The 68117-nt window shown below is 56.1% G+C and overlaps 4 protein-coding genes and 2 pseudogenes across 9 annotated transcripts in view; 3 read left to right on the forward strand and 3 right to left on the reverse strand.

Annotated features, from left to right (window-relative positions):
* Positions 1-17176: 17176 nt before the first annotated feature.
* On the reverse strand, positions 17177-18188 carry LOC138991756 (negative regulator of P-body association-like; annotated as a pseudogene).
* A 945-nt stretch (positions 18189-19133) lies between these two features.
* Positions 19134-19425, forward strand: LOC106701064 (cytochrome b-c1 complex subunit 6, mitochondrial pseudogene; annotated as a pseudogene).
* Positions 19426-21364: 1939 nt separating this feature from the next.
* Positions 21365-26250, reverse strand: BLOC1S3 (biogenesis of lysosomal organelles complex 1 subunit 3). Its single transcript, XM_070387539.1, has 2 exons — positions 26013-26250; positions 21365-25538 (listed from the first exon to the last, which is right to left on the reverse strand). The coding sequence occupies exon 2, from the start codon at positions 25528-25530 to the stop codon at positions 24928-24930; it is 603 nt and encodes a 200-aa protein (XP_070243640.1). The 5' UTR covers positions 25531-25538; positions 26013-26250; the 3' UTR covers positions 21365-24927.
* A 218-nt stretch (positions 26251-26468) lies between these two features.
* On the forward strand, positions 26469-36008 carry TRAPPC6A (trafficking protein particle complex subunit 6A). 4 transcript variants are annotated; one of them, XM_070387541.1, is made up of 6 exons: positions 26469-26692; positions 33613-33771; positions 33921-34038; positions 34533-34616; positions 34785-34878; positions 35710-36008. In XM_070387541.1, the coding sequence occupies exons 1-6, from the start codon at positions 26609-26611 to the stop codon at positions 35711-35713; spliced, it is 543 nt and encodes a 180-aa protein (XP_070243642.1). In that variant the 5' UTR covers positions 26469-26608; the 3' UTR covers positions 35714-36008. The 4 variants fall into 4 exon arrangements, with proteins under 4 accessions (XP_070243642.1, XP_014335124.1, XP_005900378.1 ...); XM_014479638.2 differs by having other exon boundaries at positions 33704-33771; positions 34488-34616; XM_005900316.3 differs by having other exon boundaries at positions 26490-26692; positions 33704-33771.
* A 110-nt stretch (positions 36009-36118) lies between these two features.
* Positions 36119-45916, forward strand: NKPD1 (NTPase KAP family P-loop domain containing 1). Of its 3 annotated transcripts, XM_070387538.1 has the most exons (5): positions 36119-38342; positions 39109-39221; positions 40071-40514; positions 42348-42479; positions 43833-45916. In XM_070387538.1, the coding sequence occupies exons 2-5, from the start codon at positions 39122-39124 to the stop codon at positions 45641-45643; spliced, it is 2487 nt and encodes an 828-aa protein (XP_070243639.1). In that variant the 5' UTR covers positions 36119-38342; positions 39109-39121; the 3' UTR covers positions 45644-45916. The 3 variants fall into 3 exon arrangements, with proteins under 3 accessions (XP_070243639.1, XP_070243638.1, XP_070243637.1); XM_070387537.1 differs by lacking the exon at positions 40071-40514; XM_070387536.1 differs by lacking the exon at positions 40071-40514 and having other exon boundaries at positions 36119-36610.
* A 4120-nt stretch (positions 45917-50036) lies between these two features.
* PPP1R37 (protein phosphatase 1 regulatory subunit 37) overlaps positions 50037-68117 on the reverse strand; it is a 37511-nt gene continuing 19430 nt past the window's right edge. The window contains exons 2-13 of the mRNA XM_005900343.2: positions 57196-57293; positions 55926-55971; positions 55546-55646; positions 55053-55172; positions 54699-54849; positions 54451-54606; positions 53029-53141; positions 52260-52401; positions 52007-52173; positions 51186-51906; positions 50762-50852; positions 50037-50678 (exon numbers count right to left, since the gene is read on the reverse strand). Coding sequence (XP_005900405.2) covers positions 50770-50852; positions 51186-51906; positions 52007-52173; positions 52260-52401; positions 53029-53141; positions 54451-54606; positions 54699-54849; positions 55053-55172; positions 55546-55646; positions 55926-55971; positions 57196-57293 — 1898 coding nt within the window. The 3' untranslated portion in view covers positions 50037-50678; positions 50762-50769. The remainder of the gene's footprint in view (positions 50679-50761; positions 50853-51185; positions 51907-52006; positions 52174-52259; positions 52402-53028; positions 53142-54450; positions 54607-54698; positions 54850-55052; positions 55173-55545; positions 55647-55925; positions 55972-57195; positions 57294-68117) is intronic.

A 68117-nucleotide genomic window follows, 5' to 3' on the forward strand; every position in this document is an offset into this window, starting at 1 on the left:
TCTGATCCTTTTCCAGGCTGAATACTATTTCATTGTATGTACATACCACATTCTGTTTATTCATTCCTCTGTTGACGGACGTCTGGGTTGTTTCCACCTCCTTGGCTGTTGTGACTAATGCTACCATGAACATTCATGTGCAAGGATCTGTTTGAGTCCCTGCTTTCAATTCTTTTGGGTATATTCCTAGAAGTGGAGTTGCCAGATCATATAGTAATTATTTATTTAACCATTTTTTAATTTATTTTTGGCCACACCACCTGGCACGTGGAATCTTAGTTCCCTGACTGGGGATCGAACCCTTACCTCCTGCATTGGAAGTGTGGAGAGACTGCATTGTCTAGAACCTTCTGCCACTCTGGAGGCTGCAACTGAGAGATCCTGGGACCTGACAAAGGCAGCAAAACGTTAGGCTTCTTTTCTGTTTCTTGGACCTCTGCATGTGGTCTGATCAAGCCCAGCAGTACAAGTCTCTACTGTATTTCTCCCTTCTAACTTTACATTAGCTGGAGAAAACATTCATGTGAACTAACTCTTGGAGTCTAGTGACTCTTGTGATTATTGTCTCCTTCTGGGTTTTGGGCTTCCCAGGTGGGGCAGTGATAAAGAATCCGCCTGCCAATGCAGGGGACATGGGTTCCATCCCTGGGTCGGGAAGATCCCCTGGAGGAGGACATGACAACCTACTCCAGTATTAGAATCCCATGGACAGAGGAGCCTGGCAGGCTACAGTCCATGGGGTTGCAAAGAGTCAGATACAACTGCGTGACTAAACTACACCTTTGAAAAGTCTGCCCATCAATGGTGAGATAAGGGATTGTTTGATTTGGAAAAACATTTATGTTTTTAAAAGATTTTAAAGACTTCTCATCCTAAATAAATGTCCTGTTGGAACCAAGATCAAACTGATAGAAGGAAGCAAAAGAGCATCCTGGCTAGCCTTAGGGGTCCCTTCAACAAGACTGAAAAAAACAGAAGTCAGACTTGGAACAAAAACCTATAGCCCCCATAAATTCCACTCTCCCACATGCCTCTTCACACCCAACTCCCTGTCCCTGACCCTCTAGAAGGTCTTCTGCATCTCTGGGTCCCTGCTTCAAATCCATCTCCCCAAAATCTAGCCTCACCTCCCCAGCAAATATCTTTAATTTCTAAAATTACCCCAGCTTCCACAGAAAATCCCTCAAACACACAGCTGCCAGGATTAACTTCCCTTTCCCTGAAAGAATCCAGAGAGCACGTGGGCCTGATCTCTGGACTGGGGGATATAGGTTATTTACGTAAATGCTGATATGGAGGAGGAAACTTGGTGGAGGCTTTGGTACTGGTCTTGCCATCTCTGGTAATCAGGAGTACTTCCCAGGGCTCTGTAATCAAAACCCATCAGCTTCAGGCTTTCCCAGGCAAAGGGCTGGTCAGACGTTTCCTGGACTCAGACTTCCCCGGTGGTCTAGTGGTTAAGAATCCCCCTGCAAATACAGGAGACACCGGTTCGTTCCCTGGTCTGGGCAGATCCCACGTGCCACAGAGCAACTAAGACTGCGTGTCACAACTCCTGAGCCCGGGCCTAGAACCTGTGCTCCAGAACTAGAAAAGCCACTGCAGCGGGAAGCCCACGCACCACAGTGAAGAGTAGCTCCCACTCCCTGTAACTAGACAAAAGCCTTCAGGCAGTAAAGCAGCCTCAGTGCCGCCATAAATAAGTAAACAGATAAAATGTAAGATTATCCTTGGGGTAAACCAGAGCTAATAAATAAATAAACGTATCCGGGATGGGGATGTCCCTGGTGGTCTGGTGGCCAAGACTCCATGCTCCCAATGCAGGGGCGAGGGTTCGATTCCTGGTCAGGGAACTAGATCTCACATGCTGAAACTAAGACCTGTCTCAGCCAAAAAAAAAGAAAGAAGTATCCTGGATTCCACTGGAAAGCGTCCATGTTCCCTGGATACCAGCAGATCTTTTAAACTTCCACTTCCAGAAGATCCTGCCAAATGCAGAGAGGAGCTAGAAACATCAGTGGCCATATATATAACTCTGCTCATAGGGGACAGCTTGTAAGATGTGTTCTTTCCATTGGTGATGATACTATGGTGGTGGTTTAGTTGCTCAGTCATGTCTGACTCGACATTTGGTGGATGATAGCCCGTCAGGCTCCTCTGTCCGTGGCATTTTTCAGGCAAGAATACTGGAGTGGTTTGCCATTTCCTTCTCCAGGGGATCTTTCCAACTCAGGAAATGAACCTGTGTCTCCTGCCCTGCAGGCAGTTTCTTTACCGACTGAGCTTCCAGGGAAGGCCCTCTGATGATACTAAAGCCATATGCCAAGAGCTTCTGCAGGAGATTCCCCACACTGGGGAAACCGGTGGCCAGAACCCTTCCCAGGTGCTTCAGCAAATGGCCAGGAAATGACCCAAGTGGAGCCTGATGTTCCAGGTCTGATAGGAGTGATGCTAAAGGGCTTTCCTCCAAAGGTAAACTGATCCCAGGTTGAACTGTGTGCTCAGAAAGAAGAGCATCCCCAAATCTCCGTGGAAGGTGTTACACAGATTTTTCAAAGACACAATGCATCAAACTCAGATGCCCCAGAACATGTCTGCTTTAGTTGGAAATCTCCCTAACATGTGTGTGTACTCAGTCTTGTCCGACTCTTTGTGACCCTCTGGACTGTAGCCCGCCAGGTTCATCTGTCCATGGAATTCTCCAGGCAAGAATACTGGAGTGGGTTGCCGTGCCCTCCTCCAGGGGACCTTCCCTACGTAGGGATGGGCAGATTCTTTACTGTCTGAGCAAATCCAAAATAGCGTAATTGGCCAGGATGGACAGGCTCTCAATGTTATTACAGAAATTGCTTCTCGGTTCTTTTACAATAGCCTTCAGGAAAGCAGGAGGAAAAGGCAGTTAAAATCAACGGTCCCTGCCTTTGTCCCAAGACAATTGTACATTCTGTAAAAGGCTGGGACATTGGGAAAACAGTGGTCCTGTACGTCAAATAAAGGAAAGCTTACAAAGCAATCATCCTAGAACCCCGAGCCCACAGAGGGTCAAGTTCTCCTCCTTCGGGGGCAATTCCCCTTCAAGGACAAGGTCAGTCCTATCCTGAGTCACACCCTGGCACCCACCATTGAACTTAAGATAGAGGATCAGGAATTGGATTTCTCAAATTCCATTTCTTTTTTTTTTTTTATATAAAGAAGTAGATTTATTCAGAGAGAAACACACTCCACAGACAGAGTGGGGACCATCGCAGAGGGCAAGAGCCACAGCCTTAAATTGCATTTCTTAATTAAAAAAATTTTTTTTAATGTTGGCATTTGGGCTTCTCTTATTGCAGAGCTCGGGCTCTAGAGGGCACAGACTCAGTAGCTGCAGCACCAGCTTCCTAGTTGTGGTGCATGGGCTTAGTTGCCTCGAGGCATGTGGATCAAATCCGGGTCCCCTGCATTGAAAGGTGGATTCTTAACTACTGGACCATTGGGGAAGTCTCCCTGGATTTATTTATTTTTCAATTTACTTATTTATTATTATTATTTGGTTGCACTGCGTCTTCACTGCAGCCCTCAGGCTTTTCTCTAGTTGCAGAGAGTGGGAGCTGCTTTCTTGCTGCAGAGCACGGATTCCAGGCCCATGGGCTTCAGTGGTCACACCACGTGGGCTCAGCAGTTGTGGCGCACGTGCTTAGTCATTCCGCTGCATGGAGAATCTTCCTGGACCAGGGACTGAACCCGTGTCTCTTGCACTGGGCAGGCAGATTCTTATCCACTGGACCACTGGGGAAGTCTTCCATGGATTTCTTAATCGACACAGGTATGACTGCCTACCCTTGGCTCCGAGGATTTATGTCTGCCCACCATGTCTGACTCCATTCAAGCTGTCGAGAGTCTCTGGGCAACGTCTTCTATTCCCGGATTCCCTTCTGAATCAAACCTGGTGATATGTACAAAGCGGGCAGAGCCATAAACACTTGTCACTGTTCCACCTCAGAGGTCCTAACCCCGACATTGACTCCTGCTGGCGCAGCCTGGTTACAGTGATGGATCTTTGCTCAGCTTTCTTTCCCCCGTTGATTCCCGACTCACCATTTCTTTCTGCAATTATGTTTAGAGGAAGACAATCAACGGGGACTCACGTATCTCAGGGATTGTGCGAGATTATTTTCCCAAGTCTTTAAAGCTGACTTCACTTTGCAGCCTTTACCCCAGACTCTACCGTCGCTCAATACATGTGTGCTTTCTTACTCTGTAACCAGATAAGCAGGGTGATGAAACAGACCCTCTCATTCTTTTAGGCCCCTTCCACCAGAGGCTCTTCCTGACCCAGGGATCAAGCCCACGTCTCTTGTATCTCCTGCACTGGCAGTCGGATTCTTTACCACTGCACCGCCTGGGAACTCCAGGGCACGAACAAGACAAGACCAGAACGCTTCCATATCTAAGCTTCAGGGCTGCTAACCACTGCCACCTACTCAAAACAGGAGTTATTGCAGGGAACTCAAAAACTCACTCCCAAACGCCTTAAATCACTTCTGCCCATCCCTCTACTCAGAGCAAAAAAAGCAGATGTGCAAACCCAGGGGAGAAGCTGCCGCCGGCACATGCCTTTATTTTTGCTGCCTTTCCTCAAGCTTTATTTGCCCTCCTCTTAGATGCTATTTGGAACCCATGTCCTGGCTCCTGGAGGCATGAACCTCCTCTGAAACTGTTGTATTTAAATTGAAGCATAGTTGATTTACAATGTTGTGTTAATTTCAAGTGTACAGCGTCATGATTCAGTTATACATACATGTATATATCTATTCTTTTTCAGATCCGTTTCCCTTATAGGTTATTACAAAATCCCTGTGCTATACAATAGGTCTTTGTCAACTATTTTATATACAGCAGTGTGCTAATATTAATTCCAAATTTCTAATTTATCCCTCCCCGCTTTGGTAATCATAAGTTTGTTTTCTATGTCTCTGGGTCTATTTCTGTTTTTGTGTGTAAGTTCATTTGCATTCTTTTAAAATCTTACTTATTTTTTAAAATTTATTTTTAATTGGAGAATAGTGCTTCATAGTGTTCTGCTGCTTTCTGTCACATGACAATGTAAATCAGCTATTAGTATACATATATCCCCTCCCTACCCACTCCAGTAATCTTGGGCTTCCCTTGTGGCTGGTAAATGATCCGCCTGCAATGAGGGAGACCTGGGTTCAATCCCTGGGTTTGAGAAGATCCCCTGGAGAAGGGAACGGCTACCCAACTCCAGTATTCTGGCCTGGAGAATTCCATGGACTGTATAGTCCATGGGGTCACAGAGAGTCAGACAGGGTTGAGCGACTTTCACCTCCCCTCCCTACAGCATTTCACATATACGCGATATCATTTGATATGTCTTTCTCTGTCTGACTTATTCCACTTCGTAGGATCATCTCTAGGTCCATCCATGTTGCTGCAAATGGCATTATTTCATTCTTTTCCTATGACTGAGTAGTGCATATATATACACCACATCTTTATCCATTCATCTGTTAGTGGATATTTTAGGTAGCTTCCATGTCTTGACTGTTGTAAATAATGCTGCAATGAACATCAGTCCCCTGAAACTTTAAAATGAGCACTGTCCACACCCCCAGCTCTCAGCTGACCTCATTTTGACAAAGCTTTTCACCTCCACTGCCACAAAGTTGTTTTATGACAACTGTTGGCCTCTCAGATACACCTTGTAGCGTATTTCTCAGGTCAGTTAGACCCTGTGGCATCAGACACAAGTCCCCCTCTGAGCCACCACCCTCACCTGGGGCTCCCCAGTCCTCTCTGCTCCCCCTGCTGTGCCAAAGACATAGCCTCTCTCTGCAGGCACCCACGCTGCCATCATCTTGCATCACGTAACGTTTAAATCCATTTGCACTATGGTCGCTTCCTGGTGACAGAGAGCCCAACCCCCTCGTCCTGTGCTATGCTTAGTTGCTCAGTCATGTCCAACTCTTTGCAACCTCATGGACTGTAGCCTGTCAAGCTCCTCTCTCCGTGGGGATTCTCCAGGCAGGAATACCAGAGTGGGTTGCCATGCCCTCCTCCAGAGGATGTTCCCAACTCAGGGACTGAACCCAGGACTCCAGCGTTGCAGGTGGATTCTTTACCAGCTGAGTACCAGGGAGCCCATTCAATCGCCCTACAACTAGAGAAATGGTCTCAAAGCCACGAAAATACTTCTTAGGCACCCTCTCCACCTCAGACGACACAGACTTTTCTTCTGTTTTGAGATGGCTCTGGTAGACGAAATTCCTGGGGAAACCTGATCACGGGTCATGCCCGAGTTTCCCCAGATCAAATGCTGGAGGCTTATGCTTTGCACATTACAAGTTCAGCCCCAGCGGCCCAGCTCATAGCTCTTCCTAGAGCTTGCAAACTAGCAGTACATACATATAGCAACTCCAGGCATGCTTTTGGTGTCTGCTGCGCTGCTGGTGCACATGGAAATCCTGTGGATTCCTGACCCCTGCTGGTGCTCCGATTTGCCATCAGGAATATCACTGCTGCCCTGATAGGGGCTAATTGAGTGCGTGCTAAATCACTTTAGTCGTGTCCTACTGTGTCCCTATGAAAACTGTAACCACCAGCTTTCTCTGTCCATGGGATACCCCTGGCAAGAATACTGGAGTGGGTTGCCATGCCCTCCTCCAGGGGATCTGCCCAACCCAGGGATCCAACCCAGGTCTCTTATGTCTCCTGTATTGGCAGTCAAGTTCTTTACCACCAGCGCCACCTGGGAACCCCAGGGGCTAACAGACCTCCCTGCTAAAATTGCTGCTGTTCACCGTGGAGACAGACACCCCATCTCCAGGGAAGGACAGAGCCCACAAGGGGCCCACAGCCCTCTACCCCCGCCCCGATCCCTTCTACACCCAGTAGTCTAAATCTGCCTTTATCCCCTAACGGATATTATCAGCTAGTCAGGCAAATACACCGCAAACTGAAAAGGACAAATGGATACAAAAGGGTACCAAACAGTGTGTCCCAAGGGTGTAACGTACGGCATGGTGATGGTAGCTCATAACACTGCGTCGCATATTTGAAAATGGCTAAGAGTGGATCTTAAAAGCCCTCATCACAAGAAAAAAAAAATTGTAACTAAGGATGGTGACGATGTTAACTAGACTTATGTGATCATTTCACATATACCATACAAATGTTGCGTAATTACGATCTGCACTTGAAATTAAAATGTTATATGTCAATTACACCTCAAATTAAAAAAAAAAAAAGGTACCAAGCAAATGATTCACTGGTGGACTATACATCAGGCCAAATGGTCTTCCGGTGGCCCCCACTTTCTTTTTTTGTTGTTGAGCTATAACTGACTGGCCCCCTTCATGTGACCTTCTGGCTGACCTTATCTCCCATCAAACGGGACCTGCGTGCAGATGGGCGGCAGTGAAGCCTCTAAAGGACAATGGGTTCTGTCCCAGCATCTATAAAACCTCTAACCAAAGTATTTCCTGATGTGCTGTTTGGGAATCTCAGTGGCTCCCCAGAGAACAACTTATCTCAGGAAATCCTCCAAGGTCCACGCTGATCCTTGCACTGTCTCACGTGGGTTCCATACATTGCCCTCTGGCTTCAGGCTGTTCCTGCTGTTCGCTTGTTTACTGGAGGGGTTGGAGGTTATCCAGCTAGACGTGCTGATGCTCTGACAGAGGAAAAGAAATTAATACTGGAGATTAGCCCTCAGTTTGGCATTCCTCTGTGGAATTGGGCCAAGGAACAGCAGAAATGTTAACACATACATATACAGCTTGATTGAGCACACGTTTTAGTCCCTCAGCTGTGTCCAACTCTTTGTGACCCCATGGACAGAGGTCCATGGAATTCTCCAAGCAAGAATACTCAAGTGGGTTGCCATTCCCTTTTCTGGGGATTTTCCAAGCATGGAATTCTCCAAGCAAGAATACTGGAGTGGGTTGCCATTCCCTTTTCTGGGGATTTTCCCAACCCAGGGACTAAACCAGAGTCTCCTACACTGCAGGCGGATGCTTTACCATCTGAGCCACCATAAATATCAGATACACAACATTTACAGCAGAGGGACTTCCTTGGTGGTCCAACAGCTAAGAGTCCAAGCTTTCAATGCAGGGGGCCCAGGTTCTAGATCTGCGAACTAGATTCCACATGCTGCAACTGAAGATCTCGCATGCCTCAATGAAGATTGACAATCCCACTTGCAAGATATATATATATATATATAATTTCTAAAGGAAATCAGTCCTGAATATTCATTGGAAGGATTGAGGCTAAAGCTGAAGCTCCAATACTTTGGCCATCTGATGGGAAGAACTGACTCACTGGAAAAGACCCTGATGCTGGGAAAGATTGAAGGTAAAAAGAGAAGGGACTGACAGAGTGACAGATGATTGGATGGCATTACTGACTCAGTGGACTTGACTTTGAGCAGACTCTGGGAGATAGTGAAGGACAGGGAAGCCTAGTGTGCTGCCGTTTATGGGGTTGCAAAGAGTCGGACATGACTGATTGACTGAACAACAATAAAAAAATTTTTTAAAACGCTGATCATCGTCTGAGGCTTCAGTGAATTGTCATCTTTCGGTTGCTGGAGGGGCCTGCCTCAGTGTTGATGGGCACCGACTGATCAGGGTGGTGGGTGCTGAAGGCTAGGGAGGCCGTGGTGATTTCTTAAAATAAGACAACAGTGAAGTCTGATGCATCGATTGACTCTTCCTTTCACAGACGGTTTCTCTGTAGCCTGAAGTGCTGTCTGGCAGCATTTACCCACAGGACTTCTTTCAAAATTGGAGTCAATCCGTTCAAAGCCCGCTGCTGCTTTATCAACTACGTTCATGACATATTCTAAGTTCATTGTCATCATTTCAACAGTCTTCACAGCATCTTCACCAGGAATAGAGGCCAGCTCAAAAAACCACGTTCTTTGCTCATCCATAAGAAACAGCGCCTCATTCATTAGAGTTTTTCCATGAGGTTGCAGTAATTCAGTCCCATCTTCAGGCTCCACGTCTAATTCTAGTTCTCTTGTTATTTCCCCCCATCTGTACTTACTTCCTCCACTAAAGTCTTTTTTTTAAGGTATTTTGAAGTGGACCATTTTTTAGTCTCTACTGAGTTTGTTACAATATTCCTTCTATTTTATGTTTTGGTTTTTTGGCCGAGAGGCACATTGGATCTTAGCTCACCAGGGATCAAACTGTACCTGCTGCGTTGGAAGGCGAATTCTAAACCACTGGGCTGCCAGGGAAGCCCCTTCTAGCGTTTGATTTTAAGTGAGAAATGTGTGACTCTTCCTTTCATTTGAACACTCAGAGACCTCAACAGGGTTTTAATTGGCCTAATTTCAATATTGCTGTGTCTTGGGGAATAGGGAGGCCGGAGGAGAGGGAGAGAGACGGAGGACAAGCTGGTTGGCCGAGCAGTCGGAACACACACCACGTTTATCAATTAAGCTCACTGTCTTATATACAGTGCTGCTTGTGGCACTCCCAAAACAATGACAAGAGTCATGTCAAAGATCACTGAGGGGGACTTCCTTGATGGTCCAGTGGCCAAAACTCTGTACTCCCAATGCACAGGGCCTGGGTTCAGTCCCTGGTCAGGAACTAGATCTTGTGTTGGAACTAAAGACCCTGCAAGCGGCAAGTAAAAAAAAAGCAGGAAGACCCCACTGGCGGCAACTAAGACCCAAATAAGTGCAGCCAAATAAGTGAACAAATATTAAACACATAAATAAAAAATAAATCATTTGCTCAATCTGATATTTAAAAAAGATCAGTGAACACAGATCATGGCAAATATAGTATTTTTAAAATGTATTTATTTTATTTATTATCTATTTGGCTGTACTAGGTCTTAGAGCTTCTCTCTAGTTGCGGAGCACGGGCTCTAGAGCCTGCAGGCTTCAGAAGTTGTGGCGCACGGGCTCTCTAGTTGTGGCCCATGCAAATACAGTATTAATGAAAAAGTTTGAAATATTGCAAGAATGACTGAAATGTGACCCATTTTGAAGCAAGCAAATGCTGTTGGAAAAATGGAGCCAACAAACTTGCTCAATCTAGAGTTGCCACAGATCTTGCCACAAATTTGTAAAAGTGCAGCATCGGAGGAGTGCAGTAGAGCGAAGGGCAATAAAACAGGTCTGCCTGTGTCCTTGGAGAGTGTGGTCAGCAGGCTGCTACTGGCCAATGAGCCTTGTCATCCCTTCCAAACAGGAGATCCAGGGTATGTCAAGGTTTTAGAGGAAAATGTGTACTATCACCTGGCTGGAAAGGATCTCTCGAGCACTGCTGATCGCCTGCACTACCATCAGAATAAAAGCGATCCTGCTGAATTCACAGGAAACACGCCAAACCAGACCCAGGTCAGCACTCCCAGGATTCTCGGAAGCCTGTCCCTACAGATGATGACCGGCACCAGACGATTTCCAGAGCCAATAAACTGGTTCCTGAAGCAGACCGTGCCAAGAGGTGGACAGCACTTCCCAAGATCACAGATCTTAAAAAGATTTAAAGACCGCCTGACGACAGTTGTTGCAGGCAAGATCTACTGATGGATGCTAATACTGGGCAAAAGTTTGAGAAGAAATAGGATATATGCATAATCTCAAAGTATCTCCCCCAAGATATCTGTCAATTACAGCAGGACAAACAGTAATCTTACACTGAAGAAACCCAACAGACACCACATTAATCAAATAATCAAGGTTAATATCACCTCTTTCAATATCACTCACCCTCAATATAAGCTGTGCATGCTAAGTCTCTTCAGTCATGTCCGACTCTTTGCCACCCTTATGGACTGTAGCCCACCAGGCTCCTCTATCCATGGGATTCTTCAGGTAAGAATACTGGAGTGGGTTGCCATTTCCTACTCCAGTGGATATTCCCGACCCAGGGATTGAACCCCAGTCCCTGGAGCTCCTGCATTGCAGGCAGATTCTTTACTGCTGAGCCACTGGGGGAGCCCCAATATAAGGCACCGAGGTGCAAAATATCACTTCTGGAGTATTCCTGACAAAAGTGTATAGGGTCAATATAATCATGGGGGGAAGCCCAGACAAGCCCAAACTGAGGGATGTTCTAGAAAATAACTGATCAATATTGTTTTAAAGGGCCAAGGTCATGTAAGATGGGGAGCTGTTACTGATGGGGGGACACTCAGAAGGAAATGCAGTGTTCGATCCTGGATTGGCTTCTGGAACAAAGAGGACATTGACAGACAGGAAAACTGCTGAAATTCAAACAAGACCTGTCACTGAGTTATTGGTATTAGTATTGTACTAACACTACTACTACTACTGGGCTTCCCTGGTGGCTCAGCTGGTAAAGAATCCGCCTGCAATGTGGGAGACCTGGGTTTGATCCCTGGGTTGGGAAGATCCCCTGGAGAAGGAAAAGGCTACCCACTCCAGTACTGTGGCCTAGAGAATTCCATGGACTATACAGTCCATGGGGTCACAGAGAGTCGGACTCGACTGAGCAACTTTCACTCACTTTCACTACTGCTACTACTGGAAACCGACCTGCTTCCATGAGATGGCAGGAGCGCCCCCTGTAGTCAGACTTTCAATCAAAAGCCCTGAGCTAGAATGTGATATGATGTCAGGATCTTTATCGGTTTTGGCAACCACATTCCACAACTTCAATGAACCCTTCCCTCAGTTCAGCTCAGTTCATTTCAGTCGCTCAGTTGTGTCCAACTCTTTGAGTCCCCATGAATCGTAGCACGCCAGGCCTCTCTGTCCATCACCAACTCCCGGACTTCACTCAGACTCATATCCATCGAGTCAGTGATGCCATCCAGCCATCTCATCCTCTGTCGTCCCCTTCTCCTCCTGCCCCCAATCCCTCTCAGCATCAGAGTCTTTTCCAATGAGTCAACTCTTCGCATGAGGTGGCCAAAGTACTGGAGTTTCAGCTTTAGCATCATTCCTTCCAAAGAAATCCCAGGGCTGATCTCCTTTAGAATGCACTGGTTGGATCTCCTTGCGGTCCAAGGGACTCTCAAGAGTCTTCTCCAACACCACAGTTCAAAAGCATCAATTCTTCGGTGTTCAGCTTTCTTCACAGTCCAACTCTCACATCCATACATGACCACTGGAAAAATAATAGCCTTGACTAGATGGACCTTTGTTGGCAAAGTAATGTCTCTGCTTTTGAATATGCTATCTAGGTTGGTCATAACTTTCCTTCCAAGGAGTAAGCGTCCTTTAATTTCATGGCTGCAGTCACCATCTGCAGTGATTTTGGAGTCCCAAAAAACAAAGTCTGACACTGTTTCCACTGTTTCCCCATCTATTTTCCATGAAGTGAAGGAACCAGATGCCATGATCTTTGTTTTCTGAATGTTGAGTTTTAAGCCAACTTTTTCACTCTCCTCTTTCACTTTCATCAAGGATTTACCAATTAGAATCTGACTCTGGCCTTGAGATTTGCTTTGACCAATAGTGTGAGATGGAAGTGCCTCATAACTGCCCAGGCTGGCCTTCTAACATCTATAGCATCTGCTTCCCATGCACCTGGAAGGTTCTCTCTTGCAACCCAGGTGCCACCTGCGAGAGCCCCAAGGACATCTGGAGGACTGAACACAGCGGATGACAGCCTTATCTGTAGGCTCAGCACCTGATATATTTATAACAACCCTAGGAGATGGATAATGGTTTTATCCTAACTTAGTAGATATACTAGTTTGCTACGGCTGCCATAGCAAAATTCCACCAACTGGGCTGCTTAGACATGAGACGTGTTTCTCACAATTCTGGAGAAATTCTCTTCCTGGCTTGCAAACCGCCCACTTCTCAAGTTGTTGTCACATAGTCTCTCCTCTGCACATGTCTGAGGTTTCTATTTGTCCAAATTTCCTCTCCTTTTTCTTTTTCTTTCTGGCCGCACCTCACTGCATGCGGAACTTCCCTGACTAGGAATCGAACCCTCACCCCCTGCAGTGGAGTCTTAACCACTGGACCACTAGGGAAGCTCCAAATTTCCTACTCTTAGTGGACATCAGTTGGATTGGATTAGGACCCAGCCAATGGCTTCATTTAACCTACACGCCTCTTTAAAAGCTTTAGAAGCTCTATCTCCAAATACATCACATTCTGAGGTACTAGGGATTACGGTTTCAGTCCGTGAATTTTGAGAATACACAAGTCAGTCCATAACAGCAATAAGGAAATGCACAGAGAAGTTAAGCAATTTTCCCAAAGTCACACAGCTGACAGGCAGCAAAGCTCAGACATGAACCCAGGCAGGCTGGCTCCAGGGGCCACGCTTTTACCCGCTAACCTCCACCAACTTGTGAATCAGAAAGTAACCTGGGGGACTTCCCAGGAGGTCCAGTGATTAAGACTCCAGGCTTCCACTACAGGGGGGCACTGGTTCAATCCCTGGTCAGGTAACTAAAGACCCTGCATGCCATGTGGTGGGGCCAAAAAAAAAAGCAAGTGAATTGGACTTAGCCAGCACTCATTCTTCCCTTGGGCTAGAACGGGTCAAGGACTTAGCCACAGTTAAAGCAAGCAGAGATCTGGGGCCAGCTCAAATCCCATGAGGCCTTCCAACAAGGACAAGGCACTCAACTTCCCCTACTAAGATCCCCCTCTACTGTCAGAAGGCTTGTGCCCTTAACCGAGCTCCTCGATTCAAGGGGATATGGTAGGTCTTGATCCTTGGATTCTGTGAGAGTTGCCTTCCATGTCAAAAAGAATCTTTGAAACTGTGATTAAATGATCTTGAGGTGGGGGGTTTATCCTGATTATCCAGATGGGCTCACAATGCAATCACATGTACCCTTATAAGGAGGCGAAGGGAGATCTGACAGAGAGTGAGGGCAATGGAATGACCTCAGCAGAGAGTGCGCACACATGATCTGAGGATGTGTGGGCTTTTTAAAAAATATATATATATACATTTATTTGACTCTGCCAAGTGTTAGTGATCATGAAGAAGGAATGCCGTGAAAGTGTTAGTTGCTCAGTCCTATCTGACTCTTTGCCACCCTATGGACTGTAGCCCACCAGGCTCCTCTGTCCATGGAATTCTGCAGGCATGAATACTGGAGTGGGTAGCCATTCCCTTCTCCAAGGAATCTTCCTGACCCAGGGATCAAACCCAGGTCTCCCACATTGCAGGCAGATTCTTTACTGTCTGAGCCACCAGGGAAGCCCAAGGAATGCAGGCAGCCCTTTAAAGTTGGGAAAGGCAAGGAGATGGATTCTCCCCTAAAGCCTCCAGGAGGAATGCAGTCCTATTGATACCCCGGTTTCAGGACCTCTGACCCCCAGCTGTAAGATAATACATTTATGTTGTCTTAAGCCACTAAATTTGTGGTAATTTGATAGAGTAACAATAGGAAACCATTATTGTCTATACCTCCACCCCTTCAGGGGCTCAAGCCAGGAAGTTCAGACTTGCCCTTGATCAACTCCTCCTCTCCGTCACCCAGAAGCAGGTCTGTTGATCTCATTTCCTAGTCAGTTATTGAGCTTGTCTCCAGACCCCCTGTCCTGGCAAGTTCAGAAGGTGGTCCAAGCCACCATTTTACTTCACCTGGGTCCTTACACCAACCTCCTGCTAATAAAGCTTTCAGAAACAAAATCCTGATTGAAATGAAAAAGGTGTTTATTGGGGGTTTGTTAGAACTTCAGCCCAGGAGACACAGATTCAAGAAGCACTTGCACTATTTTCCTATCTTGTAATAACTGATAATGGAAAATCATCTTAAAAATAATATATGTGTACATGTGTAACTGATCACCTTGCTGTACACCTGAAACTATACTTCAATAAAATGCATATATTTAGAAAAAAACAAACAAAAAAAATGCATGTTTGCATGTAGTCGCTTCAGTTGTGTCTGACTCTTTGCAACCCTATGGACTGTAGCCCACCAGGCTCCTCGGTCCATTGGATTCTCTAGACAAGAATCCTGGAGTGGGTTGCCATGCCCTCCTCCAGGGGATCTTCTCCACCCAGGGATCAAACCCAAATCTCTTGTGTCTCCTGCATTGGCAGTTGGATTCTTTACCACTAAAGGCACTGGCGACCCACTTCCGTACTCTTGCCTGGAAAATCCCATGGACGGAGGAGCCTGGTAGGCTGCAGTCCATGGGGTCGCTAAGAGTCGGGCACGACTGAGCGACTTCACTTTCACTTTTCACTTTCCTGCATTGGAGAAGGAAATGGCAGCCCACTTCAGTGTTCTTGCCTGGAGAATCCCAGGGACGGGGGAGCCTGGTGGGCTGCCGTCTATGGGGTCGCACAGAGTCGGACACGACTGACGCGACTTAGCAGCAGCAGCAGTGCCACATGGGAAGCTCCGTATTACCAAAGAGGGGAGGCTTGAAACGGCAAACACTGCAAAGTAACAGCCAGTTACTTGAGTTTTTTCTGAAGAATTATCATTGGAGTTGGTAAGAAGTAACAGTATTTGTTAAGAAGGATTGGTTGGCGTCTGAAATGGTTGCACAGCTACAAGGGGAGACCTTGAGAGGATAAGTCTGCAGCTGGCAGGTATTGTTCTGACTACAGCTAGTGGTGTCCTTGGAGCTAGCACAGTTCAAAGCAAGTTCAAGTTCGAAGTGGTGCAGAGAGGTGTTTGAGACCAGATCCTCAATGTCCGATTGACTCCGTTTTTGTACACCTGAACTTGGATCACTCCATTATTTTTTTTTTTTATTTATGAATTTTCCCACACCATGTGGCATGCCGGATCTTAGTTCCCTGACCAGGGATCGAACCCATGCCCCCTGCAGTGGAAGTACAGAGTCTGAACCACTGGACCACCATGGAAGTCTAGGATCACTCCATTATTATTTCCATTTGTCATCACTCCTGACTGGGCTTACCATCCCCACTTTTGCTTCCCTCTGCTTTTCATCTCATAGCTGATACAACCATTTCAAAGTGCAAATCTGGTTGTGTAAGCTACATGCTTAAATTCTTTCCATGATCCTCCATTGTTCTCAGGAGAAAGCCACACCGTTCTCAAGGGGCTCCCCAGTCTGGTCTGGCCCCTGCTGACTGTTTCATCACATTTCACTTCCTGTGCCCCCGGCTCTCAGCTCTTAGCATCCCAGTCTCCAGCCTCAGGAGCTTTATCCCTGCCATTCTCTCTATCGGCATACCTACCTTTATTTCTTATTTCCCTTATGGAATATGTACGATGTGAAAATAACAAAAAGGAAAACAAACACGCCTGTCTTTAAAAAAAAATTATTATTGGCTGCGTTGGGTCTTCACTGCTGTGCTCGGGCTCCCTCTAGTTGCGGAGAGCAGGGGCTACTCTTGGTTGCGGTGCACGGGCTTCTCATCTTGGCGGCTTCTCTTCGTTGCAGAGCACAGGCTCTGGGACGTGTGGACTTGAGTAGCTGCAGCACTCAGGCTCAGCGGTCGTGTGCACGGGCTTGGCTGCTCTGCGGCATGTGGGATCTTCCTGGGCCAGGGATCGAACTCACGTCCCCTGCACTGCAAGGGGGACTGTTAACCACTGGACCACAAGGGAAGCCCTGAATAACCCTGTCTTGACCATCCAGTTCAAGGGCAAAATGTCACAACTTAGGTGAAACCTGCCAACTCCTCCTCCCTGTGACAGACACCCTTCTCTTTGCCCACTGGAAGCAACTGGGGAATCTTTTATTGCTCCCACTTTCCTTTAAATTTATAGAGCATGTACTTACAAACCCAGGAATCCATACCAGTCATTTGCTTGTTGTTTAACTTTAGATGAAGGATAACCTCCTGAATGTATTCTTTTACAGTTTGCCCCGGTCTTCTGATGTTGTGTGCTTAGTCGCTCATTTGTGTCCAACTCTTTGAGACCCTATGGACTGTAGCCTGCCAGGCTCCTCTGGCCATGGGGATTCTCCAGGCAAGGATATTGGCGTGGGTTGCCATGCCCGCTTCGAGGGGATCTTCCCAACCCAGGGATCAAACCCAGGTCTCCCGCATTGCAGGTGGATTCTTTACCAACTGAGCCACCAGAGAAGCCAATGTTTTGTTGTAGGGGTCTTTAGTTAATTCATTTTCACTGCTGTATAGTATTCTTTATCAGTATACCAAAACATATATCTTTGTTCGCCTGTTAAGGGGCATTTAGTTACCAGTGTTTCTATGAACACAGAACATGAGATGGGTGTGACATGGGTACATCATCAGCTATTGGCTGTCTCCCCAGGCAGTCATGTCAATGTCCATTTCTTACCCACAGCTTGTAAAACTTCCGTTGCTTCACTTCCACACCAATAATCGGTATTGTTAAGATTTTTAAAATGCTGCCAACCTGATGGGCGTGAAATGCTGTCATGCTGTGGTTTTAATTTCATTTCCTGCCATTTAAAACTACACTGAGTGCCATTTTTCCCCTATCAGATTGGCAAAGATACAACCCAGTGCTGACGCTGTACTTGCCACTGGAAGGAAATGGGCACTCCCGAGGGAATGGCGGGGAGGGGTGTGTGTGTGTAAATTGACCCAGTTCAAGGCAGGGTATCAGCCAACTCTAATAGGAAGCTTACATTTCTTTTTTCTCTTAAAAAAAATTTAACAGAAAATGAGAGGAAAACTGTACTGGCACCTTAAAGGATTTATATGAATTCAAAGTTATACAGCAAGGACGGAGTGTCATGAGAAGAGAGCGCTGACTGGCTGCTGCAGGACCACCTCACAGGTGTTATTTGCTTTGGTGAGTTCACCACCACCCAGCCCGGGGCCTTCAATCTTAGAGGTCTACAGCCTGACGTTGGTCATGTCCCACAATCCATCCAAATTCAGGTGAAATTTCACTGATTACATCATAAGACTTTTTAAAAAACAAAACAAAACACCACTTCCTGGTGCAGGACATCAGAAGCAGGGTAGCGTCGTCAATAATCTTCACTGTCTTCACTGAGTGAACTATTTTATGAATACGCCAAGGAAACAGAGTCACACTGCAATCCCTCGAAGACTGGTGGTTTGGGGGCAGAGAAGTACATTGTACGGCTTCTCTGGAGGAGGTGCGGGTGACTTCAGCCTGGTGATGCTGGAGGAGGTGTGGAAGGAGAGGGATGCGACCTCCGTTAGGGGCTTTCTGGATAATCCCACTGTGGAGCTAGGAGGCAGCACTGTTTTGAAGGCTGCGTTTCCTGCTTGTTTCCAGGTTATCTCCCAGAAATACAAGGCTGGTTCTCCATAAGGATTAGAGGACCCAGGTGTCAGCTCCCTCCTGTGGGCCATAGTGAGGCTGAGAGACCTGAGATGGTGGCGGGTCCCCTCTAAAATGTTTTAAATTTTATCTCCTGGCTGTGTCACAAGACATGTGGGATCTTAGTTCCCAGACCAGGGATCAGACCCATCCATGCCCCCTGCGTTGGCCAGAGCCTTAAACGCTGGACCACCAGGGAAGTCCTGGAAGCTTACATTTCTGTATCTTCACTTTTATGCTTTAGGTGAGGTAAACAGTGCACATTCATTTTTTCAGTCCTGTTTTCAGAATGGACTGACCACACCCCATCTAGGACAAATATTCTTGTATTTTCCCACCACCTCCACTCCCAGAATGAACCCCCGGACTGTTTCCAGAACACAGGAGCTGTGGCTGCCTCATTTGCATTTAGGAGAGGCTATCAGGGATCTGGCTGGTGCTTAGGCAGACTTTCAATCAACTTATTTTTGCCTTCCCAGTAGCTGTTTCAAACAATTCCTGAAGTTTGAGGGAATTCTGCTGCTTCAATTGCTTGGTTCTCAACTGTCAGTCTCTTCTAGATCATTTTTCTCAGGACTGCTAAGATCTTTTCACTCATCTGTGTGCTTCTCATCTTTCCAAGTACACGTGGCATCGTCCTCCATGCTTTCTAGGTCTGTAGGATTTTGCCCTTGAAAAGTCCTAACCCGTGATGCCCGAGTGGAACAGAAAGAAATACAAACGATGTGTGCCAACAATCATGCTCCTTGGTATTTACCCAAAGGAGCTGAAATGTGTATCAACACAAAAACCTGCACACAAATGAGCGGCTTTAAATTCATAACGGCTAAAATTTGGAGGCAGCCAAGATGTCCTAGAGCAGATGCATGGATAAACAAACTGTGGTACCTCCAGATAATAGGATATTACTCAGCGCTAAAAAGAAATGAACTAGGCTGTTGCTGCTTATGTTGAGTCCAGAAACACAGCCGGACATGGGGCTAGAGGATGAAGAAAGGATGCTGGCCAGGTCCGGAGAGCCCAGGGAAGAGGAAGAGGGGGAGGAATTAGTGGATCCCCTAACAACAGTGAGGGAGCAACGCGAGCAGCTGGAGAAATGTGTAAAGGCTCAGGAGCGGCAGAGCGCTGTGATGAGCATGTGTCCTCCAGGTCACAGAAACACCACTGCAGAGGAGCTCTTCCACTTCTGGCACACAAGGGACCACTGTGTGGCCCACAGACTGTTTTAATGGCTTAAAATGAGTGTGCAGATTCATTCACCCCAGCCTTCATCACCTGGGCATGGGGATATTTCCTACCAACATGCCATTTATCTGTGTAACTAAGTTCGTGAACCTCAAGGATTTCGGCTTAAGCAAGTAGCTTCTGTGTAATTATCAGGGACTGCACCTTAATAAAGTCCAGTGATCAGCCAAAAAACAAAAAAAAGGAATGAGCTATCCAGCCACGAAAAGACATGGAGGAAACTTAAATATTACTAAGCAAAAGAAGCCCATCTGAAAAGGCTACATACTGTAAGATTCCAACTATATGATATTCCAGAAAGAGCAAAACTGTGGAGACATTAAAAGGATCAGTTGTTGCCAAGGGGTTGGGGGATGGGAAGAAGGAAGAGACAGTGCACACAGGATTAATTTTAGGTCAGGGAAACTAAACTATTCCGTATAGACAGTCTACTGGTAGATAACTATCACTTATACATTTGTCCAAACCTGTAGGACACGGAATTGGCAACCCATTCTGGTATTCTTGCCTGGAGAAGTCCATGGACAGAGGAACCTGGCGGGCTATGCTCCATAAGCTCACAGAGTCAAGACTCAACTAAGCATGCGCAATAGAATGTATTAACAAGTGTGAACTCTAAAATACAGACTTTGGGTGGTAATGATGTTGATGTAGGTTCATCAACTGTAACAAATGTACCACTCAAGTGTGGGATATTGATAGTGGGGAGGCTGTGAGGGGCAGGGGTGGGGGCATATGGGAATTCTCTGTACTTTCTACTCAATTTTGTTGTGAACTGCTCTAAAAGTAAAACCAATTTTAAGATGTGTGTATGGCACAGGGGTTACGTAGTTTTGTTTGCTTGCTTTGTTTTTGTTTTAGGTTTGTGCATTGAGAGGGCCTGGGAGTAGCAACCCAGCACCCACATGTTGGCTTCTAAACACCATTTCCCACTAAAAGGAACCAGGGACCCATGCACAGATGGCTGATTCCAAGGTTGAGGCAGAGAAAAATACAAGGTGTGCCTAGATCATCTCGTGCTGGTCAGCAAGAAAGTATTCAAATAATGATGGAGAAATGTCCACAGGACACAGAAGCCAGCTCGAAAAGAGATCCTATTGGTCACACTGGACACAATTTGAGCATCAAAGCAATGCGAGGAATATCTTATAACCCATTAAATAAAATAGGAATCTGGAACACCCCTGATGTGACCTCACCCTCCCCAGAGGGTCTTCGTGGCTGCTGCTGTTGTCTCAATCATTTATCCAAGGCAACATCAAAGAGAGGGACCAAAACAGTCAAGAGCCTCTTTCACAATCCACTCCCCAATCTACCTGTAGTGATTTCAAAATAGACCCACAAATGCGGACACTCATTCATCAAAGGTCCAGGTCTCCTTCCCCTCCACTCCTGCCTTTGAACCTTGGCTGGACTTAGCGACTAGCTAGTAACTGAGAAAACATTCCCGAGTGCTTCTACTTTGTCCACTGAAATATACTTGGGGACTTCTCTGGCAGTCGATGGTTAAAACTCCGTGCTTTCAATGCAGGGGGCATGGGTTTGATCCCTGGTTGGGAACCAAGATCCCACATGCTGCATGGTGTGGCCAAAAAAGTTTTAAGTAAAAAAACTGAAATACATTTGGACCTGAGCTGCCATGTAAGGAATCTGATTACTTAGGGGCTGCCATGTTAGGAGGAAGCTTGAGCCATATGAGAAGGCTGCTGATAGACACTTCAGTCAGCAAGCCTAATCTTTGAGTAAGCGTAGTCCAGGCACCTGAGTGAAATCACGTGGGATCCTCTGTGCCAAACCACTTGCCAGCTGAACACTGAGTGACCTCAGTCATTACTCCAAGGATCCAAAGAATTTTCCAGTTGAGCCTTGCTGGAATTCCTGACCCACAGAATCTGGAGCATAATAAAACAGTTGTTTCCAGCCACTAAGTTTTCGGTCATTTATTACAAAGAAATAAGTACCAGTATACTATGCCAGAACCAGAACTCTCTTTGTCCCTGAAGACTTCTCAACATTTTTCTACTCCTCAGATCCTGATTTTGTTCTTTCTTCCAGTTTCTCCGAGGCTGAAGTTGGGGAAAGGAGCCAGCAGCCCGCACTAGTTCATCACTTTGCCATCAGGTGCGCCTGGCATGTTTCAGCTGTGAGCTTGCTTGGTCTGCATTCATCTGCTGTAATTCCACACGAGGCCAGCTGAGGGTGTCTCCCCTGGCTGCAGCCTACTTTCAGTTCATTTCTGGTTTCCCAGACTGCTCTACAAGGGTAAACCCAAACCCTAATCAGGCCTGAAGAAAGGCCTGTAGTTATGAATTCCCTGAGGAAACAGTCCCTTTACGCACAGCCCAAGCCAAAATGGACAAGCTCCCTAAGTGTGCCTCAATGGTATCACTCAGGGTTTTTTTTCTACCACATTCTTTCATTGAAGACGTAGCTCTTCAAGGGACTAAGTTTTATGCAGGGGCCTCTGCTTGTCTCCAAACCGCCTGGCCCAAGGTCCAGCAGATGTTAAAATCCAAGGTTTTATATGATTCTGCAATCCCATTCCTGGGCATATATCCAGACAAAACTATAATTCAAAAAGACATGTGCACCCCAATGTTCATAGTACTTACAGCAACCAAGACGTGAAGACAACCGAAATGCCCACTGACAGGGGGTGGGTGAAGAAGATGCGACATATGCCTACAATAGAAGATTACTCAGCCATAACAAAGAACGAAATGCCATCTGCAGAAAACTGGCTGGAACTAAAAATGATCATACTAAGTGAAGTAAGTCACACAGAAAAATAAATACTATATGATATCACTCACATGTGGAATCTCAAACAGGACACAAACAAACTTACAAAACAGAGTAGACTCAAAGACATGGAGAACAGACTTTAGTTGCCAAGAGGGTGGGAGGCGAAGGACTGGGAGTTTGGGGTCAGCAGATGCAAACTATTGTATATAGAATAAACAACAAGGTCCGGCTGTATAGCACAGGGAACTATATTCAATATCCTCTGATAAACCATAATAGAAACAAACATGAAAAAGAACATATATCCACTCAACGGACATGAGTTTGAGCAAACTCCGGGAAATAGCAAAAGGCAGGGAAGCCCGGTGTGCTGCATGCAGTCCATGGGGTCACATGACTGAGCGACTGAACAACAAAAACAACTGAATCACTTTGCTATACAGCAGAAATGATCACAACGCTGTCAATCAACTATACTTCAATATGTTATTTAAAAAAAAACAACCAAGGCTTTGAGTATCTGGTATTGGCAAATACTCAGGACAACTGCGGTGTGCAATTTGGGTACAGATTTCCCATGCTCTGAGCTCAGCTGTACATTTAAAAGGACGTTTAATTTCGAAACCAGTATTTCTGGGTATTTTTCAGAAGCAACCACACTGCAGAAGCACCAGCCTGAGGCTCCTTCACAAAACACATTTACCAGATGGCATCATTCTCTACTTGTTGGCTGCTCAATAAAGACCAAGGATTTCACTTGGTTTAAAAGTCCAGCTTTGTCTGGCCCCCGCTAGCACAGTCCTCACCACCCCCATCTCCCCTGGTCTCCCCATTCCAGGTACAGGCTAGAAGATATCACCCTCTTCTGTTGTTAAATACGATATGCCGTCTTCTGACTCAGGGCCTTTGCATATGCTGCTCCTGCTGCTCACAATTTTCCACCCCACATTTCATCTTTTTACACCTTCAGGGTTTTTTTTACACCTCAAACTCACTCATCACTTCCTCGCAGAAGCCATCTAACCATCCTTCAAACAAAGTCTGACAGGTTTCAGTTACACGCTCACAAAACTCCTGCATTTCTTTAGGGCACTAACCACAATGCCAGAAAAATTATAGTCAAAGTATAAATTACAGTTAAGACTATCCACTTATACAATAATATTTTCATGTCTGTCTTCCCCAGTGGACTGTCAGCTGAGAGGACCCAGCCTGGGTGGGGCATCCCCAGTGCTTGGCTCAGGACAGGCACAGAACAGGAGCTCAGTAAATGTGTGGTGAATGAACAAAACACAAGTGCAGAACCAGGGTGAAAAAACCTGGGGCCCCAGTTTCCTAGCTACAGGTCCACTTTCAATTGGCCAGGTGGGAAGGATCTCTTTCTTGGGACTCACATTTGCAGCAGAAACGCCAACTGACCTGCCCCCCAGCTTAGATGGGGAGATAAGAGGAACTGATCATATCAGTGAATGCCTTGAGTTTTAATGAGTTTGCCATACAGTGCTCTTCCTCAGCACTTCATCCTGGGAGCTCAGATCTCAGCTCAGGTTGGGATAAGAGAGTGGGGGAAGGGAATGCATATGAATGGGACTGAGGGGCTGGGGCTGGGAGAAGAGGGAGCAGTGAGGAGGAGGAGACAGAAGGAGCTAACCCAGAAATCCAAGCAGTTTAGCATCCAATAGCATCCGCGGAATATAGTGAACAAACAAACTACATGTGGTCCTTATCTGCAAAGTGCTGTCATATTGCACATAACGTTCCGGGTGAGTCTGTACCGGGCCCTCAGTGCCTGCTGGGGGCACTCTCAGCCTAGTGAGTCAGGCCGAGGCCTGGAGCTCATACCTGGAGCTCGGGCAGAAGGCATAATCTTGGCCTGGGGGGTGGGAAGGAGACACCAATTTGGGCCTGAGGAGATGCCACGTTGGGCCTGGACAGCTGGGAGGGGGACCTCCTTGGGTCAGGAGGGAGCCTCATCTTGGACCTGATGAAGAAAATCATAGGGGATTCCTGGAGCCCAGAAGTAAGCAGGTAGTTTACACAGAATGGGAGAAGCAAAGAGCAGCAGGACCAAAACTAAGGGTAGAGCTGGACACAGGAAACAAGAGCAGGCCAAGAGAGTAGGGCTAAGCCCAAGGAGAAGCAGCCAAGAGGTGGCAGAGCAAGGACCAGAAGGCGGAGATGGAATCAAGGCCAAGCCTGGGGAGCAGAAAAAGGGTCCAGATTAGAGGGACAAAATTCCAGAAGTGGGGCAAGAGGAGAGACAGAGCCAAGGGAGTAAAGGGAGACATCAGGGAATTGACATTCAACTGGATTCTGGGGCTCCCGTGGGGAGAAAGAAGCAGGCCCAGCTCCTGTGAACAGAAACCAAACTGAGGAAGGCAGAGAGAAAAGAAAGATGAGGCTCCATGAGCCCTTAAGAGGGAGACAGATCAAAGGGCAGCTAGGTACCCCGGAGCTGGAGTCAAGTTCAGACACAGGCTCTGAACCAGGAAGCAAAGGCCAAGCCCAGGGGGAGGAACCAGAGCTAAGGTCCAGCAGGGCCACACACACACACACACTCACACGCATAACACACACACACACACACACACACACACACACACATATACATAAACACAGCATTATCCAGGGGCGAGGTTATCCCTGAGGGTGACAGCAAGATGGGTGGGTGGCTAAACAGAGCAGTGAGCCAGGTCAAGAGGCCGCAAGGCCTACCCCCAGGGCACAGTCAGTGGAGACAGTGGGTCACGGCTAGGCTCTCGGTCCGGGGTCTTGTTCAGGCTCGGTCCCCGGCACACCGCGGATGTCGGGCAGCAGGCGGCAGCTGGCCACGATGTCCAGACGCTCCGCCAGCGCGCAGAGGTCCCCTCTCGCCAGACGCACGCTGTGGGCTGCGGCTAATCCCGCTGCCTGGGCAGCCGCCAGCCTACCGGCTAGGGCGGCCACATCACGGCCCGCGCGGCGGTACACGCCGCTCACCGCGGCCGCTACGTCGTGGTCCAGCCGTGCCTGGCTCTCAGCCAGCCGGAGCTGCAGCAGCGAGCGCGCAGGGGCGGGCGCCGGGGCCTCCTCCTCCGCCCAGGCCTCCCCGGCCGTCTCCCGCTGCACCACGAGCGGAGGCAGGTCCCGCGGCGCAGCCTTCGGCTCCGGCTCGGGGTCTGAGTCGGTCTCCGCGGCCTCCCCAGCCACTCGCAGTCCTGTGGGGCGGCCGCGCATTGGGCCCGAGGGGCCCAGGTACAGCTCCTCCTCCTCCGACGAGGACGCAGAGAGATCCGAGTCCGACTCGGCCGCTTCCCCCTGCACCAAAGTCTCAGGCCTCCGCAGCGGCCTCCGCCGACGACTCTGAGACTCCATGGCGCGAGCTAGGGAGAAGACGCGGGAAAGGATGATATGAGAGGCGGGCGCCCTTCCGTGGTTAAAAGCCGCAGTTTCTGGATTCTCACCCCCTCCACTATCTTAACAATCTGGGGTCACTGCCTGCCTGGGCTTCAGTTTCTGCAAACTGAGCCCATTATCCCTAATGATGGTAGGAACTACTGGACTGTGACTCTTCAGTGTACTAATGGGAAAACTGAGGGCCACCAGCTCGATCAAGACTCTGAGACACGAGGTCCCGGAATCCTAAACTCAACTCTTCCTGATTTTGCTTCCTAGCAGAGACCACACCCTCCACACTGTCCTCTTAACCTGTGACGGATTAGGAAGCACACGGGTTTCTGAACCGCTCGGGAACCAGGGCCTCCATCACAGAAAGGGTAACAGTCCAACTGGACTTGGGGGAGGATGCACAAGGGGCGGGGGGGGGGGGCGGCGAGCGTTATCACCGAAGACCGTACCGGGTCACCAGAGCTCCGAGCCTGCGGGATCCTCTACCTATCCGAAGTGCGGCGTCTTTACCGAGGAGCGCGGCAGCCCCAACCAATAGGGGAGAAAGTTGGGCGGGTGTTGGCGGCCTATCACCTGGCCGCCCGGCTACCAACCAGGAAGAAAGCCCTCCAGACCAGATGTTGGGGCTTCTGTAAAGAGCCACGTGAATAAGGGCACAGCCAATAGGAAAGCGGTTGGGCTGGCGCTTCCGGGTTGTGCTGCGAGAAGAGTGGACAAATAGAGAGTCTAAAAGACGAGCTGTCACGTGTAACCAGAGACTGGACTAATGGAAACGCTCGAGGACCCGGAAACGGTGAAGAAACAGCGGGAAGGGCGGAGGTGCTTGTCACGTGCGGCCATTACAGACAAAGCAGGCCCTCCCCCTAGACTCCCGGGTTTACGCGCGCACCTCTAGAGCCCAGGAAAGGAAGGCGGGGCTAGCCTGAAACACCAATGGAAGCAGGAGTGGGTGGGCCGCACTTAAGAAGCAGGAGACGGGGCTTGCCCAACTGGGCCAATGAGAACACGAGACGCTGAGCGGGTGTTAGGCGACTGAGACCCGCGCATGGCGGACCCGGCACTGTTCGAGTTTCTGCACACCGAGATGGTAGCGGAGCTGTGGGCTCAAGATCCAGACCCCGGCCCCGGGGTGAGCGCCGGGTCCTGGTAGGGAGGAGCCACGCGCCGTGGCTGAAAAGCCAGTCGAGGCCCCCGGGAGGCGCGGAGGGCGCGGCAGCGGCCCGGGACGAATACCCGCCCAGCCCCTGATCGCGGGGAGACCTCTACTGCGGGCTTCCGCCTCTGCGAAGCCGAGTCCGGACAGGGCTGGCCTCGCGGGTTACTCCTAGAGCTGTGCGAGACAGCTCGGGGACAAGCTCCTAGCTCAAAACCTGACACAGAGTAAGAGGGTAGTAATTACGATTGCTTGGTATATATTGAGGACTTACTGCCCGGGTTAAGTCCCGCCTGCCCCACTCACCCTGGGTGTGAGAGCCAGTGATTCGCTCTGCGTGCCTCAGTTTACTCCCTTGTAAAATGGGATCGTAACAACACCTAAGACTCGGTGAGACATTCATTCAACAAATTTACTGAGCACTTACTGTTCCCCAGGTACTTGTTTCCTTGTCCTCACAAAGCTTAACCTTTTAGTAGGGAATTTACACCAGCAATGGGCTTCCCAGGTGACTCAGTGGTAACGAATCCGCCTGCCACTGTAGGAGACGTAGGTTGGATCCCTGGATCGGGAAGATCCCCTGGAGGAGGAAATGGCAACCCACTCCAGTATTCTTGCAGGGAAAATACCATGGACGGAGGAGCTTATCAGACTGGGGTCACAAAGGGTTGAACACAACTGAGCAGGGCACCCACGCAAACAATAAAAATAGCAACAAATGTGCCACCTGCTAGTAAGAAGTGCTATAAACAAAACTTAAGTAGAATCAGGGACAGGGATGGAGTGGTGGATGGTGGAGGAAGGCCTTTCTGAGGAAAAGAAGGGAAGAAGCAAGCCCTGGGGTAAGTAGTGGGGAAGAACATTCCAGGCAAGAGGAGGCCTTAGAGCGTGCTTGGAATTTTGAAAGTTGGTCCTTAGGAAAAATGCTCAGACTTTAAAGCACTTACTTCCATGTCTAACACATAATCAGCCCTCAAAACATGGAGCTCTGTTTTAAAATCTGGTACTAAGAAGAAAGGGTGAGGGCGAAAGCAGATGCTTAATAAGTGGGTGCTATGCCCACTTCTTTCATTATTATTGTCATCATCATCAATATGCAAGACATTTGTATTGATGTATGTTTCCTTCCCAATCCAGGAGCCCTAACAAGGCTGTTGCTTGTTATCATCCCAACATAGAGTCAACAAACTCTTAACTATTAAAACATGCAAGGTGCCAGGCCTTGCTGTAGGGGCTGGAGATTACTCAGCAAACCGTGCAAAACCCTTGCCTTCTAGAGCTTATGTTGTAGTGGGGGAAACAGACAAATCAGGTAAATGCATCTACACTGTACCTTGGGGCAATGCTATGAGAATGATAACACTTGGGAGAGGGAATGTGCGCTGGCCTGTGTGCCAGGGAGAGGGTTGCAGTGTCCCAGCACCCCATCCATCCTGGCATTCAAACAAGGAACCCAAGGGTCTGCAATAACCACCTTTACTCCCTCACCTCCAGCCATCGGCCAGGCCCAGCCTGTTCCACTGTCTAAATAGAGTTCCCATCTGTCCCCTCCCTGTTGCAGTGTGGGTTCCCTCCTCTCCGCTCCGTAACAGCCCCCTTCTTCACCTTCCAGCTTATTTTACCTGCCACGTCGATACTACATTGACACCTATTAATCCTTCAGTTCAAATGTCCCTTCCTCAGGGAAGCCCTCAGTGGAAGTGGGGGTATCTCTGTTCCGTTTGCACATTCCCCCTCCCCACACCACCGTACGAACCTGAATTATGATCCTTTAGTTACGCCGTCTCCTCTGCCAGGCCTCGTGCTTTGCACTGTGGGCAGGGACCAGCTCTGCGTTGATGACCAGAGAGTAGGTCCTCAGAATGGATGTATATATTTTCAAATTTATATTTGGTTGGTTTTGGCTGTGCTGCGTCTTTGTTGGTGCACTTGGGCCTTCTCCAGTTGCGGTGAGCAGGGGCTACTCTAGTTGCGGTGCTTCTCACTGGTGTGGCTTCTCTTGTGGAGCGTGGGCTCTGGAGTGTGCAGGCCCCAGTGTTTGTGGCACACGGGCTCAGTAGAGGTGGTGCAGGGGCTTAGCTGCCCCACAGTGTGTGAAACCTCCCAGGACCAGGGATCTAACCTGTGTCCCCTACACTGATGGGCAGATTCTTTACCACTGGACCGCCAGGGAAATCCCAGTGTGGATCTGTTGAAGAAGTGAGCGCAGCCCCTGTGCCGTGGAGGGTGAGGGTGGGGACTGGGTTCACTTAGTATTGTGGCCAATAGGAACGCCCACCAGGTGCCTGCAGGGGCCTCACCTTCCTGATTTCATTTGATCCGCCTAACAACCCACGGAGGTCAGCATGATCCTCCCCGCTTTGTTGGCGAGGAACAGACGCTTTGATGGATGGAGTCTTTGCTGTCAAGTGGCAGAGTCAGGAATGTAACTGGGCCTCTCACTCCCAAAACCTGTGCTATGAACTCTCACCTGTTTCAGCATCTTCCCTGACACTCTTGGGAGGATTTTGATGTGGCCAAGCAAGTGTAGGGGCACGCGGTTACTCAGCTTTGCTCAGCACAGGATTTTCAGAGCGCAAGTGTGCCCACGATCTTTGGCAATGGCTCTCTGTCCGGCTGCCTCCGCAGCCCCAGTGCTGGGGTCCCTGCACCAGGGATTCCGGCAGAGCTGGGCTGGGAGGTGGCCCGGACATTGGACCTCAGAGCTCCTGGGTGGTTCCCGTGTGCAGCCGGAGTGAGGACCACCATCTCCCCACATTCCTTGAAGCTGGCAAACCCTGTTCCTCAGCTGCTCATTGTGGGCAGCTGCCTGGCTTTCCCGCAGTCTTTTCTCTTTTGCCCCTGGCCCCTCCCTTCTCTGCTCCTTCTTTTTGGTCCAGCAAGTGTCCTGTCTGCCTCTTGGGTACTTCTCGTGGCTTCAGCACAGTGCTTTCTCTGATTTAGTTCTCAGAACAGCCCTCCAGGGTTGACGTTATTATCCCATTTTACAGGAGAGGGACTGGGGCACCAGACAGGAAGGGCTTTTCCGGGATCAGAGGCAAAATCAGGACTCGGGCATCCGGGTCAGAGCTTGTCTGTGGCAGCAGCCCCACCAGCCCTGGAGCCCCTTGAGGAAAGCAATCGTGGCTGGTTCATCTCTGTCCCCGGCGCCAGGCGCTCAGGAGCCACAGTCATTGTTTAGGGCTTTTTGATCTCCACGTCCTGCCTGGTTATTTGTAGCTGTTGAATGGATTCTCCTGGAGGGTTATGGCTTGAGTGGAAGGCTGGCTGGAGGAACAGGAAGGTCTAAGGGCCTTTGTTATCTGAGCTGGAAAAGTTCCGGGAGGAAGAGGCAGGGGAGGAGGAGGAAGAGGAGGCGGCTGTGGTTTGTCCATCTCAGGAGCTTTGACGATAAGGGGAACCTGTGAGTAGAGGAGTGAAGCCTGCGTGGGAATGAGCTGTTCTCTGGAGGCCTGGGAACAGCCGTGTGGGCTGGGCCCTTGTCCACCGAAGCCAACTGGGCACTCAGCCAGCCCCTTCTCTCCGGAGGGCCTGGGCGGGGGTTGGGGGTGGAGCAGCCATCAGATACAGTCCTTGTCCTCAGGCCGGAGCCTGGGAAACCACCTGCTTCCTGGAAAAGTGCATGGCATCGGGGCGTGGTGCCTCTGAGGCCACAGAGCCAGCAGTGGGGCCTCTGTGAGCCAACTGGGGCTCTGTCCTGAGGGTGGCAGGGGCTGTAGAAGGTTTAAACTGAGGTTGCTGGGCTCAGATTTACTTCTTTGGAGGTCCTCCCTGGCCACGTGGGTGAGATGGGATAGAGACTGGGCAGGGGAGGAGTCCAGAGCACAGACAGACGGGGACTGGGCGAGCTCCCCGAGTGTCAGCGGAGAAGGTGGGATCTGCGGTTGTCCTGGAGACTACCTGGTGGATGATGGGGGAGAAGGCGAGTGACAGATTGGGAGGTGTGCTCTCACCTGGTCACTCTCCACACTTCCTTTTCTTAAGGAAAAAAAAAATTTATTTCTTTGGCTACACCGAGTCTTAATTGCAGCACGCCGAATCTTCCGTCTTTTAGCTGCTGCACACGGGATCCTTGGTTGTGGCATGTGGGATCTAGTTCCCTGATAGGGATCGAACCCGGATCCCCCGCACTGGGAGCTCAGAGTCTTAGCCACCGGACCACCAGGGAAGTCCCCTCACCATACTTCTTTTGCGTCTTCTGGGGCCATTGACGCTGGGGAAACCAGAAGTCATCCCTTCTCCCTGTGCTTGAGGCAGGACCTGGGCTGCCGCACCCTGGGCCAGCAGAGTGGCTCCACCGGTGGGGGTTGATCCTCACAAATAACTGAGGGGCCCGGCACGCAGCCCCCCCACCCAGCAGTCCAGGATGGCACGGGGGAGGCAGTGTGGTTTCCTTGTTTCGCGTTCCTCCTGCTCGGAGCTCTGTGGCCCTCAGTCTGGATGCCTGAATCTGCCTTTAGCCGAGCACAGCTGAGCACGTTTTCCTCTTTCATCGTTTCTTCTTCTGCTGTTCCATCTGTGGCACTCAGAGGAGTCGTAGACTTTCTGGGTCTCTTTCCACGTGTCAGCTTTTCTTTTCTTTTTTTTTCCCTTAACAATCTGTGAAGTTTTAGCGATTTTCCAGAGTTCTCTCTTTTTCGCTCCCTTGCAAAGAGATTTGTTTTGGTCACCACGTTCATTTTTATGCATGTTCCTTTGTCGGCTCGTCCCTTTCTCCGAGCACCCGTGCTGCTCATGGGTGCCCTTGGTGCCCACACTAAATAAGCCTTCTCTGAGGGGGTCCCCCTGCCCCGCTTCTCCCATCTTCTCAGTTCCTCTCCGTGGGCTCTTGTGTAAACCAGATGCGGGAAGCCCAGAAACGCACTGGCTCTGGGCTGGGCTCCAGAGGCTCAGGACAGGATGGGAGAGGCCCCTCGCCCTCCCTCCGTAGCAGTGATGACCCCCTAGTGTCAGGGGAGCTTTTGCAGGGCCTGGGGTGTGCCAGCTCTGCCGCCCTCCCCTCCCCCAAAACCCACCCCCTGTCAACTTCCTCCCCGCCCCCCTCCCCACTGCCTCTCCTCTGCGCTGCTTGCTTTATGCCCCCTCTCCCTCCCATCCCCAGTCTCTGCAGTGTAGCAGATATTCACCTGGCCTCTCTTGAGGGCCATGGGGTCAACGGCAACAGCAGCTGTGTTGCGAGCTGCCAGTCACCCGCCCCTGGGAGACTGGGCCCCCACCTTGTCATCCCCACTAGGCACGGTGTGCGAGCTCCTGGAGGGGAGCTAGGAAGTGACCGCGGGATGAATGGGGGAGTCCTGGGAACACAGGTGCACTTGGTCAAAACAGAGCCCAACCGGCCCCCTCCAGGAGCTCCCCTGAGCAGGGAGGTGGTGCAAGAGTGGCAGAGGCCTGTCGAGGGCCGGGCAGGGGACCAGGTGCTGAGATTCGTCCGCCCACAGAACAGAGCCCCTCCTTCGTGGGCTTTTCCTTCCCTCTTGCCATCCCCAGCTTCTCAGCAGGCTGACAGGTGCAGAGGCCGCAAATGACGACAGTACCGCTTCCCGAGCCCGACTCGGGGTGCTTGGCTTGCACTTACCCACTCCCTTAATCCTCACGAGGGCCCTGGGAAGGTCCTCATTTTACACGGGAGGAAACTGAGGCACAGGGCAGCTGGCCACTGCCCCAGGCCCACAGCTGGTAAGGATCCGGACCCTGGACCCAGCCACCAGGCATGTGTTCCCCTCTCTGCCCCTCACACCCGAGCTCAGACCTCGACCACCTTAGTCATCGAGTGAGCCTGCCCCCGCCCCCGCGGCCAGCCCTGTCGTGCCGAGGACACCAGATAGCACACGCCGGTGTCACGGGCAGGAAGCTGTGTCCTTCCCCAGGCCCGGTTCCCACAGGAGGAAGGCGGAATGGTGGGCCACGGTCTGGGTGTCGCGTGGCCCAGCAGAGGACGGGGCCATCACGCGGGGCACCTCTGCTCCGGCTCCCACCCACTCCTGGCACCTCCCCTCGGCCAACCTCAGCCCTTGCCACTTCTCTGGGGCACGGGCAGCTGCGAGTGCTGCCCTGATCACCTGCCTGTCAGCCACCAACATGCAGGAGCCAGACCTGCTCAGGTCCAAAGGTGCCCCTGGGAGGTCTGACCTAACCCCTCTGTGCCCCGGTCTCCAGACGTGAAACACAACCTACCTTCTGGGGCTGTTAAACAAGGGGGTCTGCACAAGGCAGCTGGCACAGCATAGGCCCAGGTCCCGATTCCTCACTTTGCTCATTCAGCATGTTTCTCACACGGCCTGGTATGTGCCCAGCCCCCCTAACGCCGTCTTGGCGTTTCTGATGCCCCGAGTCGGGGCCGCTCAGCTCTCTCTGGGTCACACAGATCGGCAACGTACACAGGTCGGCTCTCCTCCAGCCACGCGGTCTGCGCTCCAGGACACGTGGACAGACACCAAGTGCGCCTCCTGCCGCTCGGTCCCCACGCCTCAGCACCCCCACCGCGGGACCCTGACCTGGCCCCCCAGAAGGCCACTCGGCCACCCCTGCCTCCCCTGAGTCCCTGCAGGTCCCTCCCAGGAGTCTCGGCTCATATGTAAGGCCTCCTAATCACAGTTGACGTTTCGCCCGCCTGCTGGCCCATCCGGGGGCCCACCCCTGCGGCCCCCTCACTGACGCCCCCTTGCTCGCCCCAGGCAAGTCACCTGGAGTTTCTGGGGTGACGGGAGTGCTACCCACCGGGCGTTTAAGGACGGACGCTGAAAGTGCGCACAGGAAATGATGGGAGTTGCGAGGAAAGACAACGGGTGAGGCCGAGCCTGGGCAGGACCCCCGTGTTTCCTGGAGTGAGGCTGAGTGGGGCCTGAGGGCCACTCAGGAAGCCCTCTATCCCGGGTCTTGTCTCCCCGCACCGGCAGGGACGCACGAGCCCCCCTCAGCTGCCACACCGGCTGGCTCCCGGCTGGAGGTGGCCGAGGGCCCCTCAGCCTCCCTTCCCTGGCCTTCTAGGGACAGAAGACCAGCCTGTTGGTCCTGGAGGGCATGGGCTTCCGCGTGGGCCAGGCCCTGGGCGAGAGGTGAGAGGCGGGCAGGACCCACAGTGGGGTCCCTTCCTGGGCAAACGGGTGGGGAGGGTGCCTCGCTCCACACAGGATCCTGGGCTGGTCTCCTCCCTGTTCCTTACCCCGGGGCTCCCCAAGCTTGGCCCCCACGGTGTCTGCCGCAGGCTGCCCCGGGAGACGCTAACCTTCAGGGAAGAGCTGGACATCCTCAAGTTCCTGTGCAAAGACCTGTGGGTGGCTGTGTTCCACAAGCAGATGGACAGCCTCCGTACCAACCACCAGGTGGGTGACCCCCAGGCAGACAGCAGGCAGAAGCCAGAGCCCTGGGAGCCCAGGGAGGGGACCCCGGCTCAGGGCAGTCACAGCAGGCCCAGCCCCGCTCAGGGGCTCCCCACAAGCACTGGCCCCCCGGGCCCAGGACAGGCCCCTCGTGGCTGGCGGCCGTGCCTCGGCCTGACGCAGCTTGTCTACACCTGAGCCTCGTTCCCATTAGGCGCCCACGCTGGGCCCGGCTGGTGGCCTGATGGCCTGGGCTGTATCTTCTCCCCATCGGGCACCCTGGAAGTTGCGCAGCAGGGGCATGGAGGGGAGGACACCAGGCCCTGGTCGGAGGGCCCACGGGTCCTCGTACAGCCCCGAAGACCGACCGCAGCCATTTTGAGGGAAGGGTCCTTCTGGACCTCAGGGTGGCAGCGCTGGGCCCTTGCCTCCCCTCCCCCCCCACCACGAAGGTACAGGCGCCACTCCGGCTCCCTGGCACCCTCCTCTGTCCCCAGGGGACCTACGTCCTGCAGGACAACAGCTTCCCCCTCCTTGTTCGGATGGCCTCGGGTCTGCAGTACCTGGAGGAAGCACCCAAGGTACCAGGCGGGACTCTGGCCCGGGGTGGAGGCCTCTTCCCAAGCCCAGGACCCTGGGAGAGGGAGGCAGACCCACTCCACCCGGCTGTGAACCCTCAAGCCCGCGTGGCCCCGGGGTGTTGGCCTCCCCCTGCTCCACCCACGGTGACCCGTGTCCCCCGCCCCCAGTTCCTGGCCTTCACCTGTGGCCTCCTGCGTGGCACCCTCAGCACCCTGGGCGTCAAGAGCCTGGTCACCGCCTCCGTGGCAGCCCTGCCCGCCTGTGAGTTGGGGTGGGGGGGTTCCCATCCCTCTAGTGTGCCAGGGGGCCCACCCTGCTCCCAGGGGCCGCAGAGGTGGGGCTGGGCCGCCCAGCCCCACTGCAGATGGGAATCTATGGCCCAGAGAGCTGAAGTCCCAGGCCCAGGCCACACAGCAGGTGCAGCCCATCCATGGCCCTGCCCCCGATGTCCTCCTAGACTGCCTCCCTGGGCATGCCAGCCTGGAGGGGAGAGCCAAGGACAAGGACCTGGGCTAGTGGTTTCCAACACTCTTCCCAGCGCGAGAACCCAGGTGGACACAATAGGAGTCACCTGGGTGAAGGCGGGGTGCTGGGCTGAGGGGCTTCAAAGGCAGCCAGTGTGAGGGGGTGTCCTCCTGACCCCGGGGTCCTGCTGGCCCACAGTGCCCCCCATCGGACAAGCCGAGGCCCCACCCTTCCCTGGGGGCTGCCTGCGACCAGCCCTCCACCCACCCTTCCCTCGGGCATCTTCCCCTCTGCCGGTCCCCAGGGCCATGCATCACGGGGGACTGGGGCCCGAGCTGGCACGATCTGAGCCACACGTGCCACTGAAACTGGGCCAGGCCCCTCCCCCACAACCTACATGCCTGACCTGCTGCCTGCCCATCGTGCCCCCAGCCACCCACACAGCCCTGGGGCGCAGGCCGGGGGTGGGGCTGGGGCACCACCATCTCAGGCCAGCAAGGAAACAAGGTCCAGCCAGGGCCACCCAGGCTGAGGGTGCAGGGCCCGGGTGAACGGCTCAGAGCGGCTGGGGTGCCACCTCTCCCCTCCGGCCCCAGCCTCGAGCTCAGGCCAGCCCTTCTCTTCCAGGTAAGTTCCAGGTGGTGATCCAGAAACTTTGAGGAGCCCCAGGTCCCACTCCCAGATGAGCTTCACGGCACCCCGGCCCAGAGAACCCTGCTGCTGCCTGTGCTGGGGGCTGGTGCTGGGGAGACCGGAGTCCCCGCGCTGCAGGGTGTCACAGATGCCCAACAGATGGGTGTCAGAGGGAGGTGGGGGTGTCCCGGGGGCCAGGTGGTCCCTGTGGCATTCGGGGCTGGTGTGGAGGGGGTCTGCATCACACACATCCCTCCACAGGGAGGCGCTCAATAAAGGTTCTGTAGGTGGAACCAGACTCAGAGTGGAAAGTGGAGGGGGGGCACTCTATAGAGTGCTGGGGGCAGGGGCAAAGCGACTGTGTGTGTCATGGGCCCAGTGTGGAAGTACCCCATGTGGCTTCCTCCCCGCCGAGTCCCCTCTGCCCCAGCCTCAGCCCTGGGGCTGGCTGCTTCCCACCCCGCATACCCGGCAGGGGAGGGTGGTCCCCAGCACGGGTGGCCTTGCCAGTATGGACAAGTCTGGAGGTGCTCTCTGCTCAGCGGGGCCCAAAGAATGGACCTTTCCCTGGGAGCGGGGCCAGCGGCCCCTGGAGTTGCTGCCAGGTGTGGGCTGGCCTGGGGGGGCCGCCAGGAGCAAGGATAGATGAATGGGTGGGCCAGACACCTCAACTCCCCAAACACACACACACACAAACACACTCTCGAATACACGCTTCACGTGCCTGGCGGATGCGAGTCATACCCAGAACAATGGCCTCGCTGACTAGTCTCTGGGCAGTTCAGCCTCCGTACCCACACCCCACCCCCTGCCACCACCTCCCCTGTTTACATTCATAGCATCTGGGGGCATCACCCATCTGGACTCTGCCGGGCTCTGCCACTCGCTGCCTGAGGTGGGTAAGTACCCCGGCCTCAGAACTGTAACCTGAGGCTGGGATCGACCTGAATGGGAGGAGGAGGGGTCCCCTTGCCTAAGACCCCCCCAGGGGCTGGGGCTCTGCCTTCACAGCGTCTGGTGCAGACACCGCATGCAGCCCCTTACCCAGCACACACAGCCGAGCCCCGCAGTCCCTGGGTTGCCTCCGAGCCTTAGCACGGGCCTTTCCTGCTTGGCTCCCCCGCCCCCGCCCGCCTCTCAAACTCCTACTCCTGCAGCCTCCACAGCCCACCAAATCCCCTGCAGTGGCTGCTCACTTGCGCTTCCCTGTGGGTCCCTGGCTCGGGGCTGGCACTGTCCGGGATGAGTCCCGAATGAATCTCGGTCACTCAGCTAAACTCTGCAGGCAGGAGGGCGGGGGTGGGGGAGCGGGAGCGGGGGAATGGCCCAGGGGCAGTCCAGAAGGAGCCCCCAGAGATCCACCCACCCCTGACTCCAACACGCCAGCCTGGCCTCCTTGCTCAGGACGGGGTGGGGGGTGGGGTGGTAGAGTCCTAAGCTGGCGGGGGACGGGGAGGAAGAAGCTGCTGGGAGGCCTGGTGAAAAGGGAAGAAGGCATAGCTGGGCTGCAGGGGCCGGCGTCTGGTCACTGGGCGCCTCGCAGGGCCCGTCAGTGTCCTCTCGTCCTGGGCGCTACTCAGGGGTTGCCTCCCCCACCTCCCGGGGGGAACCTCTGCTGGTGCCATCACCCCGGCAGCAGCCACAGGGAGACGGGACCCTGGAGAGCAGAGGGGCCCCCTCCAAGGTATCTAAGAAGCTCCCTCCCCACCCCCACCCCCCAAGAATGTCTGCGAGGGGCCTTCACTACCCGGCACGAAACGCTGCTTGCAAAGCCCAACTTGGCCTCCCTAAGACCTGGGGCCAGGGGACTCTGTCGGTCCTGTTTGCTCATCTGCAGGGCAGGCCTCACCCCCACCCCGTGGGGGCATGGTTAGGGGAAAGGGGGTTACTGTAGAGAAGCGCATGGGAGTTCCCTGGTGGTCCAGTGGTTAGGACCCTGTGCTCTCACGGCTGGGGCCAGGGTTCAGTTCCTGGCTGGGGACCTCAGATCCCACAAACTGTGTCGGGCCCCAAAAGGGAAAAGCATGTCCACCGAGCGTGGCTCCTGACGAGCCAGGCACTCGCGTATCCTCACTATGTGAAGCATCTGGAGCAGCCAGTAAGTGGGTCGGTTGGAGCCTATTGCCGAATGCCAGGCGCTGGGCTCGGCGGACTCCCGACGGCCGCGAGAGGCCGGCCCAGATGCCAGTCCACTCAGCAGTGAGGAAGCCAGGCTCAGAGAGGGGAAGTCACCTGGCCCGGGAGGAGCTGGCACCCGAAGCTGGGATCGCTCCTTCCCTGGGCCTGGACTCCCGGCTTCCTTCCTGCCCGCCCCGGCGGAGGCGCCCAGACCTGCAGACCTGTAGACCTGTGGCGGGGCCCTCCCTGGGCGGCACCGAGGCCTGCCGTCTCCGTGCCTTACCTGGGGCACCCCCAGTCCTGGAAAGTGGAGCGCAGCAGACGGGGACTGGGAGGGCTTGCTGGGGACGGGGCGGGGACGGGGCGGGCAAACCGGTCGGGCGGCTGGGCTCCCGGATCCCAGGCTCCGGCTCCGGGGCCTCCGCGTAGTCGAGCCCGCGCTGCCGCTGCCGGACGGAGGGGCTGGCGCAGAGCCGGGCGGGGAGCTGGGGCTGCGAGGCTGCCTTCAGGTATGGGATACCCCAGGCCGGGGGGCTGTGGGATGGGGTGGGCGGGGCCGCGCGCCTGGTCCCCAATCCTCACCACCGCGTTTCCTCCGCGCCTCGGTGGCCCCCCACCACCGGTCCCCGCCTCTAAACAGCATCCTTCCCATCCTTAAAATGGGCGCCTCACATTTTAAACCCGGCGCCCCCCACCGCCCCGCGTCATCCTGAATTTGCTCTCTCGGCCTCTCCAAAATCAGACCACGCAGATTTCATTTTCTCCCCGAGAATGCCCCTCCCTCCAACCCCTCGTTAGGTCCCTAACGCCCCAGCCCTGAAACTCCAGTCGCTCGCTGGGTGGCTCACCGCTCCCACCTCTCATCACTGACTGCGCTGGTTTCAAAGGGCGGCAGCCCCCACATCCCACAGCACAAACCCCAATACCTAGTTCCCCCTGGTTTTACTCAACCACCCACCAGCTCCCAGCCCACCTCAGCTCAGCACCCCCATTGTCCCGGCCTCTTGGAAACGCCCAGTAGCTCCCAAACACCCCAGATCACCCCCCTTAACACCGTCCGTCCAACCTGGGGCCTCGCCGTCCGCCCCTGACCCCGTCCAGACCTCCCAGTGTTTCTTGGAGGAGCATCTCCACCCCACCTGGGGACTCCAGCATCAGGGAGGGGGGCTCATCCATGGCAGGTCTCAGGGAGCTGCCCCGGGGGTAGGCTCTGGCTGCTGGCACCCAAGGGTGCTGGGCACTGAGCTGGGCCCCTCCCGCCCCCTCCCTGAGCAGGCCCCCGGCCATCATGCACCAGCACTACACCGTCCACTTTGCCAAGGGTGCCCTGCCCCCCCGGATTGCCACCGAGCGCTACTTCTTGGACCCAGAGTTGGGGCACCGAAAAGGTAGGGGTTCAGTTTTGGGGGGGTCCTGGCAGCAAGGAGGGGTGGCTGAGGGGGATGGCCAAGCAGAAGAAGACCCTCAGGCCCCAAGAGAGAAAAGCCACCAGCACTCACCATAGAGGTGTCTTCACAGGCGGCCCTGGGGGACCCTGGGAGGCCCACCTGACCTGCCCCTCCTCCCCCAGCATGGGAAGAATTTCCTCCCCGAGTCACCAGGCCTGGGGGGACTGCCCCCCACCTGGGGGAGCCATGTGGTGGGAGGGAGGGGTCAGAGGGCAAGCCCCCTCCGACAATGAGTGAATGAAGGAAGTGGGGCTCCAGCCTCTCATGGTGACCACAGGTGTTCCTGCTAGGGGTCGGGAGGGGGCGGTTATGGCCCACCAGGGCTGATTCAGCCTCCTTGGGGCCTCCCAGGGCAGTCCCCTTCCCGAGGGCCTCATCTGAGCTCAGGTGTGAGGCCCAGCCCTCCTTTCCTAGTCCCCACCCTGTCCCCTCTCCGCAGTCACCTCCTGTCACTCTGGCCTCTGGACCAACTGGGCCAGCTCCCAATGGAGTATTCTCAGTGCCTGCACTGGGGGACACCCTGAGGACTGGGGAATTTGGGGGAGTAGGAACTCCAGGACAGCATCCCCACTCTAGTCCCTAACCTGGCTGAAGCCCAGGCCTCTGCACCTCCTCCCCTCCCTCCCACCCCAGCCGTGGGGCGAGGCCGCCCCTCCGCCCTCACCCCCTGCTCATCTTCTCTCCGATTTCTCCTGAGCCCCCCTCCACCTGAAGACCTGACCTGGTTCCTGCCAGTGCCCTCAGGGCTCGGGGACCCAGGCCCAGTCACCCCCACTTCCTTCCTTCCAGGACGCTGTCATCAGAAGTGCCATGACCCAGCGGCACCTGGTGCCCACAGGTCTTGTCAGCCAACCCCACAGGCATGCCGGCAGCCGGCCTACCACGACCACCAGGGGGGGCGCGGTGGCTGTCGCCGGGGTCCCCAGCCCCCCACCCAGCAGCAGCAGCAGCAGAGGCGGCAGCCCCAGCCCCCACCTCCCCAGCCCCTGCAGCAGCGTCTCTGCTCTGTTCACGGGGTCCAGAAGGGGCCACCTGCAACCACCACTGCCCCCGCGCAGCCGGCCACCGCCCCCCAGCCGCCCCCCAACTCACTCACCGTGACCAGCACCCTGGCCACAGGCGGCCCAGCCCTGCCCTACGCAGCCGGCACCCTCCTGGAGCCCAGCATGCCCACGGACGCCCGGCCCCTGCCCGCCCCCGCAGCCTGCGGCTGCTTCACCTCCTACAGCTCCGGTGCTCACCCAGCCTCCCCTTCCCAGGCTCTGTCCCTGCCACCTTGCTTCCCGCCTGGGCCTGGGGCCTGCCCTCCTCACCCCTCCGTCTAGGCTCTGTCTGGAGGGCACTCGTCCCCGACCCTGGGCCTCGGGGCAGCCACCACTTCTTCACTTGTCAGCAGCCGAGGGTCCCGGGCCAGGCCAGGGCCCTGGCCCCAGCTCTCTCCCTCTGCTGACACTCCTGCTCTGCTTCCTCTCCCCCAGCCCTCCTGACTTGGGGCAGTGGGTGATGAGCACCAGATTGCTGGCCAGCTCTGGGGTGGAGGAGATGGGTCAAGTGTGCAGCTACAGCCAGAGGTGTGGAGCGGCCTGGGAGATTTAGAGAGCAATGCAACCATGGGAGGGGACTGGCCCTCTGTCGGTGTCGTGATTGACATTGACAAGTGACACCCAGCCACTCACTCATTCACTTATTCATTCTGTGACTAGGTATGGACACCTACAGCAGTGCCAGGCTCTGTTCTGGGAGTGCCCCAGGGAGCAGGGTGGACAGATTGCTGCCCTTATGGAGCTCACATTCTGTAGGCAGTTGGGGGAGGTGGGTTTACAGGAAACAATAGGAAAGTTCAAAACAGCGTCACCAGGTGATAACCATGTTGGGGGAAGGATAAAGCAGGGAGAGGAGATGGGGTCTACAAATTAAGCAGAGTCATCAGGCAAGACCCCATTAAGTCGACCTTTGAGCAACATGGGGCCGTTCTCTTGAGTCAATGGCAAATGCACTGACTCTGAGGTGGCCAGTTCAAGGGGCAACAAGGAGGTGCATGTGGCTGGGTCGGGGGAGGTGAGGAGGAAGGCCAGATAGGTCCAAGAGGGCCGAAGGCGGCCAGACTCTGCGGACCTCGTGGCCGCAGTGAGGGGTCGGCCTTCTCTTGAGGCAGGAGCCATGAGGGCCCAGAGCTGACTCTGGGACATGACATGAGCGTTGACTCCGGGAGTCCAGGCGAGAGGGGCTGGCGACCTGACCAGGGAGGTGGCAGCAGAGGTGGGGACTCACACTGATTTTGAGGGCTGTTTTGAAAATAGAGCACGGCTGAGCTCATCTCCAGGTCCGGCACAACCTCATCAATAGAGAAAAAATAGAGCGCAGCCTTGTGGCCTTGATGCCCATTTCACACACTGGCAAGTAGAAGCTCAGTGAGGTGAGGTCAGCCAGCGACCAGACAGAGCAGGCTCAGGTCCTCCCTGGCTGCCGCCTTAGCTGACTCTGGCCCTAGTCTGCCCCCTGCCCTCCCAGCTGTGCCCCCAGGCCAAGCACTGGCCCTGGGCGAGGGATGGATAACGCAGCCCAAAGGCCTCTATGAGAGCGGGCGTGTCGTCCCCACCGAGCACCACGAGACTGGCCAGTAGCCGCCCCCCTGCAACCCAGCTGTACCCTTCTGGCGCCCCAACTCTGGGTCCAAGAACTGGCATTCAGTGGGGGCCCATAGGGGGACAGCAGGCCTGCTCTCCTGTAGCACTGGCACATGGAGTCCCTGTGCCAGGTCTCAGACAGGACAGCTGCGCCCTGAAGGGCCACCCCAGACCACGACATTGACAGAGGGCCTGGCCTTCACCAGACCCTTTGGCGCCCTCCGACCCAGACGGGCACATCTGGTCCCAGAGGAGGGGGCTGCCTGCGGCCACAGAAACCTCTGCTGGGGGCTTTGGCCTGAGTCACAGCTGGGAGATGGGGAGGGATTGCCAGCGGTGCAGGGAGAGGGCGAGCACCGCGGAGGGCAGAGGGGAGCAGGGTGGTGCCTGGCCAGCCTCGCTGACTCGGGTTTCCCCTCCCCACCCCTGGCACCCCCAGACATCTTGACAGAGGATGACGTCTACTGCAGCTGCCTGGCCAAGACTCTCTGCCACGTGCCCGTCCCTGTGACCGTGGGTTTCTATGCCCCCTTTGGCTGCCGCCTGCACATGATGCTGGACAAGATCACAGGTGAGGACTTGCGGGTATTCGGGGGAGAGGGATTAAGGGATATGGAGCCTTGGGTCCCTGCCCTGCCCCAGGCTTCCCCAAGACCTGCTTGCCCCTGAGGTCAGTCGACTTCAGGCCAGAGGCCCGTAAGTCAGCATTAACCAGGGCCCTCCCCATGCCTTTGCCCCCCTCCCCCACCAAATCCACTGCAAGGAACCTTTCTAAAATACACATCGATGAGAGACATCCCTGGTGGTCCAGTGGTTAAGACTGCGTGCTGCCACTACAGGGGGTGCATGTTCGATCCCTGGTCAGGGAACTAAGACCTCACATGCCACGCACTGCAGTCAGAAAGTTAAGCAAATAACGACAAAAAATAAAATACACATCTAGCCCTGTCCTGCCCCTGCTCAGAAGTCTTCCCATGGCTCCCCAGCACCCTCGGGAGGAAGCCCAGGTTCCTCGCCGAGGCTGCAGGCTCTTGCCGAGTCCCTCCTGGGCTCTGTGCTCCTCAGGCCCATCTCTTTTCCTCAGCCCGGGCCCAGGGCCGGGCCCCCACAAGACCCCTGACAGCTAATGTTAACTGAAAACATGAGCAGGTTCAAACCCAGCTGCAGCTCAGCCCCCATCCCCAGTCACCGCCAGAGAAACCGGAGGTGACTCACCCCTGTGTGCCCGGCCCTGGGGAGCTAAACAAGCCCACATCATGTTGTTGTCACAGAGCAAAAAACAGGGTCCTGGGAGGAGAAAAGATCTGGCCAAAAGGCAAAAGGAAACAAAGCTTCTGCTTCACTCACACCCTCCCAGCAGGAAGGTCCTGCCCCCAACCTCTCACGATCCAGTCCTCCAGACATTCTCCCAGCACCCAAGGGACACGGGGTGGCCAAAACAACCGGGGCTCTGCCCTTCCTGGGCTCACAGACCAGTGCGAGAGACAGACCTGCCCCCAGACAGGGAGGACCCAGCATGGGCAGGGCTGCAGTGGAGGAGCTCAGGGTCACCTGACCCAGCTTGGGTCTCAGGGAAAGCTTCCTGGAAGAGGTGACAGCTGAGCTGAGAGCTGGAGGAGGGGCAGTAAGCCAGGAAAATGGGAGCCAGGAGGTATCCTTGCGGCCCTGCATTTCCCTTCCTCAGCACCTGGCTGCCCCAACCCATCTTCTCTCCTCTGGGGGCTCTATTTCTGACCCCACCATCCCACCTCTCCACCTCGGACCCTCCCCTGTTCAAGCCTGGCTCCAAGCCTCTCCTTCCGCCCTTGTGCACCTACCCAGTGCTTGGGGATGGCCCCGGGCTCCTTAACATCCAGGCCCCCGTGCTGATCTGAGCCGGCTCACACCGTGCCCCACCCCCTCCCGGCGCCCTCGGTCTCCGCAGCGCTGATGCAGCAAGAAGCAGCCCAGCGCGAGGCTGAGGAGCTGGAGCATGTGCAGTGGCGGCCGCGGCCCGTGCAGGGCTGGGCCTTCCCGAAGCTGCTGTGGTACCTGGTCTTCCTGCGGCCCATCATCACCGAGGTGCACCTGCGGCGCAAGAACGTCAAGTTCCTCTTCATCCGCTTCAGCGCCTGGCAGTACGCGGGCACGGACAAGCTATGGGCCGGCCTGGTGACCACGCTGTGCGAGGGCATCCGCCACCAATACGGCGCGCTGCCCTTCAGCGTGTACTCAGTGCTGGGCACGAAGGCGGCCACGACGCAGGGCTTCCGCCAGCGCGAGTGGCAGTGTCGGCACCGCGTGTGCCTGGCACTGCTGGCGCTGCTGGCCGTGCTCAGCCTGGGCGTGGGGCTGCTCTACCTGTCGGTGGGTGCCCGCTCGCTGAGCCACCGTGCCACCAACAGCAGTCTGCTCCGGGTGTTTGGCGGCGCGGCCACCACGCTGTCGGGCTCCGGGCTGCTCATGGCCGTGTACTCGGTGGGCAAGCACCTGTTTGTGAGCCAGCGCAAGAAGATCGAGCGGCTGGTGTCGCGAGAGAAGTTCGGCAGCCAGCTGGGCTTCATGTGCGAGGTGAAGAAGGAGGTGGAGCTGCTCACCGACTTCCTGTGCTTCCTGGAGATCTACCAGCGGCGCCGGCTGCGCGTCGTGCTCGAGGTCACCGGGCTGGACACGTGCTACCCGGAGCGCGTGGTGGGCGTGCTCAACGCCATCAACACGCTGCTGTCCGACAGCCACGCGCCTTTCATCTTCATCCTGGTGGTGGACCCCAGTATCCTGGCCGCGTGCCTCGAGAGCGCCGGCTCCATGAAGGGCACGGCCGACAACGGCTACCTCTTCCTCAACCGCACCGTCACGCTGCCCTTCTCGGTGCCCATCATGGGCCGCCGCACCAAGCTGCAGTTCCTCCACGACGCCGTGCAGAGCCGCGACGACCTGCTCTATCGCGAGATGACGCGCAAGCTGCGGCCGCTGGGCGGGGCCGGGGCCAGGGGCGGCGAGGGCGCGCAGCTCCTGGAGGTGCAGACGCAGGCGGGGGGCGAGCGCGAGCAAAGCCGCATCGACGCCGAGGCGGCGCGTCGCATCCGCGAAGCGCTCTTCTGCCTGCACGACGAGCGCGACTGCCTCTACGAGTACGTGCCCGACAACGTGGTGTCCATGCGGCGGATCGTCAACACCGTGCCCATCACCGTGCGCCTGCTGCAGCAGCAGCAGGGGGACTTCGGGGGCCCCTCGCCGCGCCAGGCCGTGGCTTGGGTCGTGCTCGCCAACCAGTGGCCGTGCCGCCTCAGCTGGGCCCTGCAGTGCCTGGAAGACAGGCAGCAGGCCGGAGGTGCGCCTGAGGCCCGCGCGCGCCTCTGGGACGTGTTCAGCGACCACAGCCGCGAGCTGCACACCATGACCAAGCCGCTGCAGAACGTGCTTGACCTGGACGGCGACCCTGAGCTTTTCGAGCGCTTCCTGGGCGCCGACTTCCCCTTTACTGTGGCCGAGGCGCAGAGCCTCCTGCGCTGCACCGTCAACCTGGACCACTCCATCCGCCGCCGCATGGGCCTCATCCGGGCCGTCAGCGCGCTCAAGCCGCCCAGCCCGCCCAAGTCCCCTGCCCGCGACAGCCCCCACGCCGCAAACGGAGCCAACCACGCCCCCGGGCCGGCCCGGGCAGGCCACCCTGCAGGGCACTCCCCTGTGCATGCCAGCGAAGCCCACCATCCCCGGGACTGGGCGCAGGGGGGCAAGCCCAGACCCATGGCTTGAGTGCCGTTGACTCAGGGGCGATCCAGCCCAGGTGGGCCTTGAATGTAAGACTTCTGGGCACAACACTTGCATCTGCCCAGATGAGAGTGAAGGGGGCCTGGCTGGGCTCAAGACCCAGGGGCCAGTGTCCAGAATGGGGCCTGTGGTGCCCATATTTCCCAGATGAATCTGTAAGCCAGGGAGAGCCATAGGCCGTGGCCACCAGGAATGGGACAGCGTGTGTGTCTGAGAGCTGGGCAGAAGGACCCATGAGGAAATCGGGGTTCAAGTGCAATAAATGAAAATGTGAAAGCCCCCGGTCTTCCTTGATGAGGGCAGGGACGCTGAGAAGCAGAGATGGCCCTGGCCTCCCCAGCTCACTGAGGACTGGGCACCAGGCCTGCCTTGTCCTGCCAAGTCCACTGCATTCCCAGGGAGTCGGGCAGGCTCAGCTAGCAGCCTGCTCGCTGACATCCCGGAGGTGGGAGGGGCTGCGGGGGCGACAGGTGCGGCTGCGTAGGCAGGGGCTATGAGGGCCAGACGGATGTGCTCCTTGACTCAGTGGAGCGCACCCAAGCCTCAGGGGATCCAGGTCCCTGTCCCCACACCTGAGCTTGCCCCTCCGTGGGCAGGGCAGGAGTTGGTATTTCCGAGGGCGGTGTCCCCAGTGACCTCAGCAGGCTGCTCCACTCTCGGGGTGGCTCCTCCCCTGGCATAATGGGTTAATTAGGCTTTGCTGGCACCGCAGTCTGGAGGAGCTGGTGGCTCTGCCTCTCCCGGATAACTAACTGTCCAGGGGGGGTGCCTGCCTTACGGGTCACTCCAGGCCCACCAGATGAGCCTCTTGAGGACAGGGAAGTTGAGGCGCAGAGATGGGGCACATGGAGCCAAAGTGGGGGGCCTCCTAGGGCCAGCCTCTGCCATCATGGCTCACCAGCTTCCTTTCCATCTCAGGGACAGAGACCTAGGCTGGGGGCACCACTCCTCTGGACAGCTTCCCAGTTCTCATTGGTCAAAGAGCCACAAGCTGAGGCCTATGGTGTGCCTGGCCCAGTTCAGTGGCTGGGGGGGCGGGGGTGGATGTGACTTCTGAGCCGGGGCCCTGAGAGCCAAGAGGGCAGTCCCAGAGGAAGCCAGGAGCTCTGTGAAGACACCCACCCCCAGGCCAGGCAGCCTAGTGCGGGTACTGCCCTCATGCCGTAGCTCCAAGGTTGGGCGCAGCACCCCAAAATCCCTGGCCAATAACTGCTTCAAAGTGGACATGGGGCAGAGAGAACCAGCCTGTGACTTAAAAAGAGCTGCCAGGACTGAAGCACTGGCAGTCCTGGCAAGGCTGAACTGGTGGCATAAACCCCAGGCGTGCTGAGCTGTTTTCCAACAGCAGGGGGAGAGCCTGCTCAAGAGAAGCCACCGCGGAGAGAGACATGGTCCTCCTGACACTTCAGATGGGTGTCTCCGAAGATGTGCCGCTGTCGGCAGCATGCTTCCCTTCCTTTCTGCTTCCTCAGCCCACTTGACTTGGGCAGAGTCTAGGCTGCAAACAAACTGGCCCCAGGAGCGGGGTGCTGGGGAGGCAGAACCAACCTGTAGACCGAAGTCAGGGGTGGGACTGAGGACTGCCTCCCCTGCCCCCAGACCCCTGGAGGAAGCTGCTCCCCGTAACAGGGTATGCAGCAGTGGTCAAATTGTTGCCCAATTTTATCTTAGATTCTAGCCATGTACCTGGCAAAACTAGAGCTTTCGGAGACTAAAAAAGCATCAAAAAAACAAACCAAGAGAGGCTGTCAGAGGGGCTGGGTGTGGCTAAGATGGCTCCATCCCCCAGCATTCTCTGTAGTGTGGGGCTTTTGCTGGGAACTGGCGCCTACAAGGGAGTGGAAGTGTGCATCTTTTTCCCATCATGGCAACGACTTAAGAGGCAGGCTTGCCTTTCCTCCACTCTCCTCCCCGGCCTGCCTGCTGGATGCAGGGTCTCCTGAGGACCCAGGGATGGCAGAGCCACCAGAGGGCAGGGTCCTGGCTTCCGAGAGTCACTTCATGGAGAACAGCTGTCTGCCACCCAGAATGCCCACATGCATGAAAATAAACATCTCCCACGTTAGGGAATCGAGATCTTTTAAGATTTGGTACAATGTCAAGCTGTTGTGAAGGACTCGTGTGTTCACAACAAGCTTGGATGATGCTTGGATGGCTGAAGACAAAGGAAAGAAATACTTGGCCAGGGACTTCCCTGGTGGTCCAGTGGTTAGGGCTCTGAGGCTCACTGCTGAGGGCCAAGGTTTAATCTCTGGTCAAGGAACTAAGATCCCTTAAGCTGAGACGCACGCCTTAAAAAAAAACAAAAGCAAAAACAAAAAACCCTTGGCCAAAGGTATCTCTACCTCCAAGATCCAAGACTCTTAAAGTCAGAAAATCAGGAGAACTGCAGAACTGGTCTCCTGGTCTCCTGGGGCTGCTGTAACTACATCCTACAAACTGAGTAGCTCAGAACAGCAGAGATTTATTTCCTTACAGTTCCGGAATCAGAAGTCCAAAATCAAGGAGTTGTCAGGCCATGCCCCCTCAGAAACCTGGAAAGGGAGCCCTTCCTCGCCTCTTCGAGCTTCTGGCGTCCTTGGCTTGTGGTTGCGTCACAAGCCCTCCATCCTCACAAGGCTTTCGGTGTCCTTACATCTTCCCTGAGAGCACGTCTGTCCCTGTCTCCAAATTCCCCCTTTTCATACTGGATCAGGGCCCATCCTACACCTCATTTTAACTTGAATACCTTGATAAAGACCCTGTTTCCAAAGTCCCATCCGAGGTCTGGGGGAGGGTCACAATTCAACCCTGAATGAACTTGGAAAGGCTTAATTCCTTACCACAAGCTGAAGGGAAGGGCAGGGACAAGGCTGGGCACCCCAGCCTTCCCAGGCACCCCACGAGGCAGAGGCTCCTTCCCCACATGCCCCCCTCGGCCCAGTCTGTTAACCACCTGGCCTGGAGGTGGAGGCAGACAGCAAAGGGGATGGATAAGCACCCAACACTGATATAAGGACCAAAAGCCCCCACCGGGGTTGACTCCTGGGCAATGGCTAAATTTCACCAAAAACCTACTGAGATTTTTAGGGGGCTGTACTGACAATACCCCAACTTGGCAAAGGACTGTGGTTTCTCAGCACTTTGAAACTTTGCACTCCTGGGTCTCCCCAGGAAGTGGGGGCTGGAGGCAGGGCAGCCTGGAGGGGCTCGTCCCTGACCTGGTCACAGGTGTACCAGAGGATGATGCTGCCCACAGCCCGGCACCTGGACACTGTGTCGGTGTCTCCCTGGCTGCCAGTGGGGCAGGCGACGAGTGTACATGGCTTCCCCCAGCCCTTTGCCCAAATGAGAGAGAGTCCCAGCTGTGGCTGCCCTAAGGACAGTTAGGACACCGTAGTGGTTGGTGACTCAAGGTGTTCATCCCAGTCACTCAGGCAACTGGGGCAGAAGACCCCCCAGTTTGCATACGAACGGAAGGGGCTCCTAGTCATCAATGCTGTGACTCTCGTCTTCTCACCGCACCTCTTCCTGACCCGAGCCAGCCTCCCACGCAGCAAAGGAGCAGGTGGCGAAGGCCTTCCCCTGAAGTGGTTCTCACCTTTTCTGAAAGGTGAGACTCAGATTTCCCAGAAATAAGTGCCCGACAGCCCTCCAGCCACACCTCGGTGCCTGTGGGCAGTGACCAGGCAACCGCCAGGCTCCGGGGGTGGGCGTCCTCCTCCCGGGATGTCTGGGGCTGACGGGGCTGGGCTGTCCACTCTCCTTGGCCCACTTCCTTGGCGGCTCAGGCAGTAAAGAACCTGCCTGCAATGCCAGAGACCCAGATTCAATCCCTGGGTCGGGGAGAATCCCTGGAGAAGGGAATGGCAACCCATTCGGGTATTCTTGCCTGGGAAGTCCCATGGACAGAGGAACCTGTGGGGGCTACAGTCCGTGGGGGTCACAGAGTCTGAATGGGCAGCAATAACCTCTGAACCCGAGCTGGACCTGAAGCTGGGAGGTATTCGGAAGGTATTTCCTCGGAAGAGAGGGGAGTGGAAGCAGGGACGAACTGGCTGTGTCAGACACAGAGGAGCCTGGGCTCCTGAGGAAGGGGCGGCAGCTGTGGTGGGAAGACCCAGCTCCGCCCACCTTAGGGCTCTCCTCTGGGACGGCCTCCACACATCCCCACAGATGCTCCGCAGCCGGGACCTGTGGCACCCCTGCCCTCCCCTCGCTCTGCCCAGAGCCCCCACAGCGGAGACCCAGGATCAGCGCAAGCAGAGAGCAGGCAAACGGGGAACCCAGCTCTGGTTTATTAGAAAAGGTGTGAACAGAGTTGCACCGACAGGAGCAGCCCCTCCCCCGCCCTCTGCCCACCCCCCTCCACCCCCGCGCCCCCCCACCCCGGGATGTAGTGCCTCTCAGGGCGCAGCCTCACGTGGCCCGGACAACAGGGTCTCCAAGCCCCGGCTGCTCCCCACCCCAGCTCCCTGAAAGATTTATTGCACTTAAGATAAAGAAAGCTCTGATCCTCGGCTCCCATCTCCCCCCACCCACCCCAGCCCAGGCCCTCACCCTGCCTGGGGCTGCTCCACGAAGTCCAACTACCACCACCACCACCACCAGCGCTCACCGCCCCTCCCAAGCCGCGCCTCCAGCCTGGCCCCGCACCCGGGGCCTTGGGGGGCCATCCCGCCACCACCTAGGACTCCTGCCCTCGATGGGGCAAGCCTGGCCAAATGGGCCCCTGGGAAGAGGCGCTGGGGCCTCGTGAGCCAGATGACTTTGGAGACCGCATCCACTTCCTCCTCCCTTCCACCCCCAGCCCAGAGTCTTCGAGTGTCGACACATAAATAGAAGTGCTTCAGTCAGGGCGAGGAGGGCCACCCCTGTAGCTCCTGCACCCCGTGTAGTGTTGCTGTGTGGGCAGGTGGGCGGGGGTCCCAGGAAGGCCCCCACCCTCTGGTGTCCCGGGCCTCGGAAGGCTGGGGGTGAGGGTGAGCAGATTCTCATGGCTCTGGCCTCAGCTCTTCGAAGACCGATGGGTAACAGGGAGCTTCGGGAGGAGAGAAAGGGGAGAGCCTGTCAGAGCTGGGGCTCAGACCCCGGCCCTGGCCCTGGCCCCGGCCCGCACCGCACCTAAAGCGTCACAGTGTCTCCTGCCCAGATTCCTGACTGGCTTCCAGGAGCAGCTCTTCGAGCTCCTTCTCGTTCTTGGAGCAGCTCAGCTCTGTGGGGGGGTCGGGGGAGAAAGGTGGGCGGCCTCCAGTGAGCTGGGAGGGCTGGGGGCAGGAGCCCTGCCTGAGCCAGACTCATAAAGGAGCATAGGTCCGGGGGCCACTGAGACCCTCAGACTCCAGTCAGCAGATCTGACATGCCCCACCCCCAAGGGGCTCCCAGGGACTCAAGGGAGTAAGGCAGGGACCGAGAACCCAGTCCCACTCATCCATGTCAAGGTCCACTTTCTTCAAGGAGAAACTGAGGCACCCCACGGGTGGATGCTCGGCCAGGGTCACATGCAGCACCCAGGGGCCCCGCCACCCAGCCCCAGGGCGCCTCTCACCGTGTTCCAGGCCACAGCTTCCCACCTTGGCCTCAGGCCCCGGGGGCGGCTCTGGGGACAGTGCCAGGGCGAACTCAGGCTTCAGGCCGTTGGGCAATGGTGGCCCCACCTGGGGCGGCTCCAGCGGTGGCTGGGGCTCAGGAGGCCCAGGGTCCGGAGTGCTGGAGGCCTCAGTGGGCGTCGGGAAAGGTAAGGTGGGGGGGGAGGCTGAGGCGGGTGGGGACACGGGACCAGGAGGGGCGGGGGGCACAGGAGGCTCTGCCCTCTCGGGTGGACTCTCCACCCGGGTCACCACAAACACTTTGTGGCCCCAGCCCGGGCTGGACACGGAGATGCGCTGCTCGGCGGGGGAGGAGGGGCAGCCTGGGGGGCTCCTGTCCCCAGGGCCCAGGGAGTCCGTGGGGGGCACCAGGGTGGGGCAGGGGGCCTCAGCCCTCTCCCCACCCGCCTCGTCCCTGTCCTCCCCCTCAGAGTCTGAGTCTGAGTCTGAGTCCGGCCCGGGGCTGGGGCCCGGCGCCCCGTTTTCCTGTGCCTCGGCGGCGGGCTCCTCCCGGGGCTCGTCGTCAGGCTGGGGCTCGGTGACAGTGATCTCGGGCATGGAGGCCGACAGCTGCAGCCGCTGCTCCTTCTCCTCACGCTCCCGCGCCAGCACGAAGTTGCGCTTGCAGCCGTTCTGGATCTCGGCGAGCAGCGCCTTCTGCGTCTCGATGAAGCTCTTCACCTGCGGGCAGAGGAGCGGGCCGGGCTTGGGCTCTGGGTGGCCTGCCCGCAGCGGGTCCCCGGCCTGCCCCCCACCTGCCGGCAGGGAAGAGCCCGCTCACCGCCTCCTTCTTGGGCTCACGGTCGAGGTCCAGGCGCAGCAGGGAGTGGTTCACCTTGAGGGCCAACGACAGCGCCATGAGCCCGCCTGTCTTGATCTCGTTCTCCCGAAGGTCCAGTCTCAGGAGGCGGGGGCTCTCGGCGATGAACTCCGCCACTGCCACCGCGCCTGGGAGGGGGACCGCAGGGGCTGGCCACGGGCCCACACTCGGCTGGCCGCCCCCCGCCCCGGGCCCACCATCCCCCGTGCCCTACCCTCGCATGTGAGCTTGGTGGAGGCCAGGCCGAGGCGCAGCACGCTGCGGTTGCTGATGAGGCCGTTCTTGAGGTTCCGCACGCCCTCGTTCCCGATGGGGTTGTGGCCCAAGTTCAGTGTCTCCAGGCTGTGTGTGTGCGGCTGGAGGGGTTGGCGCACAAGAGCCAGGAAAGGCCCAGGAGGCCAGTCAGGAAAGAGGCAGGCTCTCCTTGGCAGTGCCCCCAATCTGAGCACCAGCGCCTTCCTGCTTTGGGCCGAATCCCTCAGGTACGCAATCTCCCAAGTGCCAGCTGCCCCGTCCACTCCCCAGCCCTCCAAGCATCCAGCCACCCCACAGCCCCAGGCCCACCCTCTGACCTTGCCAGCTTCCTGAGGGCTCTGGGCACAGGCCTGGCTGTGGGTAATTCTTAACCTGGGTCTGAGTCCTTGTACCCTGTGGGCTTGCTTTGAATACTACGTGATGAAGAGATTCAAGACTTACTGAAGACTTCCAGGAATGCTAACTTTCTATGCAAAACGCTTTCCCCTGGCACAAGGCACTCTCTTGTACTAGGCTGTGGTGCTGGGTGTGGAGAGGCAATGAAGGAAGGGCTGCCCTCCTCAGAGAAAGAGGGAGCAGGAGCCGGAGCAGAGACTAAGCAGGGCTGGCGGGAGAGGCCAGGTTCCCCAACTGGCAGGATGAGCCAGGACCGCGGAAGAGGAGGAAGAAGGGGGACGGGGGAGGTGCTGGAGGAGCCACGCTGCCCCCTCCCTCTCCAGCCAACTCACCAGCGTCATGCCCAGGAAAGCCATGCCCGTGTGCGTGAGCTGGTTGTTCCACAGCACCAGGGTCGCCAGCCCCTTCCTCTGCTCCTTAAGGCCCTCGCAGATGTAGGCCAGACCTGGGGAGGCCCGTGGGCAAGTCTTGTCCATGGTTGGGGAGTCTCCCCTGGGGACGCTGGCCCAGGAGCCACCTTCGAGTGCTCAGAAAGCCCCGCCCCGGCCTGCCCAGCCCCACAGGCTCTGGCCCCACTACCTGGGACCTGGCACACACAGCTTTCCAATCCCAGGGATCATTCGTCCTCTGGGTGAGTAGATGAAGGCCTCCCCCACCTGCCTCAGATCTTCACTCAAATCTCGCCCGCTCACAGGACAGTCCTGGCCAGCCTACCCGCAGCAGACAGCTCTGTCCACCATCATGGCTTTGTTTCTCTTCACGGCATGTCTCACCATCTAACAGACATTATTAATGTATCTTGGCTGTGTCTCTCCTGAGACAGAGACCTCTGCCTCACTCACAGGTGTGAACCAGGAGCCAACAGGCCCTGAACGTGGTAGGTGCTCACTGACCATGGCGTCCAGGGCCAGATGCCCTGGAGGAAGGCACTGGACTTGCTGCCCGATCCTGCACCTCCCTCCCCTGGAACCCTGTCCTCACCGAGGCCAAGGGACTCTGCTCGACAGTGAGCCAGGAGGAAATCAAATTCCTCCCGCTGACAAGGCCCTGGGACTAGTCCCTCTTCACTGCTCACTCAGCTTCGGGCTCACTGGGGCTCTTCCCCCCAGATATCTAATGTCTAAGCTCTTTCCCAGGCTTTCTTGGTGGTTTAAGCAGTAAAACAATCTGCCTGCAATGCAGGAGATGGGGGTTTGATCCCTGGGTCAGGAAGATCCTCTGGAGAAGGGCATGGCAACCCATTCTAGTATTCTTGCCTGAAGAATCCCATGGACAGAGGAGCCTGGCTAGCTATACTCTATGGGGTCATAGAGTATGACAAGACTGAAGTGACTGAGCATGCACACATAAGCTCCTTCCCACCTCAGGGTCTCTGCATTTGGTATTCTCTGCCTGGATTCTTCCCTACGCTGCTTAAATGGCTGGCTCCAGCCCAGCCTCCTCATCACCACCCAGAGGTCCCTGCCTGCACACCTTGAACAGCTTCTGGTTGATCCTTTATCCCATTATCAACTATCTGGTCAATACTGCACCTCACCCTGAAGGAACAGTTGAACTGTTCCCTCCTCCTTCATCCCGAGTCGGGGCCAGACCCCGGGGCTCCCACAGCCTGGCCCCATCTGCACCATCACCATGAAGGGAGGGCTGGGGCTGTCCTGGCCACCCCTGTGTCAGCAGCACGACGAGCAACTGGCTGGCCACACGGTGGGTTCTGGGGGATTGGAGCAGGGGTCGGGTAGGGACCACATACCCACCTGAGTCCAGCACGTGGTTGTTGCGGAGGTCCAGGATCTGCAGGGAGCAGTTGAACTTGAGCAGGTTGCCGAGCTGGGCTGAGTCCTGCAGGCCGTTGAGCTTGTTGTCGGCGAGGTACAGCTCCCGCAGAGTCATGTTCATCTTCAGGGCCGTGGCTGGGGGAGAGGGGGAGGGGGTTGTGACTGGCCAGGCCTGGGGGACCCGGCCAACAGCCCGAGCCCAGCAGCACGCCACCCTGGGGCCTCACCAAGCAGCATGAGGGGCCGCCCCGACAGGCTGGAGCTCTCCAGATGCAGCACTGCTAGGCTGCTGCGGATACGCAGGGCGCGCGCCACGAAGGGCGCCGAGTGGTCCAGCAGGGGTGTGTTGCGGGCGTCCAGGTACTGCAGGCAGCTTGTCTGCGAGGCAGGTGCGTGAGGGGCGGGGTCAGGCTGGCCCCGCCCTCCCCGCCCTGGGGACGCCCCCCACCCCCACCCCACACATCCCAGCAGCCTCATGGGCAGCAGAGCCACATGGTTGTATAGCGGGGGACACTGGCTGGTGAAAGGAGGGCTGTGGAACCAGGCCCTATGAAGAGAGGCTGCGGGCCGGAGGTGCCCACCTTGCGCATCATGTGGGCGGCGGCCTGCCAGCCCCGGGTGCCAATGTGCTTGTTGAAGGAGATGTTGAGGTGTGTAGCCGACTCGTAGTACTCGATCATGTCGAAAAGGGCTGAGGCACCCTGGGCAGAGACAGCGGGGCTCGGCCTCAGGTCGCGGCCGCCCGGGGAAGCCAGGAGGCAGGGGCTGAGGCACTAGACTCCCGAAGGCCATACGCCTCTGCTCAGGCCTGCTTCCCCATGTCTCCCCCTTGCTTAGGAAGCCCCCATCCTTGGGGTGAGTCTGTGAGACCGTTTCTCTGGGCCCCATCCAGAGTCCAACCCCACCCCCACCCCCCACCCCCAGGCGCTCTGGCCGTCTCCCTGATCTTGCTCCTCAAGAAGCCCCGCCCAGCCTCTGTCCAAGGGGGTTCCTCTTTCCTGCTATGCTCTCCCCCCAGACATCTAAGGGGCAGGGAGCTCAGAGCGTGGAAATGGGCGGTGACGGGCTGCTCACATCTTCGTCCAGGTTCGTCTGTTCCAGATCCACGACCTTGAACTGCAGCCTCTTGAAGACCTCTTCCAGGGCCTCACAGGTCTTGTAGTCAAGCTTCTCACCTGGGACGAGACGGAGCGCCGTGTGCGCATGCGCATCTATGGGCGCATCTCTACGCATGTGCACTCAGGTGTGGGGCGGGGCGCTGGGTGGAAACACGGGCTTCTGGCCAACCCAGGGAGGAAAGACCCCCGCGCCTCTGCACGGCGCGAGGCACCTGTCTCACCTCCGGGGACGCCCACACCTCTCTCTGGCCCAGCTCTGCCTGCCCTCAGGCACCTCCAGGGAGGCCCCAGCTTTGGCCACCACCCAAGGGTCCCCGGCCCCTTCCAGACACACACCTTTCAGATCCAGACAGTCGATGCGGTGCCCGAGGTCCGTGAACTCCTGGGAAAGCAGAGCGGATGGTGGTCAAGGCAGGAAGCCCTTGACCAAGCTGTGAGGCTGTCTGTCCCTAACAGTGGGGCAGCCAGGGCTCTGAAACAAGCAGTCCTGAAACATTCTGGAATGACCCGTCCAGAGGGAAGGCACTGAGGCAGTGCTTTACCAACACGACCAGGGTGGACGGGCGACAGGGAAGGCAGCTGCGAGTGACGACTAGGGGCACGCAGGCCAGAGGCACAGCAAGGCCATGTGTGTGTGTGTGTGTGTCAGTCACTCAGTCGTGTCCAACTCTTTGTGACCCCATAGACTGCAGCCTGCCAGGCTCCTCTGTCCATGGGGATTCTCCAGGAAGGAATACTGCAGTGGGTTGCCATTCCCTTCTCCAGGGGATCTTCCAGACCCAGGGATCGAACCTGAGTCTCCCACACTGCAGGTAGATTCCTTATGGGCTGAACCACCAGAGAAGCCCCACAGCAAGGCCTTGCTACTGCTAAGTTGCTTCAGTCGTGTCCGACTCTGTGCAACCCCAGAGACGGCAGCCCACCAGGCTCCCCCGTCCCTGGGATTCTCCAGGCAAGAACACTGGAGTGGGCTGCCATTTCCTTCTCCAATGCATGAAAGTGAAAAGTGGAAGTGAAGTCGCCCAGTCGTGTCCGACTCCTAGCGACCCCATGGACTGGCCTTAGTCATACAAAAAACAGAACCTGCCCACCTGTCTACACACCCCTGGACAGTGACTCCTCCATTTATAAAAAGCAGAAAGCCTAGAGGGCAAAAACCCCAAGCTGCCACCAGGGGGCACTCCTGGGAATGGGACTTGGGCAAGAATTGAGAAACCGCTTGCTTTTCGTATCTGCAGTATTTGAACTTTTTAAAAGAAAAAATATACATTATTTTTGTCATTCAGACTTCTAACTTTCATATACATGGCTTTTCCCCTCAGGAAGAGAACTTATTTGGGGAGCGGATGATTCTTGACGAGTAAGTTCCTACTTTATATATTCTGAACTGTTTAAATATTCATGAAAAGCCTGACTGGTTTTACCACTTTTTTAAAAGCGGATTTTCAAAGATATATTTACACTAGCCCTTGGCTGGCCGGCTAGGCTGGGGAGGGGGAGTGTTTTGTGTGCCCTCTCTTGCTTGGGGCAGACACCACGGGCCCAGAGGGTGCTGGAGGGCAGCTTCACCCCAGGGACCACCCCCACCCCCAGTCACCTGGCATACCTGGAGCTGCCTGAGGAGTTTGGGGATCTGTCTGCAGTTCAGCTTCTGGCAAGCCTGCTTGTAGGCACCAATAATCTCGTCCACGGTCACATTCTGGGCTGCAGGCAAAGACCCAGGCAGGTGACTCTCCACACCCTGGCCTCACTCACCCATTCCTACCACTGGCCTCTGCCACCCCCTCCCCTCTCAACCTCCTTCCAACAACCCACTGAGTTCAGTCCTGCTGTTGAGGCCCCTTGCTGTGACTGCTACTCTGGGGACATGTCTCCCGGCGCCCCCAAACCAAGTTACCCCATCCTCCCACACCTCCCCAGAGCTCCCCAAACACCTTCACATAAACATACAACTAATACCACGCCATTTTTCTACCCGTCAGCTACTTCCTCCACTAGACTGGGAGCCCCTGCAGGACAGGACTGGGGCTCTCTTGGTCACCCCCAGGGTCCCCAACACCACCCAGCACAGGGCCAGACCCAGAGCAGATGTCTGATTTGTGGTTTCCTTTGAATGAGAGAATGAGGCCACACTTGGACCTTATGAGGATGTTGAGCTCAGAGAGGTGAAGCACTTTGCCCAGGGTCACACAGCTGGTGAGTGGTGGAGCCAGAACTCAGCCCTTAACGGCGATGCCACACGGCCTCTCAGATTCCTCACTCCTGAAACTCCCTCAGCACCAAACGGGGCTTCCTGTGCCCCAGGGACACAGCAGCAGTCGGAGTCCCTGATACGGCCCTGGCGCCCCAAAGAGGCGGACAGTGGCTCCCCAAATGAACGAGGGGTGCAGCCCAAACCCAACCTGCACAGGCTTGTCCTTGGGGATCTCGGGGCCTGCCACCACGCGGAAGGTAGGGCTAGCCTTTCCATCTGCAGAGATTTGCCTTTTCTGGACACTTCATACAAATGGTGGTAAACAGTATGTGGCCTCTGGCGGCCCGCTTCTTTCTGAAACGGAACAGTTTTGAGTTTCGGCCCCTTTGTAGTACGGCGTAGTAACTGTCCAAGTATGCATTTTGTTTAGCCATTCGCCAGGTGAAAAGACCAGTTTTTGGCTGTCAGAGCCTGGATTTTGCCCAGGGGCAGCAAGGAGTGCAGGAAGGAAGGGCTCTGAGCCAGGGAGGCACAGGGTCAGGCCCGGGTGCAGGGAGCCAGCAGCATGGAGCGGACACGGGGGCTGCAGGGTGGGTAGGGGATGGGCCTGCGGGAGCCCCTGCGGAGCTTCTGGGCAGGCATTTCCAGGGGACGCTCCCTCCGGCCATCACTCTGGCCAGGAGCCCAACATCCTGACCCTATCAAACAGCACCATGACTTCTTGGGGAGGAAACCAAGGTCCAGGGAAGGAAAGCTGCCTCCCCGGGACCAGGCAGCTGGTCCAGGCAGAGCGGAAGACCTACTCCAGACTCTCTGTTTTGTTAGGTAGGGATGGCTGGAGGAAAGAAGCCCACAGAGGCCCTGGGCTCCCCAGAGCTCAGGCTCCATCCTAGACCCCTCGCTTCTTTCTTGGGTGGAAGTGGGCAGCATGGAGCTTGAGAGAAGCTAGCTGTAGGTAACCAGAAGCCTCCCCCGTGTCAGCTGCCCCCGCTGCCATGCCATCACGTGCCTGGTGTCTCCCAGCTCTGGGGGAGAGGGGACTGGCACTGGCCTGTCCTCAGGGAATCCGCCAAGCAGGGGGCCACTGACCCCCCACGGGGTCCATGAACTTGAGAAAAATTGCCTCTTTAGTTTCACTAGCTGAATTGTGACGTAGTTTAGCATTTCCTTCTTAGTAATGTAAGAGGCAAAAAAGAGAAAAGAAACACTCTTTAGCAGACCCTAACACTCTGTCATCAATAGAAACGGCAGATGTTTTCACATCATATAACAGTTACTGCAGATCCTGAATGCTCATCACTGCTTTGGGAGTCGTCAGAGCTGCTGCTATATCCTGTTATCTCATGTGTCAATGAGGATAAGTATAAACACTATGTAATGATTTTAAAGGTATTTAATAAACTGTACTTTAACTGGTACCCTTTATAAGTCCCATTTTTTGCCTTTAAGAATCGATGCTCCATGGGGCTTCCCAAGTGGCACTAGTGGTAAAGAACCTGCCTACCAGTGCAGGAGACATCTAGAGTCTGGAGTTCGATCCTTTGGTCAGGAAGATCCCCTGGAGGAGGGCATGGCAACCCACTCCAGGATTAAAAAAAAAAAAAAAATCGTCACTCCAAGAAAGTGTACACAGGCTTTACCAGATGGCCAAAAGGCAAAAACTGCTCCCTGGGATCCACTCCCTTCAATAATGGCCCCCAGGCCAAGGTGGGGTTGGTTTGGTCACCTCAGATGGGGATGAAGTAGGGACGGGGTACACATGGGGTTGTTAACTAGCAGTTCTCAGTACCCTAGACAGTCTACAGGAAATATAAGCCCTTTTAGGTGTCCAGCTCCAACACCACTTCCTCCAGGAAGCCTTCCCAGACTGCCTAGGACTTCTGGCTCCTGATGTCCCCTGAAAGCCTACCCACTGGGTTGGTCTTTGCTCTGAGAGGCCTCCTGGTGAGTCTGAGGGCCAGGGTCTCTGACCTTGCCACCTCCACACCAGCCACAGGTACCATCCAGCCGCTCCTCCAGCGAGGCGCCCGCGGGGTTTCAACGCTGGTACAGCCTCACACAAGGTCACTGCCAGGGCTGGGGGAGGCAGCACCTGCCCACTTGTGTGCAGCAGGGGAATCCGAGAGCAGGGGCAGGAGAGACAGACAGGCTCAGAGACCTGGGGCCCAAGGCCCAGAGCAGCTGCAGACAAGAATGACATCTGCGGGCTTCCCTGGTGGCTCAGTGGTGAACAATCTACCTGCCAACGCAGGAGACGCGGGTTCGATCCCTGATCTGGGAAGATTCCACATGCCGTGGAGAAACTAAGTCTGTGCGCCACAACTACTGAGCTTGTGCCCTAGAGCCCGGGCGCCCCGACTACTGAAGCCCATGCACCTACAGTCTCTGCTCCGTCACACGGGAAGACACGGATGGCAACGAGAAGCCCACACACCACAACCAGAGCACGCCCCGCTCGCCGCAATCGGAGAAAAGCCTGTGTGCAGCAGCGAAGACCCAGCTCAGCCCAAAACGGGCAAATACAATAAAATTACTTTTCAAAAAGAATGGTAATTGCATATTGTCATTTTCCTCTGATGCTGAGACACACATTCCAGGTGGGGGCAGCAGTGGGCTGAAACACTGAGAGGAACGGAAGCGGGGTTCGGCCTGAAGGCCCCCCAGCCCCGCCTGGCTTTTCTCAGCAGCACCGCCAGCCATGTCCCCAGGCATGGTTGGTCACCAGTGGGCACGTGTGAGTGTCAGGCGGATTGGGAAGGACCCTGAGGTCATCAGTATGTATGCGTGTTTCATGCATTTATAAGAAAAAGGAACTATTAAATCAAAACCAGCATTTTGCATAGATTATCAGTGGAAATAAATGAGAAGAAACACATTCAAATTTTTTTAATGAACCAGTGAAAAAAAAAACAAACACAGTAAGGAAATGGCAGTACAGGTGGTTCGGAGAAATTACATGCGGGCGCCAGCTCAGGACCAGCCCCCACACACTTGCTCATCTGTGATGCTGTGACGAAATCATCAAGGCCCCACCTTGGGTCATCCGCCCTCGGCTTTTCCAGCCTTAACTGAACCACAAGGCTGCTGTGAGTCAAAGGGCCCGGGCCTCCAGCTGCAGCCAGGCACCCAGCCGAGCAAGCGGCCCGGGCGAGCTGGGGTGAAGAGGACAGCTCACACGGTGAGGTCACTGGCCACCACGGCTGGGCCGGGCTGGGAGGCCCGAGTCGGAGCCCTGCCCCCAGGTTCCGAGGGCATGGCTGCAAACTGGTGAGGGCCCAGCTCCAGCCTGAAGTCGGGGGGCCTGGGGCCTGGCTGCCCCCCGCCCCCGTGAGCTCAGGAAGACCCTGCCTGGACGCGGCTCACTGGAGACGCGGGGTCTCGCAGCGTGGCTGAGCACGGGCTCCAGAGCCAGAGCGCCTGGGGCCAAGTCCTGGCTCCCAACTTAAACCCTGTGACTCTCAGCAAAACGACGTAACGTCTGCACCTCAACCACCCGACCCTGAAAACGGGGCCGAGCGGGACTCCTCCCGGGGTGAGTGTGGTGACTGAGTCAGCACAGTGCACCCCTCAGACCAGGGCCGAGCTCACGCTCCGGAGTGCTCCTTGAAGCCGGCTGGCCGTCACTGCCGTATTTTATCCCCACACTGGAAGGCGGGGACCCAGAAGAGAACAAAGCACCTGTTGAGTGATGGAATGGTTGGTGAGGCGTATGCGAGGGGGACATGCCTGTGAGTGTGTGTTTCCAGCTCCCAAAGCCACGGCTGCCAAGGTCTGATTTGGGCAGGGGCTGGTGTAAGCAGCCGTCACAGAGGCGGGGGCGGTGCGGTGAGGGGCGCACCCCCGGGCGCCGGGGGTGGGATGCGAAGAGGTCACTGCTTCCGCTAAGAGGACCCATGTTCTGATCCTTGTCCTGTGACGCTGTGATGAACACAATGACCTCTTTTCCTCTCTGAAAGGGACATGTGGGGGGTCTCAGGAGAAAGGGACATGAAAGCACCCGCCACGGAGGTGCCCAGCGCAGCGCCTGGCTCAGCGGGAGACACAGCTGGAGAAAGGTGATGATGGTGGCCACGGCCACCACTTCCAGGCATCGGGCACTTACTCCATCTAAGCCACCATGCTGAGCACTTTCTATGCCGTTTCATTCTGCCAGCTGTGTGACCTTATGAGACTGGCAGTTACACTTCTACTTTGTAATCAGGGGAAGCAAGCTCAGAGAGGGCAAGCCATCTGTCCAAGGTCACGGAGCCAGGAGTGGCCGGGCTGGAATGCACACTCCAACCTGTCCTGCTCTGTAACTGAAACACAGCTCCATTCTCACATGACCTGACGGGCCCAGGGGGAGACAGGGGCCAGGGCGAAGGTGTGAGCTGTGGGGAGCAAGGCCCGTGTGCAGCTGGCGCCAGTCTCCCAGGAAGAGGCTGTGGGGCAAACGAGACTGCTCCCCCACCCCTGCCGCACAAAGGGGCACAGAAACCCGATGCCAGGCGTCAGGTGACGTCCGAGAGGGCTCTCTCCTCTGCACACAGGTGCAAAGGCACCCACGAGAGGCAAGGACGGGGTGGGCACCAGGGGGCGGCGGTAGCTCAGGCCACACCCCTGCTAGCCTGGGGCTGTGGTCACCCCAGTGGGCGTCAAAACCAGGAAGCAGCAGTGAGGGTGGGGGGGGGGTAGGACAGGGGGCTGAGGGCCAGTTCTCACTCCTAAGGCTTCAAAAGGAGGTTGCAGACACAGATGAGAGATACAGAGAGCAGTGGGCAGTGGCCCTGGGGAGCGGAGAGGTGGGACAGGGTGGGAACAGGCTGGGCAGGATCCAGGGCACCAGGAGAGGCTGGGGCGGGGGGAGGGGGATGGGGACCCAGTGGGCCCCAGCGAGCACTCTGCTTTCTGCACGAGACAGGAGCCACCAGGCTGGTTCAGAGCAGTGTCAGGAACTATCCGAGGTCTGGGGAGGACTGCGTCTGCAGAGACCAGGGCCGGGGAGCGGGGAGCCCCTGAGTCCCCCAACAGGGAGGCTGTCAGGACTGGCACCCAGAGCTGAAGAGGGAGGCTGAAGCTACTGGGCAGCCCGGAGCCAGGGCCTGGCCAGCGCATCTGCGGAGCCCACCCTCAGAGGGTTCTGTCACGCCCTTCCTACCCCAGACAGAAGGGCACCATCACCATCACCCTGCCGACAGAGAGGAAACCAGAGCCTCACAGCAGTAAGGTCACTGCAGTGACCAGTCCTGTAGGACACTCAGGCTCTTGTGGTCCATGCCTCGACATCTGGGAAACACCATCTTCGCCCACCCAGGCCACTTGGGCTCACACCTTCAGGGGGCACCAGGCCAGCAGCCCCGGGGCAGGCGGTGCGCCAGGTGCACAGCCCACCCCCACGGTGAGGCTGCCTTGTCCGCGTCCCCCGCCCCGCTGCCCCAGGCAGTCAGCACCCGGGCCCCACTGCCCTCATGATGCCATCCCCGGGCCCCAGGTGGGACGTCTGCATTACCTCCACGTCCTGCTGTCCTCCCCAGAGATACCCTGTCCGCAGACCCCTTTCAATGACTGGCCGGGGACAGGGGGATGACCCCTGCAGGGCTGTCAGGAAACAAGAGCTCGTGTCCCCAGGGGTGGACGAGGTGGCCTCCCACTTCTGGAGCAGCCACTCCGGAATCCACCAAGGGGAGAGAGCCTCCCGAGGATAAAGCCGACTTGGGAGAGGTGAACCCAGAGGAAGAGAGAGACATAGAATCCAGCGAGGCCAGAAGTCAAGCTAGTCAAGGCTACTCAGATCCAGAAGACAATAAAATCCCCCTTCAGCCTTCAGCCCCTTGGAGTGAGGCTTCTAACCCAGAATTCCCACTTAGACATCATCTTCGTATTCGTCAGCCCACACCTCCCAGGCCTGGGCCTTGCCAAGCTGTGTGCTGGCACTGGGAGGACAGGGAGGGCTCGGACGGGGCGGGGGTCCCTGCCCTCCAGGGGTTCTTATTATCTGGGGGGAGGAGTATGCAGTCCATCCAGGGAGGCCCTCTGGGGGCGCTGTGCATGCTCTGGACTGAGCTGGGACAAGATGGAGGGAAGCTGGTCTCAGAGACCCCCTTGAAGACTTGCTCATGGACCCCCGCACCCCCGCCAGCAGCGTGCTCCAGCCACACTCAAAACTCCTTTCCTTTTCCAGAAAGGCCCAGGGCTTTACCTCACCTCGTTCTCTCCCTCCTCTTAGGCAGGACACACTCATTTCAACCCTCAGCTCAGGGGACCCCTTCTCTGGGCAGCCCTCCACGACCCCCCGCTGGTCAGGCTCCCTCCCCTGGGCTGCACACACGTCCCCTGCACTGTCCCTAACAGGGCCAGGCGCACAGAAGGCACCGTGACAGGGTGAGGGGGAGAGGCAGGCGACGGAGCACACGCCGGGCCACCGTCCCAGGCCTGGAAGGCAGACAGCGCCTTCTGACATCGTGGGGCAGGGGGTTGGCTCCATGCGTAGAAGAACACAGAAGAGCCTGGAGGGAGGCAGGCAGGATGCCAGGGCCCAGACGGCCAGAAACGCCCCGTGACCCGCCATGGGTAGGCATCGTCACCCTGCCTTCCAGGTGAGGCCGCAATGGGAAGTGACCTGCCCAGGGGCGCTTCTCCAGCAGGAGGCAGAGGCGGCGGCTGGCCCGGTCTGCGTCGTCCACACCCTGCGTCTCCGGCCGCCACACTGGCTCCTCGGCTGGGGAGGGGGCCTCGTCGAGTTCTCCCTGCCACCCCTCGACAACGGCCTCCGCCAGTCCAGTCCCCAAAGATGCAAACCGAGGTTCGGAATCCTTCCATACTCATTCTCAGAATAAAGAGAAATTCGAATTAAATGCAAGTACACTGACGTTTTTCAGACAGGCCAACCCCCATGAGGTGGACAGCACCCGCTGATGACATGGGAGGCAGGCACGCCCTGAGGAGCCAGTGTCCGCAGCAACAGGCACAACCCCTCTCGACAGAAACGTGGCTACATCAACCGACCAGGAGGCCAAAAGGCAAGCGCGTGTGCCCTTTGCCCCAGGGCCTCCACTCCTGGAGATCCTTGAAAGGTACGAACTTGCATACCTAACAGGTTACTACCCACGGCGCAGAGCAGAAGAGTGTGCCGGTGAACACCGCCTTTCACGGACAGTGCTCGTTGTTAGAAAGCAAGCTAACCCAGAGACGGAGCAAGGGACACCGCCCAGGAATCAGAGCGTGAAGGCCTTCCTGGCAGCCTCCGGAGCCTCGCCCTGTGGCAGGGAGCCTCCTTTGGCAGGGAGCACTCCTCTCCGAGCGTCACGTGCTGTGTACAGGGCTACAGGGACCGCAGTCTCGTCCTGCACTGGGGGAGATGACCACCGACAGAAGGTGGCTGGCTGAGGCTGAACGCCCCCGCCAATTCAGAAGCAACTTAGAAGAACGTATGGGGGGATGGTGGGTATCTAGGATTCACTGCAAAATAATGGGGGCGAGGCAGCCTGAGGGTCAAGACTGGCCACATACGGGTCGTTACTGAAGCCGGAAAGCGGGTTCATCATACTCCTACAGTTGCTATGTCGGGAGACGTCCATAACGAAAAGTTAAATGGGGGGCGGAAAGCAGCTGCTCAGACCTGGTGGTCCACACAGGCCCCAGGGGCAGTATTTGGGATCGGAGGGAAGAAGCTTGAGGGAAGCCAAGGCCAGCCTTTCACGACAACCTTAATTACACAGTCAGGTCTGGCCCAGCAGGTGATCAGCCAATATGGGCTGGAGGAAGGAAGGGAGGAATACAAAGCCGGGCCTCAGACCCAGACGGAGGGCTGTCACGGGGAAGCTGAGGAACACGGTGGTGAAGTGGGGAGACCGAGGGCTCCAGCACAGGCCTGCTGATGGCAGCGTCCCTGAGTTCTGCACGGAACCCGCTGATGGTGACAACCTTCACGTGCCTTAGCTGAAGCCTCACAGCACCCCTGGGAAGGGGAGGTGATCAGGCCCCCAACCTAAGACAAAGAAAATCAGGTGCCAAGAGGAGGCGACACCCGAGAGAGCACACAGGACGCACACTCAGGGCCTCCTCTCTCACAGCCGGGCCACTATGGCCTCCAGAGTCCGCCGAAGTCAGCTCCATGGCTCTGCGTCCGCCAGGAGGAAGCGTCCTCGGGTGCCCGTGCCCACGGCGGTTACGACCCTCAGGCCTTGCCCCCCGCCAGGCCGGGGTCTCCCCCAGGACCCAGCCACAGGGTACTCTGGGGGCCAGGAGGTCCAGGGCCAGGATGGGGGAGTGACAGGGCCCAGACAGAGCGGAGGGGAGCAGCAGCCTTTGCTAGGGCAACTTCCACCAGCAGGGGTTTCTAGCAGCGCAGATGGCTCCAAAAAAAGCCTGTGACTCCTCAGGAAAAATGAAGGGACACGGTCATGAGTTATTCTTCCCGATGACGAAGCACTGGGCTTCCTCCACCCCTGCCAGCCTTTCCGTAGCTCAGAGGGACCGAGGCAGGGAGGTCACGCCCAGGCTGGAAGCGCTAACTTTCCCAGCAGAGGGTGCCCATGTCGCCACTGCTGATGCCAAGCTTCATCCTTCCTGGAGCCGCACCAGCACCAGGGACCGCCGCCTGTCACTCCAACCAGCCTGGTCTCCTGGGCCTTCGCTTGGATGGGCCCTTCCTGTCCCTGGCAGAGCTGAGGCGGGGCTGGGGAGATCCCTAGGGGGTGTGTTTGGGTGTGCACCTTCAGAAACATGGTGAGCATGTGCGGGGAAACTCCAGCAGGTCCCCCAGGAAAGGAAAACCCTCCACCTCGCAGTCTCTGTCCTTTGCACACAGGCAGGCACATAACGAGGCATGGTGACCACGGTGAGGAACCGGCCAGACTCTGGCACTTTTAGTCTCCACGGCTTGTCCCTGCGCTGGGACTGAGGCTGCGACTCCTCAGCCCAGGACAAGGCCCCTGACTCGATCCTGCAGTGGTCTTTCCCCCATCCCCGCACACATACCTCCCCGGCCGACCTTGCTTGTTTCTGCCTCTAGGTTGGCAACTGCTGTTGCTGTGGCTCAGAGCACTCCCCTCCCCACACCCCCTTCCTGACCTGTCATCCAGGTCTCAGCTCAAATGTCGCCACTTCTGAGAAGCCTCCTCTGGCCCCTTTCTAAATCAGCGCCCCCACACCCGTATTCTCCACCATGTCCCTCTGCGCCTCACGGGACGCACCCCAATCGGTATCTGTTTCCTTGTTCACTCTCTGTCCTACACCAAAGGCTCCCTGAGTCTAGAGACATCACTGCGGCAAATGAATGACTCGCTCTGTGAATAGCACGAAGTCTGTCTTCCTTTCTCCCCAGAAAGCCATGTGATGGGGGTAGGAAGCCACACCGTGCCCTGGACAGGAGGCCCCTCGGGAGAGGCTGGGCCAGTCCTATCTTCTCAGACCCCGGGCCCCTCCCCAGGCCTGTGAAGGGGCCACGATGCCCACAGTTTCCTGGGTGATAAGTGTGGTCTTCCCTGTCCCTCCAAGGAGGGAGGCATCATGACTGGGGGAGGGGAGGCAGGATCAGGGAGGCCAGCTGCAGGGGGTGGGCTGCACTTATGCAACCAGCCAGGAGTCCCAGGCCAGGAAGAGGGAGGGCCCGGCTACTCCACCCGTGGACCCGCATAACCTTCCAAACCGCTCGGCCCATCTGAAGATCCTGCTACAGAAACACGTGCAGTCTGAAGGTGCCGGAAGCTTTCTAAGTCACAGACAACTCAGCTCGGCCCACCGCGGAGCCTCCCCCTCAGCAGGAGCTTGATGAAGCTCCAGGGCGCTCTAGGGGGAGGGGGGAGGTCACGGGGCACGGTCACACGGGGCACACTAAGGACCCACGTGCCAGCCATGTGATAGGCCACTTCTAATTCTAAGGCACTGCTACTCACCGCAGCAAACACACTCGGACAGCACCTTGACTGCTTTTGGCAACCAGCTGAGGGTGCATTTACTCCCCAGGTGAAAAATGAACCTGAAGCGGGGAAGTTAAGGAGCCCGCGTGAGGTCACAGAGCCCGTGGGAGGAGCTGGGGCTCAGGCCTAAGCAGTCCCACTCCTCAGTCCTGGCTCCTTGTTTCCTGTCATCACTTGCTTGGCTGTGGCGGGTCTTAGTCGCAGCACACAGGATCTTCCTTGTGTCACGCAGGCCCACTTGCTCTGTGGCACGCGGGATCTTAGTTCCCCTGACCAGGGATTGAACCCACGTCCCCTGCACTGCAAGGGGGATTCTGAACCCCTGGACCATCAGGAAGTCCCCACAACCGTTGCCCTTAACCACACCCGACGCTTTCTGTCCACAGCCACAGTCTGGGCTACAGTACATGCCACCTCGAGCTTTCCAGAAGAGGA

Source organism: Bos mutus, chromosome 18 (assembly GCF_027580195.1).
Source record: "Bos mutus isolate GX-2022 chromosome 18, NWIPB_WYAK_1.1, whole genome shotgun sequence".
NCBI lineage: Eukaryota > Metazoa > Chordata > Mammalia > Artiodactyla > Bovidae > Bos > Bos mutus.

Coding starts and splice junctions, on each gene's coding strand:
- BLOC1S3 (XM_070387539.1), bottom strand. CDS start 25,530: ATGGAGTCTCAGAGTCGTCGGCGGAGGCCGCTGCGGAGGCCTGAGACT.
- NKPD1 (XM_070387538.1), top strand. CDS start 39,122: ATGCACCAGCACTACACCGTCCACTTTGCCAAGGGTGCCCTGCCCCCC. Junction 39,222..40,070: donor AGAGTTGGGGCACCGAAAAG/GTAGGGGTTCAG, acceptor CCTTCCTTCCAG/GACGCTGTCATCAGAAGTGC. Junction 42,480..43,832: donor GATGCTGGACAAGATCACAG/GTGAGGACTTGC, acceptor CGGTCTCCGCAG/CGCTGATGCAGCAAGAAGCA.
- TRAPPC6A (XM_070387541.1), top strand. CDS start 26,609: ATGGCGGACCCGGCACTGTTCGAGTTTCTGCACACCGAGATGGTAGCG. Junction 33,772..33,920: donor GGCCAGGCCCTGGGCGAGAG/GTGAGAGGCGGG, acceptor TGTCTGCCGCAG/GCTGCCCCGGGAGACGCTAA. Junction 34,617..34,784: donor ACCTGGAGGAAGCACCCAAG/GTACCAGGCGGG, acceptor CCCCGCCCCCAG/TTCCTGGCCTTCACCTGTGG.